The sequence below is a fragment of the Rhinopithecus roxellana genome, chromosome 7 (genome assembly GCF_007565055.1).
Source record: "Rhinopithecus roxellana isolate Shanxi Qingling chromosome 7, ASM756505v1, whole genome shotgun sequence".
NCBI classification, from domain to species: Eukaryota; Metazoa; Chordata; class Mammalia; order Primates; family Cercopithecidae; genus Rhinopithecus; species Rhinopithecus roxellana.
The window spans coordinates 81,862,486-81,934,574 of NC_044555.1; the positions used below are offsets into that span (position 1 = coordinate 81,862,486).

Sequence of the window (72,089 nt, forward strand, 5' to 3'; positions counted from 1 at the left end):
TGGGAACTCTCTAGATGTATTATACAACTCTTGGGGTGATTTAGCTAATGTTTCCTCTTATCTTCTGTTCTCCCCTAATACATAGAAAGTTTCCATATGGCAAAGACCATTTCTTGTATATGTTTACATGCACTGCATTGTTATTACCTTGAGTGGGTCAGTGGAATGGGTGGGTGAAAGGAAGGATGGATGCATTCATAGATGAATAGCTGGATAATAAATTGATGAATGGGTGGAAAGATGGATGCATGGATGGAGAACAGATGAATAATAGATGAAGAAGTACATGGATGAGTGAATGGATATGTGAATAAATGTAATAGCAGTTTAAAAAGTCATTTTTCCATGACACTTTAGTTCCTTACAGGCATAAATTACCCAAGGGTCACATTCAATTAATAGTCATTTTACCATTCCATGCCTTATTAGAACTTTAACATCCCTTCTCATCATATCATGAATTAGAACAAAATTTCTCCTATTCACCAATAAGATGTATTTCTCCCAGTCAGATTTATTAAAACACACGAACCTCCTTATCAAATAATTTGTTTTGTCTGTCCAAAAAAGAATACTGATTATGGCTTTGTATTAGGTCGTTCTTGCATTGCCATAAAGAAATACCTGAGGCTGAGTAATTTATTTAAAAAAGGGGTTTAATTGGCTCATGGTTCTGCAGGATTTACAGGAAGCATGGTGCCAACATCTGCTCAGCTTCTGGGGAGTCTTCAGCAAGCTTACAATCATGGCAGAAGGCAAAGGTGGAGCAGGCACATCACATGGTAAAAGCAGGAGCAAGAAAGAGAGAAAGCGCGAGGTGCTACACTTGTTTTGTTGTTGTTGTTGTTTTGTTTTTTTGTTTTGTTTTCTTTTTTTTTTTTTTTAGACAGAGTTTTGCTCTTGTTTCCCAGGCTGGAGTGCAATGGTGCAATCTCGACTCACTGCAACCTCCGCCTCCCGGGTTCAAGAGATTCTCCTGCCTCAGCCTCCCGAGTAGCTGGGATTACAGACATGTGCCACCACACCCGGGTAATTGTGTATTTTTAGCAGAGACAGGGTTTCTCCATGTTAGTCAGGCTGGTCTTGAGCTCCCGACCTCAGGTGATCCTCTCGACTTGGCCTCCCAAAGAGCTGGGATTACAAGCATGAGCCACTGCGCCTGGCCTAAGGTGCTACACTTTTAAACAGCCAGATCTCATGAGAAGTCACTCACTATCTCAAGCACAGAGTGAAGAGAATGGTGCTAGACCATTCATGAGAAATCCACCTCCATGATCCAATTACCTCCCACCAGTCCCCACCTCCAATACTGGGGATTAAAATTCAACATGAGATTTGGGTGGGGACACATATTCAAACTATATGAGGCATATAATTTTTATTATATATATTTTATATATTTATATATTTTATATTTATTATTTAGTCACATAAATACAGTGTGCTTATAGAGGAAAAAAACAAACTTTCCCATAAAAGATGGAAAAAGCTAATTTTATACAAATGTGGCCCAAGAGACCACAATGGAGTTGACTGAATATCAAGTGCAAAATTTGACAATGATCTTGGGAAAAAGAGCTACTGTTTATTGAATATTTCTATGTGTCATTTAATTTTCACAACTATTTTGTGAGTTAGAGATTATTATTTCTACTTTATAAATAATAAGATGTTATCATTTATAGATAAATATAAATACATAGAGATTCTGAATCTTGCTCAAGGTCACAGATGGGGAAACCAAGACTGACAGTTGCAGTATTGTTATCAATTCAACATAGTTCAGACTCATGCTTTTTCCTCCTTATCTTGGGATGCACACATGGCCACCACCAAGGAGGAAGAACTAGGAAATAATTACGTTGTTCCTACACCAAAGCTTTAAACAGAGAAAAATTGGAGTAAGTGTGTCCCCACTCCCCAATCCACAGGCCCCAATAACATCAACAGCTTGAAACCAGGAGTCATAACTCTCTCAGTTTTCCACTTTGCAAATCAGGGACTAGAAAGGAGAGGAGACTGAGGAGTGAGGGAAAAAAAGGGAATGGAAGAGAAGAGGGCTCTGGGAAATCTCAGGATTAACTTTATCAAAGGCAAAACCAGAGTCTTTCCTTCTCACTCATTAATCAGATTTAACTGCAGGTCATTCACTTCTTAAGAAGAGGTGTCTAGGAAAACAATAGAACATGGCCTGCTGTTTTTAGGTACAGTGTATTCCATAGCATTGTACTTAAGAGATGGGCTGAGTTTGAATCCTAGCCCTATTCCTTTTTAGATATGTGACTTTTAACCTCTCTGTACCTCTGATGCCTCATCTGTGAAATGGATGCAATTATACTACCTACTTCGTTGTGTTGCTATAAGGATCAAATAAATAATTCACATGTAGCTTTAAGCCAAGACCTGGCATTAATATTCAGTAGATGTCAATAGTGATGATAATGATCATGATGAAATAAATAAATAAATAAATGATCATGATGGTGGTTGTGATGCGATGGGACAATTTTGTCTGAAGAACTCTAGGAAGGCTTTGTAGAAGAGTGACATTTCAGCTTGGCATAAAACAATGAGAAGCTTGCCAGCTGAAGGAGAGAGTGAAGAATATTTAGGGCATTTCAAGCAGCATGTGAGAAAAAATTATAGGGCAGTAAAAGAGCCTACCTAAAAATAACAAGCACTTCTGTGTGGCTGCATTCACTACATTTTTGATTGTCTTTCTTTTTTTTTTTTTTTTTTTTTTTTGAAACAGGCTCTCACTCTGTTGTCCAGGCTGGAGTGCAGTGGCACAATCTTGGCTCACTGCAACCTCTGCCTCCTGGGTTCAAGAGATTCTCCTGCCTCAGTCTCCCAAGTAACTGGGACTACAGGCGTGTGCCGCCACACCCACTAACTTTTATATTTTTAGTAGACACGGGGTTTCACCATGTTGGCCAGGCTGGTCTGGAACTCCTGACCTCAAGTGATCCGCTCACCTCGGCCTCGCAAAGTGCTGGGATTACAGGTGTGAGCCATCATGCCTGGCCGATTGTCTTAGGAATTTCTTAAAGGGGAATGTTAACTTGAGAATCACCTTCATGGAAAAGGCTACTGAAAACACGAACGTTTTATCTTAATACAGATGCTCTTTAACTTACTATGGGGTTACTTCCTGATAAACCCATCTTAAGTTGAAAATATCATTAAGTGAAAAATGCATTAAATACACCTAACTTACTGAACATCATAGCTTTAGTCTAGCCTATCTTGAACGTGCTCACTTTCATTAGCCTATAGCTAGGAAAAATCATCTAACACAAAGCCTATTTTATAACAAAGTGCCGAACAGCTCATGTAATTTATTGAATGTCATGCTGAAAGTTAAAAAGAGAATGGCGGGGCCGGGCGCAGTGGCTCAAGCTTGTAATCCCAGCACTTTGGGAGGCCGAGACGGGAGGATCACGAGGTCAGGAGATGAGACCATCCTGGCTAACACGGTGAAACCGCATCTCTACTAAAAATACAAAAACTAGCCGGGCGAGGTGGCGGGCGCCTGTAGTCCCAGCTACTTGGGAGGCTGAGGCAGGAGAATGGCGTAAATCCGGGAGGCGGAGCTTGCAGTGAGCTGAGATCCGGCCACTGCACTCCAGCCCCCGTGACAGAGCGAGACTCCGCCTCAAAAAAAAAAAAAAAAAAAAAAAAAGAGAGAGAACGGCTGTATAGGTACTGGAGGTGTGGTTTCTACTGAACGCATATATTGCTTTTGCAGCATCGTAAAGTAAAAAAGTTGTTAAGTCGAGCCATCTTAAGTCAGGGATCATCTGGACTGAGAGACCTCACATACAAGAAAGGCGAGAGAGGAGCAAAGACCTTGTTCAAATGATTGGCCTCTAAATTTGATTATTTTCCTCCACCTTCAATGTTAGAAGTATCAGCGAAATAGATTTTATTCCTCTGCCAGGTAGGTCCTCCCTGGAAAGCAGAAACTGATTTAGAATTAGGTAAGAAAGAGGTATGTTGCAGAGGTGATACCTGTGAAAGATAAAAGGGTTATGAAGCAGATTTGGCTAGGGAGAACCTTGGACAACGAAGCAGCTCTGACAAAGTCTCCAACAACCCAATGGGAAGCTCTGTGGCAAAGATTGCCCATTAGAAGAGTCTCCCATTGGGCAGAAATGACCAGGTTGTAGGTCTCCTGCCATGCTGAATCTTTGACTGAGGGCTGCCTCGGAAGATCATGGCTTCAGCTAGAGAGTTTAGGTGGATTTTAAAGGCACTGACTAGCTGGAGGTTCTTAGCAAACCGTACTCTTTGCTGCTAACAACATGTTTTTTCTTGGTGGGAGATCTGAGTGGTGCATCTCTGTGGATGCCATAGTTCCTCTGATGAAATGTCTCCTGAGAGAGCATTGTGGATGGGCGGGTGGAAGGAGAGAAATACGTAAACTATCAGGACACCTGGTTTCCAACCATCACTCAACATTAGTTTACTGTAACAGTCTCTTTCTCTCTTTTCAGTGGCTTGACACTACAATGATTTATTTAGCTTCCAATTCCGTGAGTCAGAAATTTGGGTTGGACTTAGGTGGTGGTTCTCAGTGAGTCTCAGTTTGACCCATTCATGCATCTATAGTTAGTGATTGGGATAGCTGAGGGATGTTTGGTGTTTATAACCTCAGATGTGATCGCTTGCCATTACATCATGTGGCTTCTCATCCTCCAGCAGGCCAGCCTGTCTTCAGCCACAAGGTGGTGGCAAAATTAAGCATGCTAGGATTCTTGAGACCTAGGTTATAGCTGGCACAAGGCTATTTCTAGCACATTTTGCTGGGGAAAAAAACGTCATAAAGGCTGGAATAAATAGAGAGTTAGTCTCTACATTTTAATGGGAAGAGCGTCAAGGTCTTATTTCAAGTAAGTATGGATACAGTGATGAAGAATATGTGTACATTTTCACAATTTGTCATACTCTATAAGAGAAGTGTTAAAATTAGGTTTATGTGAAGATAAATAAGACAAGGTCTTTGCATTCCACAAGCTCTATAATATGATTAAAAGATGTTGCATGTCGTAGAAACTGGGATGACAAAACTACAATAAGAATGTAGATAAAAATAAATACTGTACTGTGACAGTCTTTTAACCTCTCTGCATCTCAGTTTTCTCAGCTATGAAGGGGTGGGGGAATCTATTTGAAATTTTAAAAATACCTGATTTCAGATGGCAAAAATTCTTATTCAGAAATTGCATGGAACTAGAATGGTATTAAGCACATGAAATCTGTGCCAGATTGCCTGAGTTTGAAACCAGGCTTTAGAATTGACTAATTGTGTCATCTTGGGTGAATTATAAAACCTCGCTGGAACTCAGTTTCCTCATTCTTAAAATGGAATTAATAATAGTACCTTCCTAATAGGGTTTAAAATCTAAAGAGCTATAAAGCATTTACAATAGTGCCTGGCACACAGTGAATACTCAGCAAATGCTAATTCTAACTCCTACCCTCCTACAAATATGTGTTCCCACATACAAATACTCTTAAATAAATCTGGGTTTTGGAGTGAGAACTTAAGGGGTGAATGTGTCCGTGTTAGGTTTGGCAGTAGCTATATCTAAGGAAAAACTTTAGTACTACTTTTCGTGTGTCCTAGTTTCTGAGAAAGGGTAAAAAGCATGTTTCTTTTAGAGTACAGTTTGTGTTGCTTCTGGATTGCCTAGTAACAAAAGCCTCTTCTCATTCTTTTTCTGCTCTGATGGTTTTTACCTCAACAATTTAATTGAAAGTTAAAACAAAAATTATTGAGTTCTGCCTCCCCGACCAGTTGAAGTCACTGAATCTCAATCAAAGTGCTTCAGAAACCTATAAACATCACAGCCTTCTGTAACCTACTCAGAATTATTAACTCTGTATTTAAAAAAAATTTTTGTATGCTTGGCAACCAGGCTTTCTTTGCTATAGACATAATGAGGCTTCACTCTTAAGTCAGCCTTACAGCCTGAGGGGTCTGGTCAATCTCTTTTCAAAGGCAACATTTCTACACTTTTAGGTCTTTGATTAAAGAAAGAAAATGTGTGTTGGTAAGTGCTTCTAATGGTACAAAACGCAAAGAGGAAGACTATTATCAATCATAATCATCAGAAGGAGAGTTTAGAAGTGAAAGAAGAGGAGTGAACATTTTTAGATGACTATAGTGAAGTCTCTAATTCTAACATAGCAAATTAGCTCTTCATTTTGAAAGGTGGCACTTCACTGCTGGTGAAGAGATGTAGAAGTGGGGTTAGGACAGGGAGAGGGTTGCACTAGAAGGAGATGAAATACAACTTAGCAAGCCTCGCTCTAATCCTATGAGAAGCCTCTTTGCCTTGGGATCAGAAATGGGGGCATTTTCATTATTGCTAAGAGTTACCCTGAAGCCTAGCAGTGTTTTCAGTAAAACACTGCATAATTTGCTTCATGTTTCCATGAGGATGTTTCATCTTGTTTATTGAAAGAGGAAGCACAGTTGAGGACCTGTCATCATTGGGAACTAGTGAGTTTCTGCTTTTCTCTATGCCACATCTTAAATTACTTTGATATTAAAGAAATGTGACTGTAGACATGAGACAGGAACTGAGCATCCTGTTTATTGCCCTAGAGGTGAAAAAAAAAAAAAACTCAAAAAACAAAAAACATAAGATACCATTGCCGAGAAAGAAATAGAAACCACAGCTGCTGGATTCTCCTTATTGGTTTTTTTCCACCAGTCTTTCAGCTCCCTAATTCTTTATCCCTAGTTTCTACTTACTCTTGTTTCAGTGCACTTTTTTCTTCATTTTCCTATTTGTCCATTTCACCTCTCAGGAGAACTCTGAGTCATAATATCTCTCTGGTTCTCTCCCTTGTCCGCTGAGAGATGATGTGGTCCAGCGGTTACGCACCCAATTACAGAAACACACTTCTTAACCATGTAAGTGCAGGTAAGGTGTTTGCCCTTTCTATGCCTCATTTTCTCATCTGTAAAAGGGATGTAAATAGTCCTATATCATAGGGCGGTTGTAAGGATTCCATGAGAGAACACACGTAAAGCATCTGGAATCAATATTGGCTCTATTATCATATCCTCTGCCCTCACCCCTTTCCACAGATGCTGTAATACTCATCATATATCTGGATATATATTTGATTTCTGTCGGACACTAGCAGAATTTAAAATACACTAATATGTCCATGGGGAGGAATGAGGAAAGACTGGGGTGGTCAGTAAAAAGGGCAAATCAGTCTACTTCCCTGCTGCGTCGAAGAGTCATTTTCCTGCGCTGACAAGCCACCAGCTACTCTGAAGCCAATTCCATTTTAAGTCATGTGCATTTCATGGCACTTCAATCTTGGACCTCCAGGTTGATTGATGTGGAGGAGAGGAAATGCATATCTGAATGGCTGGAATGATACCACCACCTTTCACGGAAGAGTTTCACTTTACACCACGCAGCCAAGACCTCAAAGATACGTGAATAGTTACTTGGTTGGCATTATTTACCATGTTAATAATTAATTACATTTATTAGACATTGTAAAAACTTTTTATAGTGGAGAATTTAAAACATATACAAAAATAGATGCATAACATGGGCACCCACATACTTTTCACCTATCTTCAGCAAGTATCAGCTCAGGGCCAATCCTGTTTCATTTTTGCCCCTACCCACTTCTCTACTTTTCAAATGATTTTGAAGCAAATCCTGGCTATCGTGTCATTTTACCCATAAATATTTCAGCAAGTTTTTCTGAAACAGAATCAGCAAACTCTGGCCTGTGGGCTAACCTCCTATTTTGCAAATAAAGTTTATGAGAACAAAGTCACACCCATTCATTTACCTATTGTCTATTGACTGCTTTCCCAGCAGGGACAGCACCCTGTGGTCCACAAAGCCCAAAATATTTCCTCTTTGGCCCCTTAAGAGAAAGCACGCTCACCTGTGCTTTAAAAGATAAGCTTTTAAAACACCTTTAAAAACACAACTACAATACCATTATCACACCTAAAAAAATTGTGATAATTTACTACAAAGTCACTTAAAATTGTTTAGGACTTTACATCTTTTGAAATGCCTTCATATTTGTTATCTCATTTGAATCTTGCAACAGTCTCTGTGGGCTAAGAAGGAGAACCCTAGTGTCATTTAAATCCCTTTTATATATGAAAAAATGGAAGCGTAGAGTTTAAAAGTAACTTCATCAAAGGCAGGCAGCTAATAAGCAATTTGAAAAGAATTCAGCCTCTGATACCTTGTTGTGGGGCAATCAGAAGCTTAAATTCTGCAGTATGTGAATGATAAAGTCCCTGTGTATTTCTCAGCTGTTCCATTTCAAGAGTATTTGACTTGAACAACTTGGTATGGGATATATATTTCAGACATGGCTTGGAGTTAATTTAAGGTGAGTCTCCTTCAAGCAGTAAAAATAACAGGTTTTTATATTGAGTGAGAGTTCCCGTGGAACCACTCTGAGTTTGAAGTGCCATGGTGGTGCTTGGAGAAAAATCTATGGATAAGCCTGTTTTCTAGCATCTTCCTTAGAGAAGAACGTGGTGTGTTATTTTACAGGCCAAAGACAAAAGGTGAAATGTGAGGTTTGGATTCATTTTAGTTGCATGAGCACCCAGAGTCTGGGGGTGCATCCTGGCCATTTTGTCCCATAAAGCTGGCTGGAAACAAAATAAAAGCCAGACTTTCTCATGAGAAACCTGATGGCATTTTTATTGGTTTGCCCGTGAGATGGTAACACCTTTGAGAAGAGAATCCAAGAGAGCATATAAAAGCGGAAAATAGTCACAGAAAGTCCAATCATACTTCGGAAACTCTAAGAACATTAGTTTCCATTTTTATATGACCTGAAACCTACTGTACAATCAAAGGTCCTTGCTGAAGCAGGTTCCAGATTTTATATATGAAAAAAATGGAAGCATAGAGTTTAAAAGTAACTTCATTAAAGGCAGGCAGCTAATAAGCAGTTTTAATATAATTCAGCTTTAATATAATTTGCTTCAAAATCATTTGAAAAGTAGAGAAGTGGGTAGGGGCAAAAATGAAACAGGATTGGCCCTGAGCTGATACTTGCTGAAGATAGGTGAATTATATATATATATATATAATAAGATATATATATAAATAATATATATCTTGTGGTGGGGAAAGCAGAAGCTTAAATTCTGCAGTATGTGAAATTCTACTGGAGTAGGTTCCATTGTTTAAAAACAATGCTGGTTTGTTACAAAATAGCTTTCTTTCAATACATTGAAAACGTTGTCCTAGTTAGGCAATTAGCTACTTGAGGGCAGGAACCATTGTTTGCTAATTTTTGTATTTCTGGGACCTAGAGCTGGGACTGTCTGGGAAAGGAACTTAATATAAATGGCTGGGCATGGTGGCTCACGCCTGTAATCCCTGCACTTTGGGAGGCCAAGGCGGGTGGATCACGAGGTCATGAGATCAAGACCATCCTGGCCAACGTGGTGAAACCCCATCTCTACTAAAATGCAAAGAGAGAAAGAAAAGAAAAGAAAAGAAAGAAAGAAAGAAAGAAGGAAGGAAGGAAGGAAGGATGGAAGGAAGGAAGGAAGGAAGGAAGGAAAGAAAGAAAGAGAGAGAGAGAAAGAAAAAGAAAGAAAGAAAAGAAAGAAAAAGAAAGAAAGAGAAAGAAAGAAGGAAAGAAGGAAGGAAGGAAGGAAGGAAGGAAGGAAGGAAAGAAAGAAAGAAAGAAAGAAAGAAAGAAAGAAAGAAAGAAAGAAAGAAAGAAAGAAAGAAAGAAAGAAAGAAAGAAAGAAAGAAAAATTAATTAGCTGGGTGTGGTGGTGTACACCTGTAGTCCCAGCTACTCCGGAGGCTGAGGCAGAGGAATCGCTCAGGTTGCAGTGAGCCGAGATTGTGCCACTGCACTCCAGCCTGGCAACAGAGCGAGACTCTGTCTCAAAAAAAAAAAAAAAAAAAAAAAAATGCTGTCGAATGGCTACAAAACGTCAACATTATTACTTATTTAGGTGTGAGTAAAATCATACTTTTAGCAATGAAAAAAAATCTATCACCCCAAATATAACTTTACAGTGGAGAAATCCTAGCAGATACCACCTTAATCAAGTGGTCAAGGTTAACCTCACCACTGATAAATCATATGGATAATCATGTACCCTGTAGTAGGCTAAACAATGGCTCCCAAATATATCCACCCCCTAATCCCCAGAACCTGTGAATATGTTCCCTTATATGGCCAAAGGGACTTTGCAGACACAATTAAATTAAGGATCTGGAGATGGGAAGATTGTCCTGATTATCCAGGTGGGCCCGTTTTACCACAAGGGCTCTTATAAGTGAGAGGCAGTGGGAGATTTGACTGCAGAAGAGAAGGCAATTTGGCAACAGAAGAAGAGATTGGAGTGATGTGGCCGTAAGCCAAAGAACGCTGGGAACCACCAGCAGCTGGAAGAAGCAAGGAACAATTCTCCATAGGGCCTCCAGAAGGAGCCTGCCCTGCCAACACTCTGAATTTAGCCCTGTAAGGCTCATTTCTGACTTCTGGTCTCCAGAATTGTAAGAGAATACATTTTTCTTGTTTTAAGACACTAAGTTTGGGGTAATTTGTTACAGTAGCAACTAATACATACTCCCTGATAGGAAGTGATTAGAAGGGTGCCTTACCTCTTACGGTTTTTCTCCCCCAAATTTATATCCCTAGTCAAATCATGGAAATATACCAGGCAAACCCTAATGAAGGGACATTCTACAAAATACCTGACCAATATTCTTCAAAAATATCAAGGTCAGGAAAAACAGAAAAGTCTGAGAAACTGTCACAGCTAGGAGGAGCTAAGGAATCATGCAATATAGTATCTTGGATTGGACCCTGGAACAGAAAATGACAGTAATGGAAAGACTGGTAAAGTTTGAATAAAATCTGTAGTTTAGATAATAGTGTTATATCAATGCTAATTTCCTCATTTTGTAACATTTTAATAATAGAGGAAGTTACATCGGGGTATACGGGAACTCTTTGTACTGTCTTTGTGACTTTTCCATAAACTGAAAGACATTTCAAAATCTAACATTTAAAAAGGAATCCATGCCAGCAACATGTTTTCTTGTCAGACATCCGTTATTGGAGGTGGAAATAATGCAGGAATGCATTTCAGGGAGTCTAGGACTGTGCTGATCAAACACTCTCAGGGGAGAGGAAGAAAAGGCTAGAAATAGATGGCTGAGGGTAGAGAAACAGTACCACTCTCATTTGCCTTCCATGCTCCTGCTGGTGCTAATGCATCAAGTTGTCCTGGGGCATAGGCAAGGGGAAAATGTTCCTGTACTTTATGAATGGAGAATCCATAGCACAGAACAGCTCAGTGACAAATCATTGAATTTATTTTACTTGTCCAAGTTCACTGAGCAGATGCAGAAATGAAATATAAACCGTCTAATTTCCAGGTACATAGTGGCTGAGCAAGAAAGTTCAGCTCATTTACAATATTTTAAAAATACATATTTTGATCCAGATAAGAAACTTTGGTATTGCAGAATGACAAATGAATTTCAGTGTGCACAACCTTTCTAGATTTGACTAGACTTTCCTTCCCTTACACCCTGTATAACCACTCCAGGTTTAAAGCACTTGCCTTTTCTGGTCTTCCTTTTCTGTTTTCTTTTGTCTTTGGGGTGATTTTCTTTTCTTCCTCTTCTCCATCCATTCTACTTACCAGGTGTTACCTGTGGGTGCATAACAAATTACCATAAAACAATGGGTTAAAACAACAAACATTTATTAACTCATGGTCTCTGTGGATCAGGAATTTAAGAGTGACTTGGCTGGGTGATTCTGGCTCAGGGTCTCTCATGAAGCAGTAGAGTCAGCTGGGGCTGCAGTTATGCGAAGGCTGGACTGGGAATGGATGATCCATTTCCAAAATGACTGACTCACACAGCTATGGACAGGAGGTTTCAGTTCCTCACCATGTGGATCTGTCCATAGGGTCACTTGAGTATCCTCATGACATGGCTGCTGATTTCCTTCAGAGCAAGTGATCCAAGGAGAGAGGGCAAAGAGGAAGCTGCAATGCCCCTTATCATCTAGTCTTGAAAGTTATACACTCTTCCTGCTGTGTCATTCTGTTTGTTAGAAGCAAGTCACTAAGTAAAGCTCACACTTAAGGGGTGGAGGTGGGGGTTAAATTAATCTACATCTCTTGAAGCAAAGAGTACTGAGAACTGGCGAATATATTTTAACCACCACACCAGGTGTTCTCCTAGCCTCAGATGTATCTGAGAATTTCGTCTTCCTCTTTAGGCTTTCTTTTGGCATCTACATTTACTTCTGCAGTTTCATGTGACTCAAAACGAAACCCGATTCTTTTTTTCCTTCCAGAAGACTCCCTTCATCTTTCTTCTAAGTTTTTAAACCCCATAAAAAGTCACAGAATGTTGAGAAAAGAAAAGGGAACTTGAAATGATCCCAGCATTACAGGATCTGGATAGAGTCATCTGCCTCTTTTTTTGTTCCTGCTGCAGTACTAAAATTTGACATCTCTGATTCTTCTCAAGCAATAGTTGCTGCAATCTTTTGAGCAACTTCTCCATGGTGCTGTCACAAATCTAATACTGAAATCACCCTTAGTCTTCACTGACTTTTACCACATAATCTTCTTCTCAAAGCCTAACTTCACTTGATTCTCTGTGATTCTTTTACTGTACATTTAAACTATTTGGCATTCAGGGTTCTAGTCCTCAGTCAGTCCTCTTAACTATTTACTTCTATGCTTTTAGACTTCACCTCTCATTTTCCACTGGCTTTCTTACATTCCCTTGTTCATCTAGCAAACTCAATATGCCTGAAGCCAAATTCAGCCTTTCCCTCCAGAGTGGCTTCCCTTTTGACCTTGCTCATAGCCAGTGGGAAGAGGCTTTGTCTCCACACTCCGTGGTCCCATTGAATCTACCTGTTCTCCTAAATTCTATCAAGTCACTGTTGCCCACCTCATATTAAAGCCCTACAGAAAATCCAATCTTTTGGAAGGATGAAAAAGGTGACTATTGACTGAAATAGAAACAGAAGTGACACCCCTGGCCCAACACATAAGAAAAGATGCTGAGTCATACTCCAATTCTATTAAGAAATTGGACTCCCTGAGGACAGAGATTTTATATTACATTTGTTCCATGTCATGTTCACATGTCAAAGTGACACACACCCCTGCCCCAACACAAGAAAAGATGCTGAGTCATATTCCAATTCTATTCAGAAATTGGACTCCCCGGGGACAGAGATTTTATATTACATTTGTTCCATGTCATGTTCACATGTCAAAGGCATCTCATGCTGACCAGTAAATAAAAAGCTAAGCAAATGTCTGAATATGTTTGGTGCTCTGCTAGAAGGTGACACATAATGGTAGGGATGGGAAGAGTCATTATAGTTAATTAGTTGAAATGACATAGAAATTGTCGAATTAGCTTTTTTTTTTTTTTGAGACAGAGTCTCACTCTGTTGCCAAGGCTGGAGTGCAGTGGCGCGATCTTGGCTCACTGCAAGCTCCGCCTCCCGGGTTCACACCATTCTCCTGCCTCAGCCTCCCCAGTAGCTGGGACTACAGGTGCCCGCCACCATGCTTGGCTAATTTTTTGTATTTTTAGTAGAGACGGAGTTTCACCGTGTTAGCCAGGATGGTCTAGATCTCCTGACCTCGTGATCTGCCCGCCTCAGCCTCCCAAAGTGCTGGGATTACAGGCGTGAGGCACTGCGCCCGGCCAGAATTAGCTTTTTAAAGCATCCTTGATTCCAGAAAATATTAGATGTCAAACCTCAACATATCTTTACTCCTAAAATATCATTAGAAGAATCCATAGTGCTGTGGAACACATAATGCTAACACCAGCTATGAGAAATCAATATCTATCAACATCCCCTTAACTTACATTGGAAGAAACACTAACCACCCAATTAGATTTAAGTAGTGAGGCTGACTCAGCACACAGGGGTGTCTAAAGAAATAAAGGGAAACAACATCCAGAAGTTACCTTTGTGAACCAAAAATATGCCCTTTAGACCAAACTTCTTAGCAAGAATACAAGATCCATCACAATCTCACCCAAACCCGCTTCTAGCTGCATTTCACGCTGTTCTTTTTCCACCCCTGTCTTCCAATCTGGGTGACCCTCTGGATTTATAGATGTCCCTCTGCTCAATGCCATGCTCTTTCCTTTATGCCTTGATCCTAGGCACATACGATTTTCTTCATTCAAAAGACTCTGTCAACACTTAACCTTTAAAGGTATCATCTTTTCTGGAGAAAAGGTAGTTGCTTCACTCCAGAGAGGGGTTGAGGTCTAAAGAGCTGTGAGAGTACACATCTTCATGCTATTTTTCTCAGCCTCTTGCTCAGTGCCTGGCAACTGGTAGATGTTTGATAAACTTTTTTCAAGTGAATAGAGGAGTTGCTAATTCACTCGTATGAGTGCTTGCCTAGTGATCTGAGGTCAATCACTGTTCTGAACTCATTGGGCTTTTCCAAAGTAAGCCTTTCCCCCTCAATCTAATAATGATAATAATAATAAGTGCTAACACTAATTGAGCACTTACTATGTGGCAAATACTTTGCAGTCTTAACATGAATCATTTCATCTAACTTCACAAGTTCTCCTCACTGCAGATGAGGAGATGAGCTTAAGACACTAAGTAACTTGCCATGATTATAAATGAGGGAGCCAGTATTGAAGCAGAGCCTGTGTACTGTATCATTAAGCTACATTGCTACCAACTAATCAACACCACTGGGCTCATGGCTATTGGCTCATTACTGGTGATACTGATCTCTGCCGAGAAGCTCTTCCACCTCTAGCCGTGCAGCATCAGTCTCCCTCCTGCTGGCAGAGAGGAGCGCTGAGTCTTTCATATTTACATAGGAAGCATGGCAGCAGCCTCAGTGTTGGAACCTGCCACTGGAAATGTCCATAACAACACACTTGGGGGACTTTTTCTTTGTGGGCCCTGGCATGGGAAGTGCAAGTTTTGTTATTCCTTAGGGGTTCTGAAAAACGAGACTTTACCTGTTAGTGACTGGCTTCACACCATGTACCTGGAAGAGCTGGCTTCACATTAAGGCATAAAGATGCACTCTAGTAACGTATTTAGAAGTTATTAGCTAAAGGTCTAAGCCTGATTCTAATAGTACTCCCTCAGTGAAGCTTTTTCTAGCACTCCTTCAACTATAACTTACTTCTTTTACCACCCCCTCAATTCCTCAGTATTGTATCTATCACACTTTTATAGTTCTTTATTTTCCACACAGGGCTATAAAGAGGGTATTTGCTATAAAACATGGCAAACATTCAATTAAAAAAATGCAAATAGCTGCATCAAAATGCCGATTCATAAAATTTTTAGATCAGATGAGAAAAGACCCATTTTTCTGGAAAAGACTATTGATCTTTGAGAGTTAAGAATACAGCTGGTTCCCAATTTAATTTCTCCCTAGTAAACAGAATAGGAATGGCTTGGCAAATCTACAGGAAAGAGCATGTGTGCATTGGGCTTCTGGCTTTTCCGGATGTCAGTTGCTGAAGGTTTAAGGTGTGAGTCTGTGCATGTGTTTCTGAGGAGCAGTCTCTGTTGAAAAGAGGCAGTGGGAAGACTGCGTGGGATAAGTCACACATGGACACCCTGTGCATCGGTGTGCGTTTAATTCAAAGACAGACCTCATTTGATAGCAATATTAACATGTCATTCTAATGAATTAGAGAAAATGAGATGTAAATCCCCATCTGGATTCATGGGGATAGTATCAGAAAGATTTCCAGTGCCTTTGCAGAATGCTAGCAACATTTATTAAATACCTACCCTAGGTGCTATGTGCTTACATGAGAAGCCAAAGGTATTTGTTAAGCTAGGTAGGAACTGCAGTCGGCTGGTTGCTTCTCATCTGGAGAAAGCAGGCAACTGGGCAGGGATTGAAGTGTCCAGCAGGGGGCTGGCATTCTCTGTCTATAAGTAACACTGGTTCCTCTTCAAAGCCTCAGCTCAGCGGAGCCGCCGTTTGCTGGTGAAGCCCATGACGTGCAAAGCATCCTGCCTATAGGATTTGAGTATTTCTCAGTGCAGTTTTTTTCTACCCACTTTAAACCTCCAGATTCTAAATATCAGGAAAGATGCTGTGGGAAAATAGCAGGCCAAAAGTTCTTAGTAAACTGCAGCCAGGGAGACTCAGACTAGAATGGAGGTAGAAATAACTGACGCAGAGTGGGTTTAATTCTAAACCTTTCTGTGGCTAAGTTTTTGTTGTTGTTAACTTATTGAATTTAGAGTTGTATTGCACCGGTCATGTGAAAGCCAGAGCAGCACCAGTGTCAAAATAGTGACAGAGAGTTTTGAATACCATAGTTAGTATATATGCACTCAGAGTATTTTTATTAAAGAAGACAAAGAGCCCAGCACAGATCTCATCTTCGTCTTCACTCGGTTGCAAAATCAATAGTTAAGAAATAGCATCTAAGGGAACTTTTAGGTGGGAAAAAAATCTAGAGATGGCTCTAAATGACTGTTTCGTTCTGAACTTGGAAGTGGACCATTTCGTGCACTGCAACATCTCCAATCACAGTGTGGAACTCCCCGTGAACGACGACTGGTCCCACCCGGGGATCCTCTATGTCATCCCTGCAGTTTATGGGGTTATCATTCTGATAGGCCTCATTGGCAACATCACTTTGATCAAGATCTTCTGTACGGTCAAGTCCATGCGAAACGTTCCAAACCTGTTCATTTCCAGTCTGGCTTTGGGAGACCTGCTCCTCCTAATAACGTGTGCTCCAGTGGATGCCAGCAGGTACCTGGCTGACAGATGGCTATTTGGCAGGATTGGCTGCAAACTGATCCCCTTTATACAGCTTACCTCTGTTGGGGTGTCTGTCTTCACACTCACGGCGCTCTCGGCAGACAGGTAAGTACCGGCTGAAAGCTACATGCTCTCCAAGGGTGGCAGACGCCTGGGTAAATGAACTACCATGTCGGGACAGGGAGCTGATTGCACAAGGCAAGTTTTACTCAAACACGGATTCCCTTCCAGGCAGGTTTTTGTTCTGGGGATGACTTCTGGAGTGTAACATATTGGTTTAAGAAAGAAAAGTAAGTGAATGATGGCGACAGAAGGAGACAGATGAGAAAAATAAAATCTCTAAGCAGAAACCTGAGGTGTCTTTTTCTGGAGACATGTCTATTTAGCATTGCCTTTACCTAACTTCTCCCTCCTTGCAAAATCAATTGACCAGTGAGAAAGACAATCACACCCAACAGACTTTAAACCTCAGGCAAATGTTTTTTCGAAGCAATTCAAACCCCTCCGAGAACAGGAAAGTTCCACTGGATTTCTTCAAAACGTTCTTTCAGAAATAAGCAAAAGGAGAAAATAAGCCTCATTTCTCTGAAATTCATTTTCCTCAGATAGTTTAACTTTTCTCACAGCTGGTTTTGTATTTGACTCTCTGTGATAGAACAATTGTGTGCCGTTTTTTCTAAGTCTCTCTTAAATGAAATCAAGCATAATTTGAGTTCTTAAAATTTTCTGGAGAAAATCTATTCAAGGTTGATTTCTAATTTTTATATCTTTATTGACAATACTTCCATATACCATGTTTTTGGGGCTTATTGTGGGGAGAAAGAGGGAGTTCACTACAGTTTTTTATTCTGGGAAATATACATATTTGCAAACTGCATTTCTTGTGTGAGCACATTGCATAAAAGTTTACATTTATTCAGTCTTAAAACTTTATATTCATTCTTTGAACATTTATCAAGTGTCTAGCATATAAAAAAACACTTGCCTGAATTAACAAGTCAAGAAATAGCTGCAGATTGTTCACACAAATTACTGAACATACTTTATGCACTTCTGTGTTCTGGAAATTGGACATAGTAATGAATAGACTTTCAGACACAGCATAGGCCATATGGTCAAACCCAGAAAAACTGCTGCAATGAACATGAGACTATAAATTTTTCACTTATAATCAACTGTATGTCATGTGTTAATGACACAGAAGGATTTGAGAGTGTTCTGGAAAAGACATAGACGCTGCTCTTGAAAGTTTATACTCTGAAGAAAATGTCCCACATTTTAATACATGTGGTGCTGGATTTTTCATTTTGTAGAGGAACAAACAGTCCTCAGGTGATCTGGCTTTGTTGAGTAATGGACAAATAAAGATAGTGTTATCAGTATTTATGGACATGTGTTTATGCTTAGCTACCTGAAGCACACTGCCCAGAACACGACATTTTCAACGACTGAAAAGTAATAGCACAGATGTAAGGTTTTCACATTGTACCGACTCGACAGGGTTTCTCCATTCCCTCCATTCCCCTTTGGCTTGCTCCTACCCTGCACATCTGCCCACAGATACCAATGACCACAGACAGTTTCATGTATTGATTCATGGCTGGCAAACTCTGGAGGTGGCAGAAGGTCTGTGGCTTGTTACCAATGGCCGAGGGCTCTTCAGGATGAGGGTAATTTTCTTAATGGGAAGGAGAGATTTTGGTTTCCGGGTTGGGGAGTGCAGTGGTACAGATGGTGTTTACTCTCTTCTTGGAGAGAAAAACAGAAAGGAAAGTGAGGGCATGGAATGTAAAGATGCAGCTGGAGTTTCAAAGCAGACCAAGTCCACCATCAACAGAAAGGGAAAGCTCTTTCAAAAGCCGGGTTGCACTCCTTCGCAGCTCCGGTGTGTTCCCAGTAAGTTTGTAGTTACTGCCTGTCTTTGCCAAGTTCAGAAATTACTAGAAGCTCCCATATAGCTAACTTTCTGTGTTTTGCTAAGTCTTTTAAAAGCTGATGGATTGCCTGAATCACAGGCAGTGCATCTAACCAATTCCAACAGAAAGAATAGGTATTGAGCTAAATGATTAAGACCATACTTTTCTATTCATCTCATTTTTGAAAGCAATGGGATTCTTCTATCTTATATCTCATGAGGTTGGCAGGGTGAATATAAATTCTACATTTTTTCTTCTCAACAAGGTGTAATCTATATACACAGTAAACTGAACAAGTAACAGCTCAATATATTTTTGCATATGTCTACAGAACTGCATAACCAGATGGAGCTATAGAACAGTTCCAGCATCCTCCAGAGTTTCTCTTATGCCCTTTCCTAGGCATACAGAGGCAATCACTATTCTGATTGCAATCACCATAGGTTATTTTTGCCAGTTCTTTAATCTCATAAAATGGAATCATATAGCAAGTACTCCTTTGCATCTATCTTCTTATGCTTATCATTATCTCTGTGATATTCACCCATATTGATACGTGTAACAGTGGTTTGTTCTTTTTAATTGTGTGTAGTGTTCCATTGTATGAATATACTTTGGTTTATTTATTTGTTCTAATACCGATGGACACTGGGTTGTTTTTAGTTTGGGGATGGCGATAACCTGCTCTGGACATTCTTATTCTTGTCTTTGGGGGAATATAAGTGTTTATTTCTCTTGGGTATATGTCTGCGAGTGAAACTGCTGGGTTAGAGGGCCTATATTTACTAAATATTGCCAGTTTTCAAGGTGGTAGTCTGTATTAGGTAGACTGGTGAAAGAGTGAATGAACCAGAAGACCCTCCAAACCAGATGGTCACCAGAATCACAGGGGAGCTTTAAAAACATACAGATTCCTAGGCCTTGTCCTAAATCTACTAAATTCAGGGTTCTGGGGCATGAGTGGAGCACATAGTGATAATCATCCATCCCTGCCCCCTACACATTGCCCAGCATTGCCAGTCCTCATTCCAGCTTCCCTTCTGCAGTTCCCCCCCCTCACCGGGTGAATTCGAGCCTTTGTCAATATGAAAAGAATATCAAGTTTCTAGAAAAGTTTACACTGGCATCAGCGGGTAAAAGGGAGACTTCAAGGCAGTCCCAGAAACCAGAATTCTGGGGATTTGCACAGCTGAGCAGTTGCAGGTTTGCATTCAAGCACCTTCAATATTGATCCCCATCCTCCCTCTCCTCCCATGCTTTCTGTCCTTACACACACACTGATATCCTCATACACAGTGGTTGCACGGATGTGTTCCTGGCTTTGTTTCTGGGCTTATGCTGTGTCCCACCCACTCTCCAGCATGCTTTCTCCTTTCCTAAATACAGACTGTATTCCTCATCCCATGTGGCGTATGGGCTTGGAATGGGTATCAACAAACCTGCATTTTAGGCATTTTCCTGCCATTACTACCCATATGAGAAAGTGGGACTAAGTCACTTAACTCTCTGACCTTAGTTTAATCATCTATAAAATGATGGAGTTGAGCTAGGCAATTTCTACGGTCCCTTCAAGTTCTAAAATCTTGTGATTTTTTTTTTTCTATCTTCTTCTCTATCATTCAGAATCTGATTCAAATCTCCTCCTTAAAACCCTAAGTTGAGCCATTCTAGCTCAAATTTCCTGACCCTCTTGAAATATCAGACTTATTATCTGAGACATGAATTATCTTGTGACACCTTTTATATTGCTGTTTTGAACTGTTTTGTCTGTTTATTTTAGCCTCTCACATATTCATTGCTTTACATTTTTAGGTAGATTATTAAGAATGTTGAGGGCAGAGATTTTTAATATATTCTTAAATCCTCCATAGTGCCCCACAAGTTTTCTTGTACCAAATGGGTGATCAATAAATAACGACTAATTAAAATTATGTTTAGTTAATGCATACCATTTTCCTCATTCTTATTCTTCATTCTATTTTGAGGATTAATGTGAAAGCATACTCTTAAAAATAATGTATTGGCCGGGCACAGTGGCTCACGCCTGTAATCCCAGCACTTTGGGTGGCTGAGGCGGGTGGATCACCTGAGGTTAGGAGTTTGAGACCAGCCTGGACAACACGGTGAAACCCTGTCTCTACTAAAAATACAAAAATTAGCCGGGTGTGGTGGCAGGTGCCTGTAATCTCAGTTACTTGGGAGGCTGAGGCAGGAGAATTGCTTGAACCCAGGAGGCAGAGGTTGCAGTGAGCAACCTGGTTGCAGAGCAAGACTCCATCTCAAAATAATAATAATAATAATGATAATAATAATAATGTATCACATAGTCATCTGCTCATCTGTTCTCTATTAAGCTCTCATCTGGGTAGATGAGAGAAAAACTACTTTTTTGTGAGTCAGTAAATAGATTCAGGGGATAAATAGATGGGTGGATGGATGGATGGATGGCTGGCTGGTTGGTTGGGTGGGTTACATGTTATGAGTGGACAGATGGGTGGATAGATGGATGAACGGTTGGATAGATGGAGATATTTTTTACATACCAGTCCTTCCTATTAGATGTCCAACTTTGTGCTAGGTGCCTCATTATTATGTAAATGAAATTTGAGACCTGAATTGGACCCTCAACAGAAAAAGGGTGAGAGTGTTTTGTGTTTTCTTTTCCAGTAAGTGTAAGGTTTAAAGCTGAATTTCATGTTGACAACATATACAATGCCCAACTTATATTAAGCCTGCTTCAGTGCTATTATTCAGTGTTATTTTTACTAGAATGCGGCTGGCAGAATGGATTCTAAGGACAGATGGATATGGCGGTTCCACTGTAACATGCTTCTTCTTTGATTCTATGGAAAGACTGGTTATAAGTTTCTTTGTTATTTGGAATGTAGAAAGAAGCAGGAAGGTGTTATCTTTCTGCAAGCTTCTTGAAGTACAGATTCTTTGAATTTTCTGCAAGGAATGTATGTGATAACATGGTTTGTAGCTTTCCCGACATCTAGAGCTGTATGGTCTAACTTGGTAGCCACTAACCACATGTGGCTATTTAAATTTGCATTTAATTTAAATGAAATGGAAAATTTCATTTCCTCATCACACCAGCCACACATCAAGTGCTCAGTAGCCACATGTGGCTAGTGGCTACTCTATTGGACAGTGGAGATACAGAACATTTGAGTCATTGCAGAGGGCTCTATTGGACAGTTTAGAAAACAGTTTGCTATATGCTTTGGGGTCCAATTTTCTTCCCCAGGATACACGTTTACTCCTCTCTCTCACAGAGGGTATCAGGAATTCCTCAGATAGGCAAATATCAAATGCCTCCCAGCTGCACAGGTTCTTCCTGGCTGTGAAATATCTTATGTTGGAAGACACACACAAGTGAAGAGGGAAGAAATGAAGCAGCCCCATATCATCTGCAGTCACAGGGTTGGGGAATTTAGGCATCCCATTGATGAGGTTTTGAGGCTTTCCAAAGACATGAGGGGTCAGCTTTCCAGGTCTCCACTGTGAACTTGTGTCTGATCTTTCCATTCTTTCTTGTAGGTCCTCTTCCAGCTGCCAGTCTCTCTTTTATATCCTCCTGTCCCAAGACTTGCCAGAACAAACACTGCTCTAGCCAAACTCTTCTCACTGCCTCCCACATGTGCCACCAGACTTCTCCCCTCTCTAACTTCATTTCCCCTTCTCTGATGGCTGGACCCTATGCTTTCCATCTACCCAAATCCTATCAATACTTCAAGGGATAGTTCAAGTCCTTTCTCTTGTATGAAGCATTCCCTGATCTTTTGCTTTCATTGATTTTTTTCCCTTCCCAAGATGTTTCTGCCTGTATTGTTCATTAAATGCCTAGTCTATCCTGTACTACTAGGTCTTTGTTAGAGATTTGTTTTATACTTCCTTAATCATATGGGGTAGTTCATAGGGATCTGTGTCTTCTACAGTAGCCAGGCCCACTCTGCATTCAGTAAGAGTACAATAACCACACCTTGGTTGATGTTTCAGCAGTGACAAAAGGATAAAGTCCAGCAGTTAGAAGTAAAAGTCATCTTGAAGTTCACACCCTTGTTTGACACAGAGCCCAAAAGAGGTGATGGGATTTAACTTCGTCACAACAAATTCAGAATGGAGTCAGATTAGAAAGAACCCTTTCATCCTCATTCCAAGTCTTAATTCCTTCAGGGGAACTGGAAACTTTTCTTCAGAAACCATCAGACACAGAGTCTGAGTCCATTTCCCTTTTCTGGACAGTGGGAACTACTGATGCCAAAACCTACCCTTCTGAAGGAAAATACCCTGAGTGACTCCAGGGTAATCCCCTTCTAATGGGGTCGCCCCAGTAATTCTAAAGGCTCCTCTACCACTCTAGAGGCCCAGCTTCATTGATTTCAAGGAGATTCGCCCCTTTCTCACAAGCGAAGACTTACTTCATTTCATTTCTTGTAAAGCATCCTTCTAGAAATGCTTTACAAGAAAGTCCTTCTGTTGGAACCAGTTTACATGAGCTGCCAGTTCATAACTTCTGTATAGTTTGATTTTTCTGAAACACATGCTGCCCCACTCTGGAAGGAAACTCAACTCATGTCTCTCCATGGCAATGGAACTACTACAGCTGCCAGCAGCCTCTGGGAGTGATGAGAGGGCAGGTGCTGTTGAAGTGAGGTTTCCCAGCAAGGCTCTTTCAAGTGGATCGGGAGAGAAGGGCAGCAAAGAACTTTGACCTTCTCTCTCACATGTTATCTTTTAAAGTGTTAGGCTTTTATGTGACTAATTAAGTATCATTTCTGGCAACTTAATATGCATAGAGGCAAAAAGGAAAGCACAAGCTTCATCATGAAACATAGAGTATGGCCGGAAAGGGCTCCCTGCTGAGGTTTTTTGAACTGTGCCTGTCAATAACATCCTTTGAAAATAGGCTAAATTTACATTTTTGAACTTGTAAGTCCTCCTATGCGTGGGGTTTGCATAAATTCTCTCTCAATTAAAACATGTTTTTCAGAATAAAAGAAAAAAATTCTTCATTTCTTCTTCTTATTTCCTAGTAATAATAGAACAAGGGATTTTGAAGAAGTTCATTTCACATATTACACATCATTTCCTATAGCAGGTCTTCCTTGGCCACTCGATCTGAAGAAATCACCAGTAGTATCCCATAATCCAATTTCTTTTTTCAGGTCTACTGAGGTGTAGTTTATCTACAATAAATATCTTATACTCGTATGAATTTTGACAAACATACAGTCACATCACTACCACCACCAGCACAGTCAAGATAGAGGATATTTTCGTCACCCCCCAATTCTCTCATGCCCCTTTGTAATCTATCTCCTTCTTCCACCTACAGATCCTGGCAACCACTGGTCTTTTCCAGAATGTCATGTGAATGATATCACATAGTATGTAGCTGTTTTAAGTCTGACTTCTTTTAACTCACTTTTTTGCATGTATCAGTGATCCATTCCTTTTTATTGCTGAGAAGGATTCCATTGTATAGATATTCCACATTTTGTTTATCCATTCTCCAGTTAATGAGCATTAGGGTTGTTTTTGGTTTGGGTGATTATGAATAAATCTGCCATAAACATTCTTGTACAGTTTTTATATGGATATATGTCTTCATTTCTCTTGGGTAAATATCATCCATTATTATTTTCTTGAGAATTATTTTGTTCATTTGTTTGTTTACTGTCTGTCTGCTACCACTGGAATATAAGCTCAAAAAAAGTGGGAGGCCATCTCATTCTTTGGTGTATTCTCTGATACTAGAACAGTCCCTAACCTGTAGTAGGTGCTTGATAAACATTTGTTGAATTGATGAATGGATGGATGCATGAAGAGAGGAATAAAGGAATGAATGAATTCTAGTAGGTCCTACTGGGTAAACTCAGAATACTGGATTATGGTCTGTAAATCACGTTGCTCCTTTCTTTTCATGATTAACAGAGTGATCGCAGGAGAACAATGGTTCCAACCCTAGATGACAAGAGTTTATCCAGATTTTATGGGGATTCTTGGTGTGGGGGCAGTTTTAAAGAAAAACCAAACAAAATTATGACTACAAAATTAGGAAGAGAAGTGGACATTTTTTTTTTTTTTTTTTTTTTTTTTTTTTTTTTTGAGACGGAGTCTTGCTCTGTCACCCAGGCTGGAGTGCAGTGGCCAGATCTCAGCTCACTGCAAGCTCTGCCTCCCGGGTTTACGCCATTCTCCTGCCTCAGCCTCCCGAGTAGCTGGGACTACAGGCGCCCGCCACCTCGCCCGGCTAGTTTTTTGTATTTTTTAGTAGAGATGGGGTTTCACCGTGTTAGCCAGGATAGTCTTGATCTCCTGACCTCGTGATCCGCCCGTCTCGGCCTCCCAAAGTGCTGGGATTACAGGCTTGAGCCACCGCGCCCGGCCGAAGTGGACATTTTTAAACCTTTAGAAATCACATGTTAGATTTAGAAATGATAATAAATCACAAGTTTAAATAAGCTGGTAAATTTCACCAACATCATAAAATCCAGAAAAAGAACATAATATCTATTAAATAACCGCCTGACACACCTCTGTCATACTTGTTTTCTTAAATATTTTGGCTTCATCCTCATTTGTCTCCCTTTAAAATGACATTATTTGGTAAAATCCATTTCTATTGAGAAAATAGAAGGAGGTGGTCAGTCTTCTAGCATGGTTTATTAAAATTGGCTTTTTATTAACGAGAGATTAGAAAAACTTTCTTTCAGCTTCATATCTCATTATTGGTAGTGTCATATACATGTTTAGGATTAACATCAAACTTGGAAAAGCCATTATCAAGTTTTTTTCTCATCTGGACTGTAAAAACCCAAAGCATTTCAAGTTTTCTTGTGTTTTGAGTAATCTTAAATACTTATTCAATTGATGACTCCTAGTAACCTATTTATCATGGATGTCTTCACATTATGAGTTTTGTGCTATCTCCATCAATGGCAGTATTTTGTGAGTATGTGCAACATCTGTGACTTTACACAAATATATTTGCTGTTTGTAATTTGGCTACATGTTTCTGCCCTATAAACACAGACACTCATAAATTCAATTGTACTCATATATTTGGATTTAAATCTACCATCTAATTGTTTGATTTCCATTGGTCTCACCTGTTTCATAATATTTTTTCCTTCTCTTCTTGCTTTCTTTTAAATTAGATATTTTAATTATTCTATTTCCCTTGTCTCTGAGTTTGTTAATTATACAAACTCTTCTTAATTTCTTTTAGGGGCTTCCCTAGAGTTTACAACAGCATGTATCCCTGACTTATTAGAATCTACTATAAATTGGAACTTTCCTACTTCCTGGATGATGCAAAAACAGTAGGACACTTTTAACTTCATTTAAAATTCCCTCTTGCCTTTTTGTTGGTTATTGTGATTCTATAGTTTAATTCTCTCTAGATTTAAAAACCTACATTATTTTTATTGTCTGTACATACTTTACATATACTCACACGTTTACCTTTAGATTTAGATTTAGATTCCACTTATTTACCTTTCCTGTTGTTCTCCATTCTTTCTGGCATCTCTGTGGCTTCATCTGAGATCACTTTACTTCTCCCCGAAAATCTCCCTTCAGTATTTCACTTAGTGTACACATTTTCTCAGTCTTTGTTTGTCTGAAAGTGTCTTTGTTTCACGTACTTTTGGAGGATATTTTCAGTGGGCATAGAAATCTAGGTTGGCAGTTCTTATCTTTCAGCACATTGAAGTTGCCATTCATTGTCCTCTTACTGTATCTGACAGTCATATGTCAGTTTTATTGTTGCTCCTTTAACAGTATTGATTTTTTCTCTTGGACTAATTTTAAGATTTTTCTCTTTATTTCTGATTTTCAGCAGTATTACTATGATGCACTTAGGCATGGTTTCCTTTATTTCTGCTGCTTGGAGTTCATAGCATTTCTTAAATCTGTGGCCCAAAGATTTTAGTTAGTTTTGGAAAATTCTCAACTATTACAACTTTAAATATTGCTTCTATCTTATTATCTCTTTCCTCTTCTTCTTTGTCCTGGCTACACATAAGTAGAATAACTACAGGTTAACTTTAAGCTTTTAAAGTGTTTTCCCCTTTGGTTATCTTTGCTTTTACTAAGGCAGGCAATTTCATACTAGAGTCAGACCTCTGTTACTGAGAAGTATTTTAAGCACAATTTCATTTCACCATTTTGCCATGTCCCATAAATTTCCTACTCTCTTTTCTGTATTTGCCATCTTTTGTTTCTCACTGTACTTCAGTCTGGCCATTTTCAGTTCTCTAATCCTTTCTTCAGTTGTGTGTAGGCTGCTTCTGAAGCGTCCATTTAATTCTTCATTTCAGTTATTATATATTGCAATTTGAAAATTTTCATTTCGTTCCATCTTGTAGTCTAATTTCTCGAATTAGTCCGAATACATTTTAAAATACCTTTCTGGTAACTGTTAACATGTAGGACCTCTATACATTTATGTATAAAGAATTGTAGATCATTTGAAGCTCTAGATGGTGCTATCTTCCAGAAGAGATTAGCTCTTGCTTCTTGAAGGTAATTAGGAAGTGGCATTACATTTGATGCAGTCAGGGATTGAACAGATTGGAGGGTGGACTTTGGTCTTTGTGAGAGTTTATCTATTTCTACTTTTCCCCTGTCACTGAGGCTTACCCTTTCGGGCATCTCAACTAAAAGCCTGAGGTGTTATCCTGGGCTTCTCTCCTCGGTGGGCCCTGGATTCTACTTATTGTCCCCCTTCATCCTAAAACTCCTGGAAGTTGGGCTCAGCTCTCACTGTCTCTGTCGCTGCTTGACATTTTGGTTAATGCCTTAAGGGGGAAATGATGCTGAATAACAACTTCATGTTTTTGCACAACATTTCTCTCCAGGATTTTGGACTGTCAAATCCCTATTACCTAGGTATTTCTCTGATGTTTTCAAATAGATTTTTAAAACTTTTCCTTCCAGAAGAGTTGGTCAGCAACAAACCAGTTTGCCATTATCAAAAAGAGAACATCCCCTACTACTACCTCCCTTAAAGACCTGATCTGCTGCCCTCAAAACTACACACAACCCAGTTTTTTTTTTTTGTTTTTTTTTTTTTTTTTTTTTTTTTTTGAGGCGGAGTCTTGCTCTGTCGCCCAGGCTGGAGTGCAGTGGCGCGATCTCCGCTCACTGCAAGCTCCGCCTCCTGGGTTCACGCCATTCTCCTGCCTCAGCCTCCCAAGTAGCTGGGACTACAGGCGCCCACCACCTCGCCCGGCTAGTTTTTTGTATTTTTAGTAGAGACGGGGTTTCACTGTGTTCGGCAGGATGGTCTCGATCTCCTGACCTTGTGATCCGCCCGTCTCGGCCTCCCAAAGTGCTGGGATTACAGGCTTGAGCCACCGCGCCCAGCCCCAGTTTCTTTAAAGAGGCATTCAGAGCTACCTATTCAGGCCTGTGGGATCAACATTTACAGCCTCAAATTATCTCAGCAATTCTGAGTGAGAGAAGTGAGTTCTGGCTAACCTCAAAGTGAGTAAGTCAGGAATCTCAACTGATGCCTGCAGCAGTGGACACTGCCAAGCATGTAGGTACATCAAAGCCTCTGGGATCTTTAAACTAAGCCAGGACTTTTAGCCCCAATAAGCAGGAGCTACAGATGACATTTCGCTATTCAGTGATTGATAACAGCTAAAATTTCATGGGAAGGAAAGAGCCAGAATGTTCCTAAGGTACATTTCTTTAAACTTCACATCTTTATTACTTTTTCTTTCTTTCTTTGTCTTATTTCTTTTTTTTAATATTGTTTTTGTATTGTACTCAGGCCAGCTGGCCAGTGGTGATAGCTAAAGATTACATGGGAAAGAAGTAGGGGGAAAATGCAAAATTTGTCACATAAAGAATTTATTTTCCCATGTGAGGAGAATTTACTGTGACAATAATGTCACAGTATGTGACTCACTTCTTTCTTCATGCTGTCTACATATAAATAGAATAACTACAGATCAACTTTAAGATTTTCAAGGTTTTTTTTTCCCATTGGTGGTGGTTATTTTTTAATTGAGTCAGGCCGTTTCATACTAGCCACAGGCCTCTGTTATGAGAAATACTTTAAATACGATCTTAAAACAATAGAAAATTATGTAAAAAACAAAATCACAGTAGTTACCCCATGAGTACATATGGGAAATGCTTATTTCTTTTTAAATAAATGGTGATCAGAACAGATTTCTAAGAATTTCATTATTATCTTTTCTTCTCCCTTTACACTTTAAATGATTGGAAACATCATAGAAAAACAGAAAAATCAGAATTTGGCATCGTTTCTTCCCTAGATTGTGAACAGAAATGAAATTGAAATTTAAAATGATGATTTAAGGAATACACGTACTGTGGGATGAAGACAAGTACAGTCAATATTTAGTTTTAAGTATTCTTCACTTGTGCTTTAAAAAGACCCGAGCATCTAAAGTGCTATAGGTAAACATAAAAATCTCTGCTGACCTGGGGATCAAGAGACCCAGGTCTAGTCTTGGTTCTCAGCTAACTGGCTGTGGGACCTCTCTGGGCCTCAGTCTCTGGTCTGTCTCCTCTTCTATGACCTCTAAGTTTTATATTCCATAGTTACATATAAAACAGATTTGTAATTAGACATAGACTCATTTGTCTGTACCAGGATAGCAGCACTTTATATGCTGAGCTAGCAGCATCTAGTCTAAGAGCTCTTCATAAAGGCATATGTCAGTATTCTTATACGGTTCATTAAGGGCTTTTCCTAGATGTATCTTGCTTCCCCAATTAGATTTTAAACCCTCAATGGTCAGGAACTATTATATCCATAGTGCCAAGCAGAGCCTGAGATGCCAAATTAGTGCTTAACTGTGCTGTTAGACTAAGCATCCTGAGTGATGAGTGCTTAGTACTGGAAGACCAACGACAGGGGTCAGTGGCCTATTGTCTTCATTATCACAGATGAATAAGTCTAACAGACAGTGCTGTGTGAGATGGAAAATGAGCTTACTTCTGTTTAAAGAAGGAACCAACAGCTTTGGTGTGGACAGTCAGAGAACAACAGAAACGGTAAAACTTTTGGCAAACTTTTTCTGCAATATATTAGGCTTTGTGAACCCTACGGTCTCCATTGCAACTGCTCAATTCTACCCTTGTAGGGTGGAATCTGCCACAATGTGTAAACAAATACACATGGTGATGATACAATAAAGCATTATTTATGTACCTTGAAATTTGAATTTTATGAAATTTTTACATCTCAAAATGTTCTTCTTTTGATTTTTTTTCTCAACCATTTAAAATGTAAAAACCATTTTTAGCTCACGGACCATATAAAAACAGGCAGTAGACCAGACTTGGTCAGTGGGTCTTAGTTAACTGTCCCTGATATAGAGTGTGCATGCTTTCTGGGGTGGTTATTTAGCAGTGAGAATTTCCTAGATGAATGGAGTAGGACCTCGGGGAATCCACGACCCCTTTCCAGTTAGCCGGGACAACTTCCTAAGGAATATTGTGAAGAAGAGGCATACATCTGTGTGATGCTTCAGGGTTTTGAGGCACCGTGATATCATGAACATTAACTTTTTAGATCATTTGGAATCCTTATCATTATCCCTGTTTTTAGATGGTGAAATGAGGGTTCCACATCACACAATTAGCAAACAGTGAAATTGAGAAGCAAGCCGAAGTCTTTAAGCCAAGTGTTTTTTCCAGCATGACCTGGGTCCTGTGTGATGCTAACAGTTGTTTAAATGAAACAAATAAGGGGGTTTTAAATGGAGATTTAGCTGGGTTCCAATTTCCATGGGTGGCGGACATGAGGGCAGGGCCTTGTAAATTGTTCACTGGGGAAGTAAAGGTATAAACAGATGCTTCTCACCACCTCCTTTTAATGTTTCTCCATCATGCAGAGTGCTGCTTTCTCTAAGGTCTTTTCATTATAGGCTCATGTGAGCAAGTTGCTTTAAAATTGTCAAAAAGAGGAATTGAGTTTGGGAGAATCACTTCTTTGTTTACCCCCAGTGATTTTTCTAGTCTTGAAATGATTAGAGAAATATCAAGTGTTTTGGCTCTAGAGATCTCTTGGGAAAAGGCTAATAAGTTGGTATCCAGAGTGATTTTGGGTAAGAGGGCTTGAGAGGAGTGTGTGTGACTAGGAGCATGCCAGGGGAGGAATGGGTTATCTTGAGCATCTTGAACCCATTTCCTTATCTGAAAGGAAGACATTATAGGCCAGGCAAATTGGATGAATAGTTCTAGATTTTTAGTTTTAGTCATTTATTTAATTCACAAATAAAGTAGGCAGAAAATGAACAAGACCTAGACCCTACTCTTCAGAAACTGATACTCCTGTTACTCAGGGCACATCAACTTTCTTCATTTCCAAAATGGAAAGAGCAAAAGTGTCACTGAGTGTCCAGGGCTTATGCTTTTGTTTGAACTCTCGTGTACCTAGTACAGGACCATGCAAAAGTAGCTGCTTAAGATATGCTTTGTATTTGGATTTGTATATACTAGAGGTGTTACTTTTTGGGAAGTAGGGGGTGCTTTGTGTCATTTTAGCATGATGTGTTGCACTGAAGCTAATTGTAGGAACAACCTGTGAAAGCAGGGACGTTGCCCTCTAGTGAGCACCAGGGTTCTTTGAAGTCAGGGTGCCCAGAAGCAAGGGCAGAGCACTGCCTGTTGGCTAGCAGGGTCTTGGGCATCTGTGTGAAACTGGGAGATGTTTATGGTCTAGATCATTAAGAAAAGATACAGAATTGTATACTCTCAATTCTGTACAAAAGACAAAAGAAAAAATTGAAAGGAAATATATCAAAACATGACATGCAAAACTTACAGATGATTTTTGTTTGTTTTTAGAATTCTCTACTAAGTTTTTACAATAAGCTCTTTGTAGTTTGATAATAACTTTTTGTGAATGAAAAAGTCCTTCAAAATAGCTAAATGCCTCTTAACTGCCTTACTTGTTGATACTTTTGCTGACTCAAAGCAACTATTTCAGTTAGTTCTTAAGATACCCCTGAAGTTGCATGATAACAAGCTTAAAAACTATTTCATCTTTCTTCCCTTTCTTCTTTTCTTGCTGTTTCGTTTTTTTCTTTTAAAAATGGTATTGGGGTAAAATATACATAACAAAATTTGCCCTTTTAACCATTTTTAAGTGTACAGTTCAGTGGCAGTAAGGACATTCACAGTGCTGTGCAACTATCACCGTCATTCATCTCCAGAACTTTCTTCATCTTCCCAAACTGAAGCTCTATGCCCGTTAAGCAATAAGTCCCCTTATTTTTGTCATTTTCTTTTGTTTGCTTTCTTTTGTTTTATTTATTAATTTTGGGGGATCACATTTAGTACATCACTATTATTCATAGTGGAGATAAATTCAAAAGCATTAAATTTGAAGAAATGTCTGAGTTTGAGCCCTGGTTCTTCCAGTTGTCAGCTATGTATGTGACTTTGGGCAAATCACTTTATAAGCTTCAGTTTACTGATCTTTAAAATGGGGAGAGAATCATCTATGTTTAATATATCATAGGACTGTTGTAATTTTTGTAATGTTGTCATTAAATAATATATGTTGACTTCTTTATGACATGTTACAATTCCTAGTCAAAAGAGTGCGTGCACCATTAGCATGACTGCTATTTACGTTCATAAGGGAGCCAAGAGGTCGTCGTAGAAATCTTGACCTGTTGACATTCTAGTGGACTCTCTTTCCTTTTCAGAAAATACAGTAATAACCTTTTATTAAATCAAACTTTTCCAACCCGCAGCCTGCGGACCACCTACGGCCCAGGACGGCTTTGAATATGGCCCAACACAAATCTGTAAACTTTCTTAAAACATTATGAGATTTTTTTTTTTAACTTATCAGCTATCATTAGTGTATTTTATATGTAGCCCAAGACAATTCTTCTTCCAGTGTGGCTCAGGGAAGCTAAAAGATTGGGCACCCCGATTTAAATAGTGCTGTTTTTCAAAGTGCATTTGAAAAATTTAGCTCATTTAACTCCTCATCATAGTAAGTGAGATCGGTATCTTTAGTTCTGTTTCACACATGAAAATGGAGGCATCAAAATCTTGTGGTTTAAAGTATGGACTCAAAAGCTAGACGGTCTCTGTTTAAACCCCAGCTCTTTCACTTGCTAGCTGTGTGACCGTGGACAAGTTACTTAACCTCTCAGTGCCTTCGTTTCTTTATGTGTTTAAAAAAAAAAAAAAAAAAAAAAAAAAAAAGAAGACAATAGTAATACCTATCTTCTAGTATTATTATGTAGGGGAAGAGGAAAAGCTTCCTCTAATTCTTTTTTTTTTTTGAGACGGAGTATCGCTCTGTCGCCCAGGCTGGAGTGCAGTGGTGCGATCTCCACTCCACTGTAAGCTCCGCCTCCCGGGTTCCCGCCATTCTCCTGCCTCAGCCTCCCATGTAGCTGGGACTACAGGCGCCCGCCGCCCGGCTAATTTTTGTATTTTTAGTAGAGACGGGGTTTCACCGTGTTAGCCAGGGTGGTCTCGATCTCCTGACCTTGTGATCTGCCCGTCTTGGCCTCCCAAAGTGCTGAGATTACAGGCGTGAGCCACCGCGCCCGGCCAGCTTCCTCTAATTCTTGGAAAGTGTTGAGAACTTTGTGCTAGGCACACAGTGAGTAGTATATAAGTTTTTGTTAAATAACAAAAAATAAAAAGAAACGGAGACAACATGCTTTCACAAAAATAGTTAAACATAGAAGTGGGACTAGAGTGCACGGTTCCCAGTCTTCATCCAGTCCCTCTCTCCCCGTCTTGGACTCCTGCACCATACGGAGATGCCTCCCCAACACTGCCAGGATCAACCTCCCGGGCCAGTGGTCCCAGTAAGCTACAAAGCTGGGTCACTATTTCACCATTTATAAAACCTTTCCCAAACATGTATTTAAATCTAGTGCTGTTAAATTTTTATAATTAGACACAGTGACTCATATGCCATGATGGTATTTTTGAGCTGTAATGATTCTTATTTTGGAAAAACATGATAGTGCATTTTATTATGATAATTTAGAAATTCTATTTTTATCCTTAATGATTATTTAAAAACTGAAAACTATCTCTGATATTTCATTTTCTATATATGTGTTTGATAAACTGACCGGATCAGGAGAAAAAATGTACATAGTGGTGGTATCCATATCCCCTGGCACAACTCAGAAGTCACTTACAGGCCTAGGCTTCCTGTGTTTCTCTGACCAAGGGTGATCTCTGGCCAAGGAAAGGTTTGAGGTAGGCTGAAGTGCCCCAGAATTACCACCAACAGACAATTCTCAACCAGAGAGGAGAGCTGGTGGGTAAACACCCCACCCACCTCATCCTTTGGTGGCACAGTAGTCTCTCAGGGGATTCCCAGCAAGAATGTGCCCCAGTTGCCCATCGTGGTACCCTTTACTGGCTTTTTCTACCTCCCCGTGCTTCCTGGCATCTTCTTCCAAACAATTACTTGCACCTAAATCCTTGTCTCGGGGTCTGTTTGGGGGTGAATGACAATTTACAAAGGCAATTTATGACCCTGAATCTACTATCCCTTCCACCTAGAGCACGGTTGATTTTTCTTTGTCTTTCTGATTTTTTTTCCCGTTCTCTGTGTATCTTCTTTGCTACACAGTAGAGTAATTGCAGGCTCTGTCTAACTACAATTTGCAAATGGGATTTCAAAATGTTTTTCAAACATTTTGGCTCATAAAATTTTAACAAGTTATAAATGTATGTTCGTCCCTAACATTTTTGAGGAATGAACAATGTGTGCAGGATGTTTGAACACCTAACTGAAATTAAATGGATTACTACTTTCCTTTGTCATTTTAAACATATCCACTGGCAACTGTAGTATTTCATCCTTCATATACCCTTCTGATGGGCTCCCTTACAGGGTTAGCATTGAGCTTTGAAATTGGATCACTCTGCTGAAACTCATTTTTGGCCCAAGGGTCAATAGTTGCCCAACTCCTTATGAGAAAGTGCTATAAGATGTCCAACAACTAATTGCATCTCTCATTCCATTTTATCCCTAAGCTTCTACATCCCTCATATCCCAGGATCAGTACCTTCCCACTGTCAGTAGCTCTTTCTCTAGCCTTGTTCCAGCCTCTGGTTTCTAGTCCTTCACTGGTGCCATTTTTCACCTTGGCTCTAAGATCAAGGTCTCACTCAGATGAACCCTGCTGGCTTTGAGGCCTCTGAATATTTTAAAGAGCCCAGACACTACTCCAGGCCTTAGGCCATAGGGAACTGCAAGGCGTGTATATGGGGGTAAAGAGAACCCTTGAGGCCTTAGCCAAATTTTCTGGCAAGTGTCTTCTGGGACAATGAACCCCAAAGTGAACTTCACATGCTCCTGGAAAGGTGTGGCCTGATCTGACAGGTAAGGGAAAGTACCAAAGCCTCTATTTATATTGATTTTTATTTTAATATAAGGATGAATTAAACATGAGTAATATGTAGTATCCAAATTGAGGCTCACCCACATCGCAGGATTCCTTACCATGTGTGGCTCAGGCAGCAGGAGTGAGCGGCCCACTATCTAGAAGGTTCAAATAGGACACCATTACTCTTCTTTGCATTTTTAGCTTAAGAGAAGGCATTGCCGACTGATGTGTGTTGTGCATAATCTAGTTTTAATTAAACTAACCTCCTCAAATGGGCAAGTGGCTTAAAAATATTCCTGCTGAAACAAAATAGAACAAAACAAAACCCCACAGATTGTAGATGATATTAAAATTGCAAGCCTAAGAGAATAATATGAATATAACAGAGAAGACACTTTCCTCATTCCTGTTATAGGCTGTAATCAGATATGACACATTCAATCACATCATAGTTATAATAAGCTTTTCTGATGGCAAAAGGTTCACTGTCAATAAACTAGGATAAAATATTTAACAAAAAATATTTAAAGTAGTCTTTAAAATTTTATTTTACTGTTAGCTCATCTTTTAAAAATTCTACATTTTAGCATATGTTTTCTCCCTGACTTGTTTATGAATTCAGCAATTACCATTTTCTAGATTTTTTTCTCTTTCTTTCTGTGTGCATGTTGTTGTGTTTTGTTTTGCTGAGCTTTGGAAAGTAGGGTGCACACATCCTCACCTTTCACCCCTAAGTATTTCAGTGTATATTTCCTGAGAACAAAGGTAGTCTTCTACACAACCCAATGCCACCATCACATTGAATGAAATTAACAATAATTCCTGGTAACGTAGAACGAAACTGTACCTAATATATTAGTACAGCAGTACATATATATAATTTATACATTAACATACATACAATGTAGTTGTATGTTCAATTTGTTATTACTTTCTTAAAGCTCTGTTCTTAAAGGATTTTTAAAGAATGGGAGTTGGTATACTTCCCTAAGTGCCCCCACTTCCCCTCCAACCTCCCACCACCCTTACTCCAGCTTCTTCTTGGGCATCAGAGTAGACTGACAAGGTCCAGATGAATGTTTTCTGCAGGGAACTGGCCCAACTTGCGTTGCTAGATGGAATATAACTTTTGTTCTTTTCTTCTCTTCTCCATCTCTTCTGTCTTCTCCCCTTTCCTCTCCTCTCCTCCTCTCCCTTGCCTCCTTCTCTCCTATCCCCCAATTTCCTTTCTTTTTCTCTTGTTCCTTTTTTTCTCTTCCCCTCCTTCCATCCCCTGATTTCCCCAGTGATTCTGCTCTTTTCCTTTTAGTCCATCAGGCATTCCTGCCCATGTCTGACAGCAGAAAAGTTGAGGAATTATTTATTTAATTGCCCTTTTGCTGGAGCTCTTCACCCCTCCATGCCCTGTTAATCACACACTCAGGCCTGTGAGCTCCAAAGCTGACTAAGCTTGTTCCCTCCATGCAGGGACAGAAGTTCTCTCCTGCCCCCTATTACTGCTCTTTTTTACCCATCCTGGTGGGACAAACTAGAGTTTCACCCCTCTCCAACACTTTACCTCTCCCTGTTGAGCCAAAAGCAAATCCCAAGACATTTCTTTTCCCCAGCTTAGCTTCTTCAGTCTCTCTGAATCATAGAGATTTTCCAAGAAGTTGGTGCTCATGCACAAATTAAAGCAATGAAGAAAAGGAGCCAAAAGATGGAGGAATGCCGGAGTAAACAATCAACCTGAAGATCCCCAAACATTAATACTCCCCAAATGCAACAAGCCACCCAAAGTTCTAAAACCTCCCTGGTCTCCTTCCTTTGTTTGTTCCTATTGGAGGAATACCTTCTGACTCTTCCTTAGCTTCTCTAACAGGATGTGACTTTACTCCCCTTCTCCCCAGTCTTTCCTCATCGATGTTGTCAATATTACTTGAAATGACCACAAAGACTCCTTACTCCTTTCTTTATAGGTTCATCAAAAGCTTGAGGCTAAGAAATGCAAGTCCCTTGTGGAGGGTAGAATAGCGAAGTGGGATATGAGTTCTGTTTGTTCATTCAGTGTAGCACCTCAGTTCTTAAAGTAATGGGGAATGTAATACCTAATTTCTGGAGGGTTCTTTCTAGCTATTTTGTTAACATATCCCCATGAGCTCCCTGTCAGTAAATAATTATCTCCTGTTCAAGGATGAGAATACTGAAGTGCAAAGTCTACGATTCATCCAAGACCATACAACTAGTTGGTAGAATCACCATTAGGAACTACATCTCTTGATCCTAGGTCTGCATTGGCACCCAGAGGAAACTAGAGTATATTAAGAAGAGGTGAAAAGGAGCATTGGAGATATTTATCCTGGAGAAAATAGAAAAGCATAACTGCAATCTGTTACATACTTAAAGATAACAGTTGGATGGGCACCAAAGACCAGTAAGTTCTCCATTTGTGGAGTAATAGCTCAGAGAGATAAGATTCCATTGCTCTGGGTTATAATCATCATACACGCCAGCTGATAATTGCCTCAGTTGTTCAGAAAAATTCTTGGTGCTATTCTCAGGAGAAAATAAAGTTGATGTTTAATAGTTTTGTCAAATCTCATCAGGTAGAATTCTAATTTTAAGGCAGGCAATGTGTCAGTTACCCTAGAGACCATTTGGTTCATTTAATTATCTTCTTTACCTCAGTATTCTCCACATAGTATACATTAGGATTGAAGTGGAGGTTTAAAAATATTGTAATGCAACAATTCCTACAGACTTCTGTAGGTAATTATGGACAAATAAGGGCTGAAATGCTGGATCCTTAAAAATAAACGAACTGCCCATATTTGAATAAAAGACATACCTTTCTGTGGACAAAGGTTTCCAACCCTGAGTGTGGGAGCCAGCTACTTCTACTTGCCAAGAATCTCTTTGACACATTAATCTTGCCACAGAGAATGTTTTGTGACCTTTCCAATGTTTGCATAAGAAAAATGAAGCACAGATGTTTTCAGAAGTGGGAAACAATTGTTTGAGCCCCATATTGTCAGAGGAGCAAATTTGTCAGTCTATTGAAGAATTATTTTTACTGACTTAATGTGTAAAAGGAAAACTTCTCTCACTCATTTGTGAGAAGTTGGAAATAAGAGACACATTGGCAAGTCACATACTATTCATCAATTAATTAGCAAGTATTTGCCGAGTCCCTACTTTGAAATAAGTGATTTGTAGAGCAAGGAACCTGGAACATTTTTAGGGAGACAGGAAAAAGAGAAGAGGAGAAGATGTAAGCTTCTGACCTCAGGAAACTTAAGAAAAAGTCAGGTAGAAAAGACATACCCATAGAATGTAAATTAGTATAATCACCATGAACGGTTTGGAGGTTCCTCAAAAAGCTAAAAATAGAGCTAACATATGATCAAGCAATCCTGCTGGGTATATATCCAAAAGAAAGGAAATCAGTATATCTAAGAGATATCTGCACTCCCGTGTTTGTTGCAGCACTGTTCACAATAGCCAAGATTAGGAAGCGCACTAAATGTCCATCAGCAGATGATTGGATAAAGAAAATGTGGTACATATACACAGTGGAGTACTATTCAGCCATAAAAAGAATGACATCCTGTCATTTGCAACAACATGGATGGAACTGAAGATCGTTATGTTAAGTGAAATAAATCAGACACAGAAAGACAAACATTGCATGCTCTCACTTATTTGGGGGATCTAAAAATCAAAACAATTGAATTATGGACATAGAGAGTAGAAGGATGGCTACCAGAGGCTGGGAAGGGTAGTGGGATGGGGGGAGGCAGTGGTGGTTAATGGGTACAAAAAGTAGTTAGAAAGAATGAATAAAACCTACTATTTGTCAGCACAACAGGATGACTATAGTCAATAATAACTTAATTGTACATTTTAAAATAACTAAAAGAGTATAATTGGATTGCTTTTAACACTAAGGATAAATGCTTGAGAGGATGGATACCCCATTCTACAGGATGTGATTATTATGCATGGCATGATTGTACCAAAACATCTCATGTACCCCATAAGTATATATTCCTACCACGTACCTACAAAAATTAAAAATGAAAAAAGAAGGAAAAGACATACCCATAGAAAACTAGCAAACAATTCAAGATAGTGCATAATAAGCAGAAAATGAGAGGAGTTGATAATCTTGTCATAAAAGTCAGACAGGTTGGGAGAAAGGATGGGAACTATTAAGGTCTAGATTGGTCAGCACAAGCTTCATCAAGATGATACTTAAACTGAAATTTGGAAGGATTGGATTTAAATGAATCAAGAATCTGGAATTGGGCATGACAGAAGGAGGGAAACAGGAAAGTAATGGAAAATTTAGGAATGAGGCATAGACTAGTCTATCTCTTGAGTACAATGGAAAGTTGACAGCTTGTTCTTTCAGAGGGTAGCAAATGGGGAATGATCTATGCAAAATGATCTCGGAACTAAGTCTGGTGATAACTTTAAAGGGTTATCACATCTAATTGTTTTAGATAAGGCTCTTTTGTTGGCAAAGAACAGAAGCCACTCAAACTAACTCAAGTAAAAAGGGGATGGTAGTATTGTAAAATTATAATAGGAGATCTCTTGTACATTCAAAACTAGTACATAAGCCAGAAACCATACCCTCTATACGACTTAGGGCCACATTATCTCAGCTTCTCCTCTTATGTCTGCTTCATTCTTTTTCTCTCAGTCCCTTTACTCAGCTTATTCATCTTCTACATGTTTAAATATGGCTGCCCTGATCTTTTCCTTGACATCAAAATCTTGTATTTCCAGCATCTATTACTGACTAACTATATTCTATTTTTCTGTTTAAATGCTTAAGAGAAAGAGAAACTCTTTAGTAGCTAGCCAGGCAGTTCATTGACTGGTTTAGATTGGGTATCCACTCCAATCCAACCAGCCATCTCTCCTAAACAGGAACTACCCAGTGGTGTCTCCCTGCATTGGGAGCTCTGGGCAGAGCAATCTAGGCCAGAATAGAATATAGACTGATATGCTTCATGCTATACAGAACCATTAGACTTGCAGGAAACATTTTGTATGTTCTATATACATTTGAGAAACATCTGGTCTATTTCCCTCCCTCTAGGAAGAATTTACCCAAAGCTCTCTTCTGAAAGAACTATGGGTTCTAAAAAACATTGGTTCTAAATTGAATGTTGACTCTACCACCTATTAAACTGAGCTTCAATTTCCCATCTGCAGAATGGAGATAATAATGTCTACCTATTGGAGTTGTCTGGAATATAAATGAGATAATATAGATTCTATTCTCTGCTTGGAAAAAGGCAAGAGCTTAGTAAATGGGATTTCCTTCATTTATTTGCTATATTCGGAACATACCGTAACAGAAAATTGTTTGCAATGCATTTTAATTATTTTTAATTGCCCAAGTGATATATGAATATGTCAATACTTTAAAGCAAATACTAGTTGTTATATTATTTCACTGGTAAATATTTTAGCATGTGTCTTTTATAAACAAGGTCTTTTAAGAAACACATAGCCACAATACCGTTATCACACTCAATACATTCAAAATAATTCCTTGATATCACCAAAAATACATTTATATTTGATTTTCTTCAATATTGATTTTACAAATATCTTTTTATCATTGTTTTGTTTGATTCAAAACCCAAAAGGAGTCTACACGTTGCATTTGGTTGATATGTCTTATACATTTCAGTCAGTCTATAACCATTCTCCCTCATTTTCTATGCCATATATTTGTTGGAAAAAAAGGGGTAATTATTCCTGGATTTTCCAATTCAGAATTTGGCTGATTGTATCCTTATAGCATCATTTAGCAGGTTCTTCTATCACCATATTTCCTGAAGACTGGCACATAAATCTAGAGGCTTAATTAGATTTAGATTCAAATTAATTTTCTGGTAAAACTATAAATGTTTTATATTTTAAAGGTTATGAATTTAAAAGAGCATAGTTCCCATGGTATTTTGCATCTAGGAAGACAAGATTCCTAAAAGAGAAGGAAGTAAGCCATTTACTCTGGTTTCTGACTGAGTGAATCACCTTTACTCAGAGAGTTAGTGGTAATTATGACTACTATCTGCCAGAAAATGCAGACAGAAGTCTTAGTTATCATTTTATTTCTAACAAATTTATTAGCGATATCTTTAGCCATCTGCATCTTTGGCTGAAGATGTTCACATACCTTTAATTAAAGATACCAATTTCTTGCCTACATTCTAAGCTAGGAAAATGTTTAAAATGGCTAATGAATAAAGAAGATATTAGAAGAAAATAGAACTTTCTTTTAAATTTTCATTTGTGTTTGTATTTGTTTAAAAATAAAGCAAACACAGGTACATTGAAGCAGTACTGTAGTACTGTTCTGGAATTTTGGGGTTTGGGGTGTCTAATAAATTATAGCCCTCTCTTCCTTACCTAATTTGAGAACAGAACGCCAGATAAAGAAATCAGAGAGACTATGATAAAAAATAGTTGCATCTATGTCTGATAAAGCAGTTTGGGGAATGTAACTCAGGTCTATAGCAATAATGAACTTGCAGACACTCTCTTATCTTCTATATTACACTTGCCATTCCTCTAGACAGGGCCGGTAAAACAACCATAGTCCTCCCTGAGCCCAAAGCACAAGCCAGGTTCTTTTTCCCAAACTCGCCACTGAATAATTCATTCCCCCTTCCCTGGTAGGAGGAGGAAAGTGAGTGAGGAGTCAGGGTGCAACCAAGAGTGGTAAACCAATGGAGGTCTAATCAACATGAAAACAAGTGGAAATAAGTATTCCCCTTCCCTGAAGTCCATGATATAAAAGAGTATCATAGGTAGAACCCAGTTTAAACGCAGCATTTTCAGCAATAAACTCCCTCACATGTAGTTGGTCTCAACCCATATCAACTTCCACATTATAGTAGCTCACGTTCAATTGAACAAACTTGTGTGGAGCGTGCAAATCACAGTGCTGGCAGATTCCAAGATGGAAAAAGACATACTCTTTGCCCACCAAAGGCTCATGCTCTAGTGGGTTCTCAGATAGGTGTACACAAGATAACTGTGCCCTTGTCTTGTCGCCCACTGTGCTAGTGACCGTATGGGGAGTGGGCAGACACGGAGATGTGCTGCTCAGACCTCCCTTGAAGAAGAGACTTGCCCAGCTGCGGGGGTTGCGGTTAGCTGAAACCTCCAACTACCTGTTATTTCAGGGTCCACTTCAGCTTTCAAGCTGTGGTCATGTTCTCTTGAGTGATTCCTGCCCAGTGACTGAGCCAGGTAGTAACTGAGATCACATTCTTCTTGGGGTGACCCCAGGCAATGACTAAGCAAGGTGATTATACATGGGCCTCGCAATTTCCACCCAAAGCAGGACTTCCCCATTGGGTAATCTTTGCTCCTAAGCTTCCTGTTGGGCTGGCGTAGAATGACCGGCTATCCCAGTTTGCTTGGACTGAGAGATTTCCCAGGATATAGGATTTGCCATGCTAAAACTGGAAAATTTCCAGGCAAACCAAGATGTTTAGTCATCCTCGCTGGTATAGACCTGACAAGCTCCCTCTTCCTATCCTACTTCCTCCCCTTTTTCCTTTCACAGGTACTGCTCCTCAATAAAACTTTCATTTCTTACTTCATCTCAGTGTCTGCTTCCCAGAATACTCCACCCAAGACATGGGCACAAATAGCTCACAAACCAGGAAGAACCTAAATACTTCAAGAGAAGATAAAGTTGAGATTAGGAAGGCAAGGGAAAAATCAATGTGAAAATTACAGGGATTCTCCTGGGTATTATTTTTTCAGGGGACCATTTATTATGCATACTTTGAAAAAGAAAAGAGGCATATTTAAAATACTCAATGACTTAAGGTTCCCTGAAGTGGATCTGAATACTCAAAATGAAGGTTTTGCCAAAAAAAAAAAAAAAAAAAAGCCAGCCTCCTTGTCTCTGTGTCCTTTAAGCAACAACATGCCTTGTTATTAATTTCTATGATTTAAGAAGAAAAACAAAGGGAATGTCAGCTTTTCTAAGAGGTATTCTTAAAATCAAGAGAGAGTGTGAATTGTACAAAATGGTGACTATAGTTAATAACAATGTATTGCACACTCGAAAATTGCTAAGAGTAGATTTTAACTGTTCTCATTTTTAAAAGATAAGTATGTGAGGTAATGTATATGTTAATCAGCTCAATCCAGTCATTCCACAATGTATACATATTTTAAAACATCATGTTGTGTATATATACAGTAAATATACACAATTTATATTTATGTTTATTTTTAAAAATTGAATTAACATGAAAAGAGAATATCAGCGGAATGGTACTTCTGGAGAGAGGAGAAGGCATCCTTCAGGGCTAGTTTAGAGTGAGGCAAGTGGTTATTTGGAGTACAAAATTTAAGGAGGCACTCACTCTCAGGGTCATAGAGCTCAGAGTCGGCACCCTCAGGACCTGAAAGTGAGCACCTCCTTAAATATTGTACCCCGGGTGTCTCGCTTGCCTCAACTTAGTCCTGGCTCTGGTATTCAGAATAATATTATGCAACTGATGGGGATCCTTCTTTCCTGCCCTAGATACAAAGCCATTGTCCGGCCAATGGATATCCAGGCCTCTCACGCCCTGTTGAAGATCTGCCTCAAAGCCGCCTTTATCTGGATCATCTCCATGCTGCTGGCCATTCCAGAGGCTGTGTTTTCTGACCTCCATCCCTTCCATGAGGAAAGCACCAACCAGACCTTCATTAGCTGTGCCCCATACCCACACTCTAATGAGCTTCACCCCAAAATCCACTCCATGGCTTCCTTTCTGGTCTTCTACGTCATCCCACTGTCAATCATCTCTGTTTACTACTACTTCATTGCTAAAAATCTGATCCAGAGTGCTTACAATCTTCCCGTGGAAGGGAATATACATGTCAAGAAGCAGGTAGGTGCTTACGATTGATTCATTTCCTCCTTGGGGATATAATCCCTTGCATTTCTTTTGGACCCCACTGACAAGCCATGACACTTGAATCTGCAATTAGATGAGGTGGGTGATGTGCGGCCAGATGCTAAATGGAAACGCCTGGCCATGGAAACCCAAGGTGTTCTTTATAATCTTATTCTCCTGTTAAAGACCTAAGCTAGGGAGGTGTTGTGAACCTGAAAGATTTCCAGTGTGGGTTTCTTTTTGAGAAATAATCTGAAAAAGAGTTGTATTTTAAAAATAAATAAATAAAGCTTTGAGGCTCATGGGATGTGACTTCTTTAAACTCCAGTCACATTGTTTGCCTAGAAAGAGGATTACCACATGGAGACAAAGCAGAGGAGGCTGGAAAGTGAGGCCAGTTGAAGAAAAAGAAGTAGTTTGATTAGGATGGGCTCACACTGATTTGGGCTCAAGTCCAAGCTTCATGATGTACTCAGCCTCTCTGAGACTTAGTTTTCTTACCTATCAAATAGGGTTATAATCCCTACATTGTAAAACTATTGGAAGATTACAAGAGAGAGTATATGTAAGGCCTGTAGTGCCCAGCATGCAAGATGCCCTCCATATGATTAGACTCTCTCTCTTATTCCCTATAATTTCATCCTTGAGGTACAAACAAATGGTAGAAAGCAAGGGCTCTGGCTTCCTCCTCTTTGTCAGTGCTTGCCTTCTAGCCCAGGTGTAGATCATGTAGCATCTATGATGGAAAAGCAGAAACACTCCCCACTCCATTTCAGTGAATAGCTGACTCACCTAAAGACCTTACCCTTTAAACTTCATTATTTATGTATTTGTCTCAATTGTGGGGGAAGAGTGGCAATTTCCAATGAAACTACCTTCCTACTTGAAAAACCTCTCATTAGCCAACATCCGTTGTACCCCAAACTCTTTTTTTTTTTTTTTTTTTTTTTGAGACGGAGTCTCGCTCTGTCGCCCGGGCAGGAGTGCAGTGGCCGGATCTCAGCTCACTGCAAGCTCCGCCTCCCGGGTTTACGCCATTCTCCTGCCTCAGCCTCCGGAGTAGCTGGGACTACAGGCGCCCGCCACCTCGCCCGGCTAGTTTTTGTATATTTAATAGAGACGGGGTTTCACCGTGTTAGCCAGGATGGTCTCGATCTCCTGACCTCGTGATCCGCCCGTCTCGGCCTCCCAAAGTGCTGGGATTACAGGCTTGAGCCACCGCGCCCGGCCAATACCCCAAACTCTTTATGGAGAAACATGTTTCCCCTTGAGGTAGTGGATGGAGTTGGGAGAAAAAGGAGATGCCCATCCCTCTTTGCCACAGTCCCTTTCTATAGATTATAGTCCAGAGATAACTCAAGATTTTAAAATCATAATAATAGAGAGTTATCTTGGTTTAGCCAATGAAGAAGAACAAAGCTGGCTGCTCTTTTTGAGCATCAGAGGGAATAAAAAATTATTAACCGTGGAGAAAAGAAAGACATGAAGTCATATGGCTGATAAACTGCACCAATGCTCTCCTGAGGAAAAAGGGGGCACTTATTAGAATTTCATGTTGCAATCCAGTCAAATATGTAATCAACTTTGTTTAAAGATCTGTTCTCAGTGGTATGTTCTAACTCTATTCTTCCTCATGGGTTTCTGCTTCCTGGCTCATCCATTTCTGTGTTTCTGACTTTTTTTTTTTTTTTTTTTTTCCCTTTTCTGTCTGTTTCTGTTGCCTTTCTCTCATTTTACTGGATTCTCTCTTGCCCTCTCCTATTGAACTCTTTTTCTGTGGCTCTGTGAACTCATCTATTGCCCTAATTGTTTTTCCCTGTCTCTTTCTCTGCCTGAATCTTTGTCTCTCTGCATTCTTCTGACACTGTCCCTTGCTTCTTCTTTCTCTCTCCATGTGACTCTCTCCTTAGATTGAATCCCGGAAGCGACTTGCCAAGACAGTGCTGGTGTTTGTGGGCCTGTTTGCCTTCTGCTGGCTCCCCAATCACGTCATTTACCTGTACCGCTCCTACCACTACTCTGAGGTGGACACCTCCATGCTCCACTTTGTCACCAGCATCTGTGCCCGCCTCCTGGCCTTCACCAACTCCTGCGTGAACCCCTTTGCCCTCTATCTGCTGAGCAAGAGTTTCAGGAAACAGTTCAACACTCAGCTCCTCTGTTGCCAGCCTGGCCTGGTCATCCGGTCTCACAGCACTGGAAGGAGTACAACCTGCATGACCTCCCTCAAGAGTACCAACCCCTCCGTGGCCACCTTTAGCCTCATCAATGGCAACATCTGTCACGAGCGGTATGTCTAGATGGACCCTTGACTTTGCACCCTGAAGGACGGTTTTGCTTTATGGCTAGACACGAACCCTTGCATCCATTGTTGTGTCTGTGCCCTCCAAAGACCCTTCAGAATGCTCGTGAGTGGTGTAGCTGGGGGTAGGGGTGGGGAGACCCAAGTAATGGATCACCATTATATTTCGAAAGAAGCCATCAAGTCTTAAGTTTTTCATTTCAACTTGTGAACGTTTCTTCTGATGTGAAGCAAACCTTCCCTTTTTAGAAAAGGGAACAAGTAGAAAATTATTTTTTAAGCATCAAGCCCTGTTAAACGGTTGTGACCAATGATGTCATAGAAACTGTATGATCAACCAGATTTATATAGCAGAGAAATCACACATTGAATTCTTACTTTGTGAAAGACCTCACCGTGTCATTTCTTTAAGCCGACGCTAGTACTTTAGAAATATGACTTGACTTTGTTTTCAGGAATATCTGTAATACACAAACCAAGGAATAACTTTTATTTACACTCCTAATATGAAAAGTCAATCCTGTGAAAGAGCTCCATGTATGAGGGACACTCTCCAAGTTGTTAGCAATGGAAGCTAGTTTGATATAAAACAATCTCTAAGCATTTATTTTTTTAAAAAAAAGATGTTACTGAGGACCTAGGAGAAATGCTAAATACATACTTTAAAAGCAAAAATACAACCAAACACATTGACACGTATATAAAGATCCACGTGTGGCTATGCATGATATTTCACACTCTGAATTCTTACCTGATGGAGGTCTTGTTTGCTGCTACAGTTTTAATCATCCAGGGTGCCATTCCACCATAGAAGAGAAATCCTTTTAGGAAAAAAATTCATCATGCTATTAATCAAATATCTATAAATGCATAAAGTACAGTATTTATTCTTGATACATAGGTTTTGAGTCAAGTGTATTTACTTAGATTTGTCTTTGACTGCTATACTGAATCAGTAGTTTCACTATAAGAAAGAAGGGATTGGGCAGATCACGAGGTCAGGAGATCGAGACCATCCTGGCTAACACAGTGAAACCCTGTCTCTACTAAAAATACAAAAAATAGCCGGGCATGGTGGCGGGCCACCTGTAGTCCCAGCTACTCGGGAGGCTGAGGCAAGAGAATGGCATGAACCCGGGAGGCAGAGCTTGCAGTGAGCTGACATAGCGCAACTGCACTCCAGCCTGGGCGACAGAGTGAGACTCAGTCTCAAAAATAAATAAATAAATAATAAAAAATAAAATAAAAAGAAGGGATTGTGTCTGAGTAGAAATAGGAACACGTTTATATTTAGTGTATGCTTCTGCTAATGTTTGTGGGAGGAAGTGAATAAAATTTCAGTAATAAGTATTTTTTGTCTGAATATGTATAAGAAAGTCACAGGGGTCTTAACTTTAAGAACTGATTGAAAAACAGCTACAGACTTGTTTCTACTTAAGAAGAGTATTTATGAAAGAGCCCATGTGCAGAAAAAGACTTGGCTGAAATATTTTTCTTTTTCTAAGTGAATGTAGTTGGCTCTAAAAAGATTCGATTCTCTTACTTTAGAAACCCTGAATGGAGTTTTTCTTCACTCAAAGAGAGGGCAATTTTGACAGGTTGCAAACATATTAACCCACTTTCAAATAAATTCAAATTTTACAAATGTGCCCTTACACATTAAAATCCTAAGAGAATTTTAATTTAGGTTTTCTCTATCCAGATGAGACAAACAGTTGGCTCTCATTTTCACATGGCACATATGAAAAGATTCGTGTCTCTTGATATGAGGAAGTGCCCACTGCCTATTTGAGCTTTAGGAGTTAGGACCAAGACAGGGTGAAACTTCTTCAATTCTGCTTGCTACGTGCTCTTCTGTATTGTACACACCTGCTTTCCTGGTAGTCCATAATTACATAGAACAGTTTGGAAAGCAAGACAGATAGTACAGCTTAAAGAACCAAGATTTCTAGCTTGACGGTCCAACTCTGCCTCTAGCTATATCACTCTGGCTATCAATTTCACTTGTCTAGACTCATGTTTTCAGAAATCTCTAGACTGAGAAGACAGTGCTAAGGTCTTGTCTATCGCTAAAATTCTGAGTCTCTTCATCGTCTCCAGTTCTGTCTCTGCAGCATTTCTGTAGCCCACTTAGTCACAGTAGGCTCACTTCTGCTACCCTTGCAACAACAACTCTTTGGAAATCCTTCAACCACTATTCTATATTCGTGTTCACATTAGTGGTGTGAAAGGAGACAGACCATTCTGTTGTTTCAAGGGGCCCCTTGGAATACTTTGCATGAATGATGTTCTGCAAGCTTGCTATGTTTTGGAGTTAGAGCCGAAAGAGACATAAGAAAACATATTGCTGAGTCTTCTCATTATACAAAGGGTACTCTTCCTATTCACCCTTCTTCAACCTCCATGCATCTATTATCTTGAACTAGTGTTCCACAATTTGCCCTTGGCTTTCTTCAAAACCCTTGATTATAAATGACTCTACACTTAGTTAGTTGCTAACATGTATAGCCTTTTGAATACCCAGCATAACTTGTTCAGGCATCTCTGATCTACCTGCTTCCAGGGACATTTTGGGAGTAGAGCTCATCTTCATGTCTCCTTCAGTTAACATCGTGGCATAGATTGTGTGTGGTCTCCTTCCTAGCTTCTGGACAAAGAGTGAGGAGATGGAGGTCTAGGTGTAGCTGTGTGTCCTTAGGTGAATCTTATTACTTTTTTTTTTTTTTTTTGAGATGGAGTTTCGCTCTTGTTGCCCAGACTGGAGTGCAATGGCACTATTTGGGCTCACCGCAACCTCCACCTTCTGGGTTCAAGGGATTCTCCTGCCTCAGCCTCCTGAGTAGCTGGGATTTCAGGCATGCGCCACCACACCCGGCTAATTTTGTATTTTTTTAGTAGAGATGGGGTTTCTCCATGTTGGTCAGGCTGGTCTCGAATTCCTGACCTCAGGTGATCTGCCTGCCTTGGCTTCCCAAAGTGCTGGGATTACAGGCACCGTACCCGGCCGAATCTTACTACTTCTTTGAGACTCTTAAATGAAAGGATTGAGGGAGGCCTTTGCCAGCCAGTGACCAAGCACTGGTAAAACAATTTTGTGAATCAACTAATGGATTGATTTAGACCTTCTTACTAGGAAGGACATAGTTGGGCCTTCTCTAGGGAAGTCAAAATTTTATTATTTTATTCCACCTCAAGAACCTAAAATTACGTGAGAGAGACGCAAGTCCCCACGTGTATCACTTCTCTGCCAAAGCAGAGTGTGGCAGGGGCTGGAGCTGAGACATTTCACGCCTGGCTTCCAAAGATAATCACGTTTAGCACTTATGTCTTTGGCAAGAAAAAAAAATCAATTTTTGCTGTAGAAAACCATCTGTGTTTATTCAATTGACAGACACTACCTTTCAATCTATCTTAAATTGAGCCTCCCTGAGGCAGGCAGCTCAACAGTGATAGATTAAGCAATAAACAAAGCAGTCTTCCCACCAACGGCTGCTGCTGGCAGGGAAGGTGCAGCTGCTATTGGGAGTGATATTCTTTAGCAAGATGATACTCCCTGCTTAGTGGAGACAGGGCCCCTCCCTGTTGTTGATTTGATGATTCTCCATAAATGTGGATGGCTAAACCCTGTTTTTTGGACTGCCTTCACTCTCGCACTGAACCTGCCTTCTGCCTTATTAACAAGCTCTGGATTTCCCTCTTTGTCCACAAAGAATTTGGTTTCATCTGGAAGGACGGAGAACCCTTAGGTAAATAAACTGTTTAGGGGCTGCTGCAGATGAACCAAGCTCATCTTGTTATGAAAATGAACACTGAACAGAAATAAATGAACTTGACGATAGCACATGAGCATCCTTGCATTGTAAAGTCTTCATTTATGTCAAAAGTAGCAGTTGGTTATTGGTTTCAGAGTGTCTTCATGCATCAAGTAGCTTCTGGTAATAGAAATTAACTTTGTTTGGGGAGTACACATTGAATGGCATCATCTGTGGACTAAAAGGTGGCTAAGTCACTGTTCCTGGAAGCCAGCTAGAAACCATCACCCTGGGAAGCTGACTGTATGGGAGCGGAAGGAAGAGCCATCCACTTGTATCGTGGTGAGATGGGAAGGGTGCAAACTTTCTTGCCATTTGTGCTCTTCACATTCACAACAGGAGGTAGCTATTGTTAGAGAGCAGCTTAGAATTACCTCTGGGTTTCTGGGGGGATGGAGCACCTTTTGTACATTTGTCTAATTTTTGGCTATATTTTCATGAAATGGATTAACAGCTGAAAACAAAGGGATTAAAGAATCTTTCTTGGGCCTAGGCTTTCATGGGCCTAGGTTTTGTGCACACTGTTCGATGAAACCAAGGCTTACCAAGCTCTACTTTATTCTTTATCTGGATGGTCATTTCTCCTAGCCCACACCCAGACACACACTTCCCAAACACACACAACAGTTTCACTATCTCACAATCTCTTACTGTAACTTTGGCCTTCAGAGACACCCTTTGTTAGGTTGCCGGGAGCCAAGCCTTAAGTAAAGCTGAATATATTCAGAGCAATCAACAAATAACACACTGAGAACAGACTTTTCTCTTATGTGACTTCACATTAGAAATTCACTCAGTAGAATTTATCTAAATTTTTAAAAAGCTTCAGTGTTGCACATATGTTAAATTTAAGGACCCCTGGGTTAGAATATTACTGTGGAATCATGTCCATGACTAATTTTTTAAAAACTTTGCATTTACCTAGTGTTCATGGTCTATAAAGTGCTTTTATACTCATTACCTCATTTCATACAAGCCTTCCCTGCTGGCCAAAGAGCTGCTTTACATCCTTTACTGTGGAAATGTGACCATCTACCATTACATTAAAAGGCCCATGGAACTATGAGGCTGAAACATGAAACTGTTAAGACTGGGCCATTTTCGAACTACAAAAAGGCAATTTAATCTGGTTCGGCTTAATCTGATTTCATATTGTTTCGAGGTGAACTAACTGTACTTCATTCCCATGGGCCATTCAGTGATATTGAAGAGCAGTGCTGATCACCACTTCCCCACTTTACAGGATATTCTCTTGTCCCCAAAGTGAATCTGTTCAATTTGGCACAAGGGAGTGGACAGGGTCATTGTTGGCTGCCTCAGGAGAGACATATTGGTGGGCACAACATTCAATGCCGCAATGAAATGGAAGGCTAAGACAAAGAAGGGTGAGATTCTTGGGAGCAAAGACACTGGCCAAGAAACACATCAAATTTGACCAAAACCTGAATGGAGTGCTGTGGCTCTGTAAGTGCTGGAAAGGAAGGGGCTCATCTTCACCAAACATGACAATGTGCCAAGTCCAGTGCTGGGCACATGAAGCAGTGGCAGGGAGATTACTTACTGATCCTCAAGTCACATGGGGAAGTGGAGTGGCAGAGTGTAAGTGTGGAGCTGATCTCTCTATGTCAATGTCCATTCCACTGCTTAGCATTGCTTCCCAAATCCCACCTGTGTGAAAAATTAAGTTCACAGTACTTAGTAGAAAACTCCACTCCCTATTCTAGGTTTTGTCCAGAGACCTGAACTAATGATAGCGTCAAAGAATGTATGCAAAGAGCATTGAGGCACATAGTTTAAGGAATTGTTGAGGGCAGAGGCTGAAATGCAGCACAAAGTGGGTGAGTAGGAAAGTCCCTTAGGTCAGTTGTTTGCATCCTCCTTCTCCCCTACTCAGAGACACAATTCAGTTGCAACTGGAAGCCCTGGGAAGAATTTCCCACCTGGTTCTGTGTCTGAGAGAAAAAAACTTGCTGAGGACCAAGTTAGAGAGAAGACCCAAATGAGAACAGCGAATCTAGCCATCCTTCTCTGAATCAGAATTCACTGGAGAAAAAGTGTCAGGTAGAGGTAGAACCACCTACGCCCCCACTTTCCCCAAAATAGAGTAAGATATGACAATGGTTGGTTTCCTAGAGTCTGGGGACCCACGCTACACAAATAGCCTCTAACATAAAAGCATCTCCTGGACTAAGGGGACAGATAAGAAACTCAGATATGGACTTAGGTATCTGAGTGCCTAGCCCTGGGTGCCCTGCTCTAAATACAGACACCACTGGCTCTCTGCCCTCTCTGAACTCACATTTCTAGAAGATAAGATTATTTGCCTTTTTCCCCCAAATTTAAAATTCACTCACAGAGTCATATAATGACATGAAAGGACTCACATAATTTTATGACATTTTAAAAGAATCATTTTAATGGACAGTAAAACCTCATACATTCAAGGCCTCATTAACTCCCAGACAAGCTTAAAAATGTTGGCATAACTCAGAACTTCAATGTTGAAGGTACACTATATAATTTGAGCCTCTTGTGAATCCAGATTTTCATCACTTTGCTTCCATTTTAGCTAATGACATTAATAATACATGCACAACATTAAGAAAGTAAAACTCATTATCTTCTAAAAAGTTTTTTTTTTTTCCTGCAATCTGGGCTTTACTGATTTAAACATGATATTTCTTGCATTCAAGTCGGTAGGGTTTCGGGTAATAAAATTCATAAAACAGTCAATTCAGTGAGTTGTAAAAATAAATGGCACAAACTTCTTTAATGTAATTTTATGTTTTGTTTTAAATATTAGACTCATATTTCATAAATTATAATTGTACTTGCTACTATTAACTGTAAATATTTATTGCATTGAAAAATGTACTCTGTGTTAAATAACTCAGAACAAGTTCCAGGTGTGGTACTTAGTGTAAATAATGTCATGGCTTAGCTTTGCCTGGACTCCTTGAACAAATGAATTATTTATAAGAAATTCACAATAGTAATGTGAATGATTCAGCTCCCTTTAAACGTGCAAACTTAACTCTGTGACCATGTAAAACTCTATCTATAAAGTGTGCTTTGAGTGAAATTGTTATTTTTCAAGAAATGCTTCCAATGCTTCTATCACGTTGTAAGTGGTCTGTATGACATTAAGTCAAATCCCGTGTATAGTAAGCTGGATGTTCAAGTTGTAGAAGAAATGAGATGTATTCTTTAATATAATAAAACATAATTTGTGAAATGGACAGATACATGTATCCAACGTTCAATAAAAAATAGTTGTTGCATGAATGTAGTCTGTGGCTATGTGTCCCACAGTTCCTTGGTTCCTTGGACCGTCTACATCAGAATCGGCCAGGCTGCTTGTTGCAAAATGCAGATTCCCCAACCCTCTATTGACTTGGAACAATGTCAGCGTTTAGGCTGGGTGTGTGGTGTTTCATTAAATTTTTAAAATATGTATTTACCTTTTGAATATGTAAGCCATTCTCATGGTCCAAAACCAAAAGCCTAGAAAGGAATCCAGTGAAAACTTACTCAGCTACCATTGTCCCCTCTGTACAGTTTTTGCACCCATTACCAAACCCTTCCAAGGAGTGACCATTGTTACGCTGTTATTAGTTTCTTACTTGTGTATACTACTGGACACTTTTTACACATATGCAAATAAATACAAATCTGTGTTTTCCTGAAGCCCACCACCGTTTTACAGAAATGGTAGCATATACATTGTTTGCCCCTTGTTTACTTCACTAAATACCATATCTTAGAGATCTTTCCATATCAGTGAACAGTAGTCTCCCCTTATCCACAGTTTCACTTTCTGCCATGTCAGCTACCCACAGACAACTGCAGTCCGAAAAAAGGTAAATATAGTACAATAAGATATTTTAAGAGAAAGAGACCACATTCACATAACTTTTACTACAGTATGTTGTTGTAATTGTTTGATTTTCTTGTTAGTTTTTGTTGTTATTTTGCTACCTTTCCTAATTTATAAATTAAACATCATAAATATGTATGTTTAGGAAACAAAGACAGTATCTATAGGGCTCAGTACTATTTGTGGTTTCAGGCATCCACTGGGGGTCTTGGAACATTATCCTCCACAGATAAGGGGGAACTACTGTATAAAGCACTTCCTGATTATTTCTTACACCTGCATAGTAGCCCCTAATTTATTTACCTAGTCCCCCATTGATGAACTTTCAGGTTGTTTCCAATATTTGGCTATTATCAACCAGCTTGCAATGAATAACATACACAATTTCATGCACGAGCAAGTGTTGCTGTAGGAAAAATTCTTAAATGTAGAACTGCAGAAACAAAGAGCATATGCTTTTATAATATTGACAGTTATTCTAAATTGCTCTCTTGAGGACTTGAACACTAAAGTTTGGGAGTGTCTGTTTCCTGGGATAATCGTAGGCATCAGAGAGCAGGAAAGCTTGTACAAATTATAAATCAAAGTGAGGAAGTCTAGCTGAAAGTTCCAGATGTTTAGCCTACTGCCTACCTGAAGCCTACTTTTCTTTCCATCTTGGATCCTGCTTATTGTGAAGAAAGAGTAATTGATTATAAGGTTAGCTTTCCAGAGACAGTGAGGAGAGTTGGCATTTAGTTCATTTATCCATTCCTGCAGGATCAGTTGTCAGGAAGCAAATTCTTTCTCCCATTGTCACCAATTCCACTTATTTGAAGTCTGCCCAATGACTAAGCCAGTGATCAAGTCTCTGGGAATATTTAAAATACTCGACAGCAAACATAAGGCAGCCTGAGAAATACCACAATCTCAAAGCTGTGAACTAAATAAGCTGATGACAAAGGAATGACATAGCTACAGTGGATGCAAATTAGGGCTGTCCAAGTTCCCTGTACTCCAGGTGAGAAGAGGTAACACCAGAGATGTCCATTAGATGCAGTCACAAAACCCCTTGAGAGGCACACTGACAGCCATGCCAAGGGAGCTCCTGAGCGTGCAGTCACCACCATGAAATCATCTTGGGAGAAGGCCCTCTGTTTCCCAGATATCTTACCACTTCTGCCATGTACCCCACCCTCTCGAAGTGTGGCATATACAGCCCATGATTAAATTGTAAATGCTTTCTGAAAGTGTCAACGCTTCAAATAGATAAAGGAGATCATTCACAATTGTGTCTGACATAGACCCTGTATCTCTAGTTTTCCTGGATTAGATGGGAAGATAGGTAGACAAAAATCTTTGAGATATTCAAGCCATAAAAGGCCAAATTGACAATTAAGGTTGGTCAAGGTTAATTGCTCAGAGCTCTACTACCCAAAGTCCAGATGACTTTTTACTGTTAGAAAGCCTGGATTCAGCTGGGCTCGGTGGCTCAAGCCTGTAATCCCAGCACTTTGGGAGGCAGAGGCGGGTTGATCACAAGGTCAGGAGTTCAAGACCAGCCTGGCCAAGATGGTGAAACCCCGTCTCTATTAAAAATACAAAAAATTAGCTGGGCGTGGTGGCACGCGCCTGTAATCCCAGCTACTCCAGAGGCTGAGGCAGAGAACTGCTTAAACCTGGAGGGGCGGAAGTTTCAGTGAGCCGAGATCATGCCACTGCACTCTAGCCTGGGTGACAGAGCGAGACTCCATCTCGAAAAAAAAAAAAAAAAAAAGAAAGCCTGGATTCTCTCTTTGTAAGCATGCTGCCTACCACGTCAGAAAAGAAAGCTTTATTAATGCAAACACTGTAATATAGAGAATTTCATATTCTCTTAAAAGCATGAATTATTGGATTTGGAAGCCACTGCAGAGAATGCCCAGACACACCTCCTCATTTCACAAATAAGGAAGTTAAAGAAAAGTGCTATGATTTGTATCTCCACACAGTCATAGGAGTTTGAAGAAATGAAAACTTAGTGACTTGGAGAAGATGTGGATAAGGTGAGCAGATTCATCAGTCACTTCCACTAGAGGGAAGGCAAATCCATGCAGAACTATGTCGTAACACAACAGGCATGAGATCATTCCCGTTCATTGGGCTCAACACTGATAAGCAATGAGTCTAATACAAAAGAAATAAGCTAACATCTTGTCAAGAAAATGACATAAAAGCAGGACTCCTGTCCCTTGAATATGGACTGAATTCATGTTCAACATGAAAACAAATGAATTTCTTTTTTTTTTCTTCAGCTTTTAAGTTCCAGGGTACATGTGCAGGATGTGCAGGGTTGTTACATAGGTAAAAGTGTGCCATGGTGGTTTGCTGCACATATCATCCCATCACCTAGGTATTAAGCCAAGAATTCATTGGCTATTCCTCCTGATGCTCTCCCTCCACACATCCCCTCAACAGGCCCCAGTGTGTGTTGTTCCCTATAACGTGCCCATGTGTTTTCATCATTCAGCTCCCACTCATAAGTGAGAGAACATGTCGTGTTTGGTATTCTGTTCCTGTATTAGTTTGCTGAGGATAACAGCTTCCAACTCCATCCATGTCCCTGCAAAGGACATGATCTCATTCCTTTTTATGATCGCATAGTATTCCACGGTGTATATATACCACATTTTCTTTATCCAGTCTATCATTCATTGGCATTTGGGTTGATTCCATGTCTTTGCTATTGTGAATAGTGCTGCAATGAACATGTGAGTGCATGTATCTTTATAATAGAGTGATTTATATTCCTTTGGGCATATACCCAGTAATCGGAATGCCAGGTAAAATGGTATTTCCATCTCTAGATCTTTGAGGAATCACCACACTGTCTTCCACAATGGTTGAACCAATTTACACTCCCATCAACAGTGTAAAAGTGTTTCTATTTTTCCACAGCCTCACCAGCATCTGTTGCTTCCTGACTTTTTAATGATCACTATTCTAACTGGCATGAGATGGTATCTCATTGTGGTTTGATTTGCATTTCTCTAATGATTAGTGATGTTGAGCTTTTTTTCATATAAAACAAATGAATTTCTAAAACCATACCCCCTTTCTTGGAGCAGAAGTCATTTCCTGAAGCGGGAGTGCTGTCTCAGGGAGGTGGATTCCTTGCACTAATGGGTGAGGCCCCATTCATCAGAGGGAGGAGATCAATTCTTCCCCAAGATCTTTTTGTGTCCCTCTTGCCTTCTAATGGCTGTAAAAATTCCCTCAATTGTCTAAATTCAAAACCTTACCATCATCTCTGGCTCCTTCTACGCAGCTCACTCACTTCCAACTAGACCCCAAGGTCTATAAAAGTCTTTTCAAAATGTCTTGGGTATAAGAGACCATCTCCCAAGAGCTGTATTCAGGAAATAGCTGCTAATGCAAGTGGCCAAGTGCCTCCCTGTAGCCTCAACTTTTCCTCCAGGACTCCATATTTCTCCATTATTCAGAAACAAAAGGGTAACGCCTCCAGAGAAGGGACCTCCAGGACTGGATAGTAGGGGCCATTCTCATGGATTGGTGCCCATACCATGCCTAAATTGTTGTAATTTTAACCCTCACTCCTGAATCTGCCAAGTCACATGTTGTATTAGTCCATTCGCATGCTGCTAATAAAGACATACCTGAGACTGGGTAATTTATAAAGGAAAGAGCTTTAATTGACTCGCAGTTCAGCATGGCTGGGGAGGCCTCAGGAAACTTACAATCATGGTGACAGGGGAAGCAAACATGTCCTTCTTCACATGGTGGCAGCAAGGAGAAGTGCAGAGCAAAGTGGGGAAAAGCCCCTTATAAAACCATCAGATCTCATGAGAACTCACTCTCATGAGAACAGCATGGAGGTAGCCAACCCCATGATTCAATTACCTCCCACCAGGTCCCTCCCACAACACTTGGGGATTATGGGAACTACAATTCAGGATGCGGCTTGGGTGGGGACACAGCCAAACCATATCATTCCACCCCTGGACCCTCCCAAATCTCATGTCCTCACATTTGAAAACACAATAATGCCTTCCCAACAGTCCTCCAAAGTCTTAACTCTTTCTAGCATTAACCCAAAAGTCCAAGTTCAAAGTGTCATCTGAGACAAGGCAAGTCTCTTCTGCCTATGAGCCTGTAAAATCAAAAGCAAGTTAATCACTTCTTAGATACACTGGGGCTGGAGGCATTGGGTAAAAATACACCGGTTCCAAATGGGAGAACTTGGCCAAAACAAAGGGGCTACAGGCTCCAGGCAAGTCTGAAATCTAATAGGGCAGTCATTACACCTTAAAGTTCCAAAATGATCTCCTTTGACTTCATGTCTTACATCCAGGTCACACTGATGCAAGAGGTGGGCTCCCACAGCTCTGCCTCTGTGGCTTTGCAGGGTACAGCCCCCTCCTGGCTGCTTTCACAGGCTGGTGTTGAGGGGCTCTGGCTTTTCCAGGTGCACAGTGCAAGCTGTCGGTAGATATACCATTCTGGGGTCTGGAGGACTATGGCCCTCTTCTCACAGCTCCACTAGGCAGTGCCCCAGTGGGGATTCTGTGTGGGGGATCCAACTCCACATTTCCCTTCTGCACTGCCCTAGTAATATGGGAGCAAGGCAGGGAAGTGCTGGGTAGAGAAGGCCATGGTCCCTGCTAAGGGCTCCACCCTCAGGCATGTGCCCGCAGACCTAAATGAGAACAGGCACTCCTGTTTTTGGATCCAAATGTTGCATTTTCCAAGATCACTCTGGCCCACTACGCCTCCATCCCGTGCCTATATAAACTTGAGAGACACAAAGTGGTTGGATGTCAAGAGCAACACGCCAGCAGGAGAATACACCAACAGACACCAGCAGATGCCAGCAGGCCATCAGTGGTGGAACAATGTGGACACCAAGGGGAATTCGACCAGGGCAGTCAGAGGAGGATCTGGCTACTGGATGGCCTGACTCCAGGGGAAGACCACCTTCCCACTCCATCCCCCTTCTGGCTCCCCATCCATCTACTGAGAGCTATTTCCACCACTCAATAAAACCCTGCACTCATTCTGCAAGCCCACATGTGATCTGATTTTTCTGGTACAGCAGGGCAAGAACCCAGGATACAGAAAGCCCTCTATCCTTTTGATAAGGCAGAGGGTCTAATTGAGCTGATTAACACAAAACTGAAAGAACATACTGTAACACATGCCCACTGGGATTTCAGGAACTGTAAACAACCCTAGACACTGCCATGGGATTGGAGCTCCAAAACACTCCCCATGACCTGCCCATCTGCATGCTCCTCCTAGGGGTTTGAGTAGCAGGGCACTGAAGAAGTGAGCCACATCCCTGTTGCATGCCCTGTGAGGGGGATGAGGGAATTCTCCTCCCTTTTCAGTAGCAGAAGTTCTCCATGAGGGCCCTGCCCCTGCAGAAAACTCCTGCCTGGACATCCAGGGGTTTCCACACAGCTTTTGAAATCTAGGCAGAGGTTCTCAAACTTCAATTCTTGACTTCTGTGCACCCACAGGCTTAACATCATGTAGAAGCTGCCAAGCCTTGGGGCTTGCACCCTCTGAAGCCAGGGCCTGAGCTGTACCTTGGCCCCTTTTAGCCATGGCTGGAGTTGCTGGGACACAGGGCACCAAGTCCCTAGGCTGCACACAGCAGGGGGGGTCCTGTGATGGGAGAGGCTACTGCAAAGGTCTCTGACATGCCCTGGAGACATTTTCCCCATTGTCTTGGTGATTAACATTTGGTTCTTTGTTACTTATGCAAATTTCTGCAGAAGGCTTGAATTTCTCCCCAGAAAATGGGTTTTTCTTGTATCCTCAAGCTGCAAATTTTCCAAACTTTTATGCTTTGCTTCCTCTTTAACACTTTGCTGTTTAGAAATTTATTCAGCCAGATACCTTAAATCATCTCTTTCAAGTTCGAAGTTCCACAGATCTCTAGGGCAGGGGCCAAATGCCACCAGTTTCTTTGCGTAGCAAGAGTCACCTTTATTCAAGTTCCCAAAAAGTTCCTCATCTCCATCTGAGACCACCTCAGCCTGGATTTCATTGTCCATATCACTATCAGCATTTTGATCAAAGCCATTCAACAAGTCTCTAGGAAGTTCCAAACTTTCCCACATCTTCCTGCCTTCTGAGCCCTCCAAACTGTTCCAACCTCTGCCTGGAAGCCAAATCCACTTCCACATTTTCAAGTGTCTTTATAGTAGCACCCCAGTCTCTGCGGGTACCAATTTACTGTATTAGTCTGTTCTCATGCTGCTAATAAAGACATACCCAAGACTGGGTAATTTGTAAAGAAAAGAAGTTTAATTGACTCACAATTCTGCAGGTCTGGGGAGGCCTCAGGAAACTCACAATTATGGTGGAAGGGGAAGCAAACACATCCTCCACATGATGGCAGGAAGGAGAAGTGCCGAAGGGGGAAAAGCCCCTTATAAAAACATCAGATCTCATAAGAACTCACTATCATGAGGGCAGCAAGAGGGTAGCCACCCCCTTGATTCAATTACCTTCAACTAGGTCCTTCCCACGACACATGGGGATTATGGGAACTACAATTCAAGATGAGATTTGGGTGGGGACACAGCCAAATCATACCACATCACTGCCCTAAACAAGATATGCTCCATGTTTTGCTTAAACTCTTGCAAAAAACCCCTAACAGGCTCTTATTTTTATTCTTTATGTTTTTTTTCTAGATTATGCTTCCTTATACATGCCTCTGATCATGTTGCTGTCATGCCCACATTGTCCCCATTTTGTTATTGTCCCCATTTCCCAGGACAAAATCTAATTTCTCTGACCTTGATTTGACTCCCTACTTCCCAGGCTTATCTCCCACTGCACTATCCCTTCCCTCTGCACCCAGAGACTCCCTCCATTCACACCTTGCTCCTAATTGTTCCCTGACACTTCTTTGGCCCAGTGTTTTTCAACCTGGGCTGCCCTTAGAATAACCTGCGGAGTTTTTAAAAATCCTGATGCCCACCAGGTGCAGTGGTTCACACCTATAAGCCCAGCACTTTGGGAGGCCAAGGCAGGAAGATCACTTGAGCCTAGGAGTTTGAGACCAGCCTAAGCAACCTGGTGAAACCCTCATCCCTATAAAAAAAAAAATACAAAAATTAGTCAGGCATGGTGGTACGTACCTGTAGTCCCAGTTACTCTGGGGACTGAGGTGGGAGGATCACTTGAATCTGGGAGGCAGAGGCTGCAGTGAACTGAGATCGGGCCACTGCATTCCAGAGCAAGACTCTGTCTAAAAAAATAAAAATAAAAAACAAAAATCCTGATGCCCAGGCCCTGCCCCTGAACAGCAGAGTCAGAATCTCAAGGAGGGGGAACCCAGACATCTCTATTTCAAAACTCTCCAAGCGATTGCAATAAACAGACAGGGTTGAGGACCACCTCACCTAAAATGTCCTCTTGTCTCTCAGCTGGCCTGAATCCAAGCCATTCCCCAAAGCCCAGCTGCAGTGTTCTGTCTCCATGAAGCCCTCCCATGCTCCTGTACTCACACAGTACTTTCTACATGGGTCCTATTTTTTTTTATCATATCCTGCTTTGAATTATACTTACTTGTGTAAATGCTGATCTATCCCACTAAATCAGGAATTGACAAACGTTTTCTGTAAAGGGCCAGAGAATAAATATTTTAGGCATTGCATGACATACAGTATCTGTCACGATTACTAGATTCTGCCTTTGTAGTATGAAAGCGGTCACAGATAACATGTAAATGAGTGAGTGTGATTGTGTTCTAATAAATCTGCATTTGCGAAAACAGATAGCGAGCTAGATTTGGCCTGAAAGCTGTCATTTGCTGACTCCTGCATTGGACTAATAAAGCTTCTTAGGGCCAGGGACCTTTTCTTCTCTATAAAGCTTTCTTTCCTTCCTTCCTTCTTCCTTCTGTCTTCTTCCTTTCTCCCTCCCTCCTGGGGGATTCCTTCCTTCTTTCCTTCGTCTGTCCTTTCTTTAAGCCCCTAAAATTCTGTCGCTCTCACGTCCTTAAGAGATTCCGCTCTCCCCCGTCCCTCGCTATCTTCTTGTCTCTCTTTCTCTCCTTTCTTCCTTTTTCTTCTCGTCTCTCCTCCGTCCTCCTCTCTCCTCCACCCCTCTCCTTATCTCTTCTTTCTTATCTTATTCTCTCTTTCTTTGTTGTCATTTCGTTTCTTTTCTTCCCTTCATAATGCCACTCTCGTCTTCTTTCTCCTTCTTCTTTCTTTCTTTCTTTCTTTCTTTTCTTTCTGTCTTTCTTTCTACTTTCCTTCTTTCTCTCTCTCTCCTTCCCTGCTCCCTCCCTCCCTCCCTCCCTCTCTCTCTGTCTCCCTCTCTTTCTTTATTTCTCTCTCTCTCTCTCTGTCTTGCCATCCCTCATGTCTATTGCATTGTCTGAACCAATTAGAGAAAACCACAAAATTCCCTTTGTAGAGTTCTATGCGATCAGTTTCTCACAACCACAGACCCAGAGCATGAATAGCCAAAGTGAGGGGGGAAGTGTCAGAGTTAATAAATTCTGCCTTTTAGGCAACTATTAGTATTTACCTTACTTGTCATGCCCAATAGGACCATCAAATAAACAACTGTCATTTGTGGTGCACAGATTAGCAGCACCAACTAACACTGACTTAATTCACCATTATTAAAAATGATGCCCACTCCAGACAAGAAGTAAAGGAACCATGACTCTCTGGCCTGTAGTCAAAGGCAGGGGAACGTTCTGAGAACTCCTTAATGTACATCACTGTGAGTGGTCAAACTTGTCATAGGGGCTCATATTAATTAGGAAACATGTTGGGGAATGCCATGGAAAGAAAAAAATAAACTTTCTTGCTAACCATCTGCAAGTATTGCTTTTTTTTTTTTTTTCTTGAAAGGGAGTCTCACTCTATCGCCCATTCTGGAGTGCAATGGCGCAATCTCAGCTCACTGCAGCCTCCACCTCCTGGGTTCAAGCAATTCTCCTGCCTCAACCTCCCAAGAAGCTGGGATTACAGGCACCCATCACCATGTCCAGCTAATTTTGTATTTTTTCAGTAGAGACAGGGTTTCGCCACGTTGACCAAGCTGGTCTCGAACTCTTGACCTCAGGTGATCGACCCACCTCAGACTCCCAAAGTGTTGGGATTACAGGCTTGAGAAACTACACCCAGCAAGTATTGCTTATTTAAAATAAAACTATTCCCAGACTGTCACACTCATCTCAGCCTGAGACAGACCTTGTGTATCTTAATTCACTTTTCTTCTCCCTACTCCGAATTGTATATCAAGTTATAAGAAGAAAAATATTGTGTACAAACTACTGGTTTGGAATACATAGCCAGAGCAATAAGAATACAAAAATAAATGAGAGCTAAGAATAAGGAAAAGAAAGAGACAATACTCAGTGACCACACGATCATCTACATATGTGATGTCAGATCACCTGAAAAGATCAGGGACTCACAAAATCATGTGGCCCTACCCTTCCTTGGAAAAAGCCAATCTATTAGAACTGAAGTTACAGCAGAGGCTAAGTCTGGCTGGTGAAGAAATGGAATAGACCAACTGGCTTTATTTTGACCGCCCACCACTTGTCCTGGGCCCCTTGCCTTGAGTTACAGCTTCCTGATCTCTCATCACTTCAGGGCAAGGAGCCATTCTCTACAAAGTCTGCGGAAGAAAAACTGTTCAAGAGATTGCAGGGATTTTGGCATTTCCCAGGAAGCCTTGAATTAACGAGACAGGAACCAAGATGTGAAGCCCCATGTAGGAGGGCTGAGGATACCATCATCCCAGAATATTGGAGGTCCAACAGAGACCAGCCTGTGGCTGCTCTCAGACTTAGAGGGCCACAGGCAGGGCTGAGACTGAGCATCTCCACAATTATCCTTCAACGTTCTCAGGAGCCTGAGACACTTCAGGAAGACAAACTCAGGTTAGTAGAAGAAGGACTGTGAGCTTCTGATAGATACCAAGGTGAAGACCCCGAATGAAGAATAAAGGAAGGAACAAGCCAGAATAGTGGGGTCCCATAGAGTCCTGCCCTGGTTGACAGCCTTTGTCATTCTGGAATAGTCATTGGTGGATTTGGCTCATCCTGATTACAACTCTGTAGTCCCAGGAAGGTGAGAACCTTGATCAGAGGGGAGTAGCCTCAAGTCCCATGAGGATCAAGTTCCAGGACTAGTCAGGTGTCAAGGTGAGGAATTTCAGGGAGGAATTAGAAAACCACACATCCACACTAGAACAGAGAAGACACAAAAACTCTTACCTCCACCAACTCACATCTCCCCTTCCCCACACTGCCACTGCCACACCATTCCATCCCCACTCCTGCCACCCCATCCTTACCTCTCCTGTGACTTGGGATGCCCAGGAATAGCTGTCAGGTTTAGGTGGCTGTCATTTCGGCCTGGAGGGTCTCAGGGAAGGGAGAATCTTGGTCTGGTGGGGGCAGCCCCAGCTGTGCATAGTGGAGCCCCAGAAACTGACTCGAATCAAGGTGAGGACCCTGAGTGACATAAGGGAATGGTTATCAGCAAAAAATAAAAACAAAAATAAAAAAAATGCTTAATCTTGTCAGCCATAACAAAGACCTCAGCTAAGGATCCCCTTTTTTCCGCTTAGATGCTCTAACGAGGGTAGTGACTCTGTCTAAAGGCAAAAGCACAGTTCAGCTGAGGGAGGAGAGCTGGACACTCACTGGAGTCCCGGAGAGGTCACTGAGTACACTGGAGAGGACTTCTATGCAAAAAGGGGCCCTAAGCAGAGCCCCGCCCCTGGGAGAGCCCGCAGGGACTTGGTTGGATGTGGCTCACTCCGACTTCCGCCCGCCAGGGAAGCTGCCGGAAGGTGAAGATCTTCATCTGAGGGACGCCACCTCAGGCTACCAGAACCCCAGGACTGGTTGGGTATCAAGGTAAGGACCACGATCGTGGACTGAAAGGCCCACCCGCACGCAGCCAAGGTGACCACCCTGTGTCCCTCAACCTCTGCCCCCGGGCACCCACCTCCCTCAGCCGCGGGAGGCTCCAGTCAGGCTATGGCGCTGATTTCTGAGAGGGTACCAGGGAGGGGAGGGTTTGGTGTGAGGGTGAGGCTCCGATTCTGCAGAGGGATGGACACCTAGGCCCTAATCGAAATGAGGTCCCTGATGCTGATAAGGAGACCTCTCCTAAACACAGGAGGCCCACGAGGTGGGCGTGGTAGCGCACACCTGTGATTCCAGTGCTTTGGGAAGCTGAGGCGGGAGGATTACCTTAGCCTAGTAGTTCCAGACCAGCCTGAGCAACAAAGCAAGACCCTCTTTCTCCAAGAAAGAAAAGAACAAAAACTAGCGGGACATGGTGGCCGGCGCCTGTGGTCCCAGCGGCTCGGGAGGCTGAGGCGGGAGGATCGCGTGAGCCTAGCAGATCGAAGCTGCAGTGAGCCATGGTCACGCCAGGAGCGTGACGACAGAGAGAGACCCGTGTCTGTCACAAAAAAAAAAAAGAAAAAAGCAAGAGAGCCAGGGAGAGCTCGAGAGCAAGGTTTCTGTTGCCCTGTTGTCAGCTCTGGGAGACCCCGTGCAGACATAGCCAGACCGGGAATGCCCTGACTTTTCCCTTTAGCAGCTTTGGGACGTGAGAGCTTGGGCCTGGACCTGGCTGACTTAGGTCAGTGAAGTGACCTGAGTCACGTCCCAAAGAGTTGGAGGTCCCACGCTGAGCCAAGTTCAGAACCCTGAGGTAGAGCAGTGGGGTCCCCTAGAGTCCCACCCCAGCTGTCATGCCTTGAAGGCCCTAAACAGCCTTGAGAGGATGTGGCTTACCCTGAATGTACAAATCTGAGGTCCCATTGAAGCAAGGACCTTGCTGTGAAGGGTGCTGCCTGTGATGAGCTGAGGATGGAATCCCAGGACTGGTCAAGTAGCAAGGTGAAGATCCTGAGCCCTCAGTAGACAGGGCTGCACAGAGGGTTTCAGCAGAGGAGGGCTTTGGTTGCAAGACTGGCTGCCCCAGGTCAGCAGAGAAAGGAGTCCCAGGCTCTGTGGGGAGTGAAGGTAAAAAAAAAATCCTACATGAGGAGGGAGGAAAATGACCACTCCAAAACACAGGAGACGACATAAAGTCTCAGCTCTGCTGTGCGCCCTGGGAAACCATGGGCAGAGCCATTAGCATTTGGTGATCCCTGGTGTCCTGAAGGGGTCGGGGTGGTGTCTCAGAGAAGTGGCTCTTTTGCACCAATGGGCGAGGCCCCATTCATGGCGGGATAGGAAGGAGGACTTAGTCCCTGGTGGGAGTCAAGGAGAGAACACTGAAGGAGAAGAGGGAGCCCCGCCCAGGGAGAAGTAGACCACATAGAGCACCACCCCTACCATCACCCCTGGGAGACCCAGGCACGTTGGTGTGGTGAGTGGCATTTCCTCCCAGGGCATCTCAGGGAGGTGAAGAGCCTGGGTAAAAGGGACAGCCTCAAGACAGCTGCTGGAGGTTATTAAGCTGTTGCCAGGAGTCAAGGTGAGGACCCTGAGGACCGAGGGGACCACCCATGTGTAACTGTGGGGCCAACACAGAAAATCTCCGCTGCTCCCAGTCTCGGGAAATGATGAGCATTTGTGGCCAGCTGAGGTGACCGTCACTACTTCCTAGGGGTATTTCAGAATGGAGGGGCTGGTATGAGAGAATAAGTCTCAGGTTAAGACAGGAGTGTTTTCCAGGTAGTGATGGGAGTCAGGGTTAAGACTCTGAGTGAAGGCTGAGGAGAGCACTCACCTGGATCTGGGAGCGCCACAAAGTCTGACTTCCCTCTCAGGCCTGGGAAACCCCGGAAGAGGGAGTCGAATAGAGGGCCCCTCACTTCTAGCCCATGGGGGCTCAGGGTGGACAGGGCCGGGGGCTGAGGCTGGAGGAATCTGGTGGGCTGAGGGACATGTCCCATATCCTGCCTAAGTGAGGACTAACAGGGCCACCAAACCCAGAACATCAGAGGCTCTGAGAGTCCAGACCCTGCTACCAGTCCAAAAAGGCCATGAACAGGGGTGGCTGGAGGGGACTCATGCTTTCTTTCCCCTTGGGGTGGGGGCGGGGTCTCAGGAAGGTGAGGGCCTTGACCTGAAGGGAAGGGCCTCAGATAGTGAGGACCCTGAGGAGTGTGGAGCCACTGGCCCCAAATTAGTAAGAGGACCTCAGGATCCCTCCCTATGTCAGAGGTTTGAGGCCTCAGACAGGGATGTCAAGCCCAGATGCCTCAGTTTCCCCTCAGAGGAAACAGAGGAGTGAGGATCTTGGTCCCAGGCAGGGCTGGCAGGCTGCAGGGCAAGGAGCACTGTAACTTCTTCCCCAGGGTCCCCAGGGGACAGGCTGCCCTGGAGAACAGGAGCCAGGTGGGGCTGTGGAGCAGGGTCCTCAAGGGCACCTGTATGGGGGCCTCCTTAAGGTGATATCTCCCCACTGAGGGGCTCACACCCTCTGTTCCTCCTGTTCCAGGTGCCCACCTCCTGCACCCTCTTGCCTGCTGCCCCTGAGCACAGTCATCATGCCTCGCGGTCAGGAGAGTAAGCGCCGTGCCCGTGAAAAACGCCGCCAGGCTCGAGGTGAAGACCGATGTCTCAGGGGTGCTCAAGCCACCGCAGCAGAGAAGGAAAAGCTGCCATCCTCCTCCCCTCCTGCATGCCAGAGTGCTCCCCAGAGCTTCCCCGCTGCAGGCCTTCCTCCGGAGTCCCAGAGAGCCAGCTACCCCAGCTCTCCTGCTGCAGCTGTGTCACTCACAAGTTCTGATGAAGGTGCCAAGGGCCAAAAGGGGGAAAGTCCCAACTCCTTCCATGGCCCGTCCTCCTCTGAGAGCACAGGAATAGATCTTCTGAACAGGAAGACGGGTGAATTGGTGCAGTTCCTGCTCAACAAGTATGTAAGGAAAGAGCCCATTACAAGGGAAGCCATGCTGAAGGTTATCAACAGAACATACAAGCAGCACTTCCCTGAGATCCTCCGGAGAAGCGCTGAGAACATAGAGGTGGTCTTTGGCCTCTACCTGAAGGAAATGGACCCCAGCCGTCAGTCCTATGTGCTTGTCAGCAAGCTGGACTTTCCCAATCAAGGTAGCTTAGGCGATGACGGGGGTTTTCCCCGGAGCGGGCTCCTGATGGTTCTCCTGAGCACCATCTTCATGCATGGCAACCGTGCCACTGAGGAAGAGATGTGGGAATGCCTGAATGCATTGGGGATGTATAAGGGTAGGAAGCACTTCATCTATGGGGAGCCCCAGGAGCTTGTCACCAAAGATTTGGTGCGAGAGGGGTACCTGGAGTACCGGCAGGTGCCCAGCAGTGATCCTCCACGCTCTGAGTTCCTGTGGGGTCCCAGGGCCCATGCTGAAACCAGCAAAATGAAAGTCCTGGAGTTTGTGGCCAAGCTCAATGATACCGTTGTCAGTACCTACAAGTCCCAGTATGAGGAGGCTCTGAGAGAGGAGGAAGAACAAGCCAGAGCCAGAGCAGCAGCCAGGGCTAGCGCCAGGGCCAGGGTTAGCAGGTCCTCTCAGCCGTAGTGAAGTCTCAGGCAATCCTCACTAAGAGATTGAAAAGGGCTGTCCACCATCTCAGTATTTGGGGGTGAGGCGGGGCTAGAGAGAGCCCAAGACATGTGTCTTTCTCGTGTTCTGGTTATTTGCAAGCCACTTGTAGATTCCCTCTTTTTCTTCTGTGTCTACCGTGTGTTCCTTTGAAAGAGATTGACTTTGATTCAGAATCTAAGTTCATGAATTAGGTGCCTCACAAAATTATTGCTGTTTATCACATTGAAGAGTGATGTTCTTGTATTTTGTAAAACGAATTGGAAATTTTTACTTATTAGATTGTGATCTAGTGCAAGAAGAAATAGCAATGGAATAGGGATTGGCTTTAAACTGTGAAACAACCAAACACTGCATCAGTTGGGATTAGAAGATGGGGGGGAAAAAGTGTCACTTGATTGGCAACTTTGACATTTAAAAATCTTATTTCTTTAAGTCTTTTGTTGTGATCAAATAAAAAGCTATATACTCACAGTTGCTATGTGTATTCAAGAATGTTGGAGATGGCCGGGCGCGGTGGCTCACGCCTGTAATCCCAGCACTTTGGGAGGCCGAGACGGGTGGATCACAAGGTCAGGAGATCGAGACCATCCTGGCCAACACGGTGAAACCCCGTCTCTATTAAAAATACAAAAAATTAGCCGGGCGTGGTGGCAGGCGCCTGTAGTCCCAGCTACTTGGGAGGCTGAGGCAGGAGAATGGCGTGAACCCGGGAGGCGGAGCTTGCAGTGAGCTGAGATCCAGCCACTGCACTCCAGCCTGAGCGACACAGCCAGACTCCGTCTCAAAAAAAAAAAAAAAAAAAAGAATGTTGGAGAAATTAAATCATCATAAAGGAGAACACTTGTTCACTGGCTCTTTTGTTCCTTGTGCTAGGCAGTTCTTGTGTTGCTCTAAAGGCATACCTGAGACTGGGCAATTTCTAAAGAAAAGAGGTTGACTTCGCTCACGGTTCACCAGGCTGTATGAGCATGGCACCAGAACTGCTTCTGGGGAGGCCTTGGGGAGCTTTTTCTCATGCCAGGAGGGGAAGAAGGTGCAGGCATGTCACGTGGCAACAGTGGGCGGAAGACAGCCAAGCAGAGTGGGTATGGGAGGTGCCACATGCTTTCAAATGACCAGATCTTGTGAGAAGTCACTCACTATGGCCAGGGCACCACCATGCCATGAGGGACCCTCCTTAATGGTCCAAACACCTCCCACCAGGCCCCACCTCCAACACTGGGAATTACATCTCAACATGACATTTGGAGGGGACAAACATCCGAATTATGTCATTCACCAAACATGAATTGAACATCTGCTCTTTGAGAGTCTTCATGCTAGTTCTGGGAAAGCACAGACAAAGAAGACTCAGCCCCTCACAATGATATTTTAGAATCCAAGAGCAGCTCTCCTATTAGGAACACGGTGGGGTTGCGGGGCGGGGCGGAAGAGACACGTTGGAATATATAAGGGGCAATCAGCGGACTGGAGAGGAGGGAGGAGATTCAAGATAGGATCCTCCCCCCATTGCCCCTCCCCTACTATAAATGCCCTGGGACAGGGCAGGCTGGGAACTTGGGACACTGCCAGTCCTGTCAGTAGGAGGGCATTTCAAGTTAGCCTGCATCAGGGGAATGAGAGAGTTAATACACAAAAATCTTCACTGTCATTAGAGAGTAATCCCAGCTACTTGAGTGGCTGAGGCACGAGAATCACTTGAATTGGGGAGGCAGAACCTGCAGTGAGCTGAGATCACACCACTGCATTCCAGCCTGGGCGACAGAACGAGACTCTGTTTCAATAAATAAATAAAATAAGAATTGATGAATTTACTTTCTTATCATAATGAAATATATCCAAAGACTCGGCACTATGATTTATGAGAAAATGCTAGCAACATCCCTATTAAAACGAGGACACGACAAGGATAGTTTTTATTACCATTGCTGTATAACTTTTAGAACAAATTTTAGCCAAAACAATTAGACAGAAAAATAAATCAAAAGTCATAAACTGGAAAGGAGTGGGTCAAGTTGTCATTTCTTATGGATAAAAGATTTTGTTTTGCTAGAAAACCTAATAGAATGAACTAAAAAAAGTTACAAATAATAGGAAATTTGAGTATGTTTCTAGGTATAAAGTTAATATACAGAAAACAATAGCTTTCACACAAACAAACAACTAATCACAAGATGTTCTGGTGAAGCCAGGCACAGTGGCACACATGGTAGTCCCAGCTACTCCAGAGGCTGAGGCAGGAGGATTGCTTGATCCCACGAGTTTGAGTCCAGCCTGGACAATGTAGCAAGACCCCATCTCTAAATATATATACTGGAGAAGACCCTACTTACAATAGCCACAATAGCCAAAAAAATGAAATGCCTGGAAAAATAAGAAATATACAAAATTTGACCGGGCGCGGTGGCTCAAGCCTGTAATCCCAGCACTTTGGGAGGCCGAGACGGGCGGATCACGAGGTCAGGAGATCGAGACCATCCTGGCTAACACGGTGAAACCCCGTCTCTACTAAAAACTACAAAAAACTAGCCGGGCGACGTGGCGGCGCCTGTAGTCCCAGCTACCCGGGAGGCTGAGACAGGAGAATGGCGTGAACCCGGGAGGCGGAGCTTGCAGTGAGCTGAGATCCGGCCACAGCACTCCAGCCTGGGTGACAGAGCGAGACTCCATCTCAAAAAAAAAAAAAAAAAAAAAAGAAATATACAAAATTTGTATAAAGAAAATGTTTAAAGGATCTTGATGGATAAAAGAAATATATACTATATTCTTGGATAGAATGACTCAATATCATAAAAATGTTGGTTCTCCCTAAATTAATCTATAAATTTAGCAGATTCTCAATAAAAATTCTATGGACTTTTGGGGAAAATATACAAGTCGAATCTAAAGTTTTTATGAAAAAATTAACAAGCAAGAAAACCCAGTAAATCTCTGAAATGTAAAAGTTCTATTGGGGGAACTAGCTCCATCAGATATTAAAATGTTGTAAAAGTATAAAAGTATTAAAAGTAATGCATGAGTATAGGGATCAGTTGAACACATGAGAAATTTCAGAAATAGTTCTAAGTACACATGATAATTTAGTATATGATAAAGACAACATTTCAAATCAGTGTGGAAAAGATGGATTGACTAATAAAAGATGCTGGAACAACAGGATAGTATCTTTAAAAATGTATTTTGGGGCCGGGCACCGTGGTTCATGCCTGTAATCCCAGCACTTTGAGAGGCCAAGATGGGCGGATCACAAGGTCAGGAGTTCGAGACCAGCCTGGCCAACATGGTGAAACCCCGTCTGTACAGCCAGGCATGGTGGCACGGACCCATAATCCCAGCTACTCAGGAGGCTGAGGCAGGAGAATCGCTTGAACCCAGGAGGCGGAGGTTGTAGTGATCCGAGATCACACTAATGTACTCCAGCCTGGGCGACAGGGTGAGACTCTATCTCAAAAAAAAAAAAAAAAAAGATATTTTGGTTCTTTACAGCATCTCTCACAAATATAAGTAAATATGAATGTGCACTATTCAAACATAAATAAATATGACAGA

At 41.6% G+C, this 72,089-nt stretch overlaps 2 protein-coding genes across 2 annotated transcripts; both read left to right on the forward strand.

The window, feature by feature from the left end:
- The first annotated feature begins 16,116 nt into the window (after window positions 1-16,116).
- On the forward strand, window positions 16,117-47,201 carry GRPR (gastrin releasing peptide receptor). The gene is made up of 3 exons (XM_010383292.2): window positions 16,117-16,927; window positions 43,669-44,020; window positions 45,937-47,201. Exons 1-3 carry the CDS (start codon window positions 16,515-16,517, stop codon window positions 46,324-46,326), a joined length of 1,155 nt encoding a protein of 384 aa, XP_010381594.1. The 5' UTR covers window positions 16,117-16,514; the 3' UTR covers window positions 46,327-47,201.
- A 17,417-nt stretch (window positions 47,202-64,618) lies between these two features.
- MAGEB17 (MAGE family member B17) lies at window positions 64,619-69,479 on the forward strand. Its single transcript, XM_010383291.2, has 3 exons — window positions 64,619-64,905; window positions 67,454-69,033; window positions 69,348-69,479. Exons 1-2 carry the CDS (start codon window positions 64,733-64,735, stop codon window positions 68,511-68,513), a joined length of 1,233 nt encoding a protein of 410 aa, XP_010381593.1. The 5' UTR covers window positions 64,619-64,732; the 3' UTR covers window positions 68,514-69,033; window positions 69,348-69,479.
- The last annotated feature ends 2,610 nt before the right edge of the window (window positions 69,480-72,089 follow it).

Coding starts and splice junctions, on each gene's coding strand:
- MAGEB17 (XM_010383291.2), top strand. CDS start 64,733: ATGCAAAAAGGGGCCCTAAGCAGAGCCCCGCCCCTGGGAGAGCCCGCA. Junction 64,906..67,453: donor AGGACTGGTTGGGTATCAAG/GTAAGGACCACG, acceptor CTCCTGTTCCAG/GTGCCCACCTCCTGCACCCT.
- GRPR (XM_010383292.2), top strand. CDS start 16,515: ATGGCTCTAAATGACTGTTTCGTTCTGAACTTGGAAGTGGACCATTTC. Junction 16,928..43,668: donor ACGGCGCTCTCGGCAGACAG/GTAAGTACCGGC, acceptor TTCCTGCCCTAG/ATACAAAGCCATTGTCCGGC. Junction 44,021..45,936: donor ATATACATGTCAAGAAGCAG/GTAGGTGCTTAC, acceptor CTCTCTCCTTAG/ATTGAATCCCGGAAGCGACT.